At 37.4% G+C, this 72089-nt stretch overlaps 1 protein-coding gene across 2 annotated transcripts; it reads right to left on the minus strand.

The window, feature by feature from the left end:
- Positions 1–18369: 18369 nt before the first annotated feature.
- NALF1 (NALCN channel auxiliary factor 1) lies at positions 18370–52379 on the minus strand. 2 transcript variants are annotated; one of them, XM_058548465.1, is made up of 3 exons: positions 52157–52379; positions 22280–22325; positions 18370–20552 (listed from the first exon to the last, which is right to left on the minus strand). In XM_058548465.1, the coding sequence occupies exons 1-3, from the start codon at positions 52196–52198 to the stop codon at positions 20263–20265; spliced, it is 378 nt and encodes a 125-aa protein (XP_058404448.1). In that variant the 5' UTR covers positions 52199–52379; the 3' UTR covers positions 18370–20262. The 2 variants fall into 2 exon arrangements, 1 of the variants encoding a protein (XP_058404448.1); XR_009221230.1 differs by lacking the exon at positions 22280–22325.
- Between the last annotated feature and the right edge of the window lie 19710 nt (positions 52380–72089).

Consider the following 72089-nt stretch of genomic DNA (forward strand, 5'->3'; position numbering starts at 1 on the left):
TAAAATGAGTTGGGTGATGTTCCCTCCTACTACATTTCTGAAAGAGTTTGTATAGGATTAATGTTATTTTTTTCTTAAATGTTTGAAAGATTCACTGATGAAGCCATTTTGTACTGGAGTTTTTTGTGTTGAAGAGTTGGACTGTGAATTCAATTTTCTGAAATAGATACAGGGCTATTTGAATTATCTGTTTCTTCTTAAGTGAGCTTTTGTAGTTTGTGAGCTCTTTTGGGGATTTTTTTTTCTCTCTCTTTTTTTTTTTTATTGCTGTCAATAGTTTACAACATTGTGAAATTTTGATTGTACACATTTGTTTGTCAATCACCATATACATGTCTCCCTTCCCCCCTTGTGCCCACCCCCCATCCCTTTTGCCCCTGGTAACCACAATACAGTTCTTTCTGACCACGTGTTGGTTTATATTCCACGTATGAGTGAAATCATGCGGTGTTTGTCTTTCTCTTTCTGGCTTATTTCACTTAACATAATACCCTCCAGGTCCATCCATGTTGTTGCAAATGGGATAATTCTGTCTTTTTTTTATGGCTGAGTAGTATTACATTGTATATATACACCACATTTTCTTGATCCAATCATCAGTTGAGGGACACTTGGGTTGCTTCCACTTCTTGGCTACAGTGAAGAATGCTGCAATGAACATAGGAGTGCATAAGCCTCTTTGGATTGTTGATTTCAGGCTCATTGGATAGATTCCCAGTAGTGGGATAGCTGGATCATAGGGTATGTCTATTTTTAATTCTTTGAGGAATTGCCATACCGTTTTCCATAGAGGCTGCACCAGTTTGCATTCCCACCAGCTGTGTATGAGGGTTCCTGTTTCTCCACATCCTCTCCAACATTTGTTGTTTTTTGTCTTGGTGATTATAGCCATTCTAATGGGCGTGAGGTGATATCTTAGTGTTGTTTTGATTTGCATTTCCCTGATGATTAGTGATGTTGAACATCTTTTCATGTGCCTATTGGCCATCAGTATATCTTCTTTGGAGAAGTGTCTGTTTGTTTCCTGTGCCCATTTTTTGAGGTTGTTTGTTTTTTTGTTGTTCAGTTGTGTGAGTTCTTTATATATTATGGAGATTAACCCCTTGTCAGATATATGTTTTGCAAATATTTTCTCCCAGCTGTTGGGTTGTCTGTTCATCTTGATTCTGGTTTCATTTGTCTTATAGAAGCTCTTTAATCTGATAAAGCCCCATTTGCTTATTTTTTCTTTGGTTTCCCTAGTCTGAGTGGGCATGTCATCCAAAAAGATTCCTTTATGACCAATGTCAAATAGTGTGTTGCCTATATTTTCTTCTATAAGTTTTATAGTTTCAGGTCTCACCTTCAGGTCTTTGACCCATTTTGAGTTAATTTTTGTGAATTGTGATAGCAGATGGTCCACTTTCATTCTTTTGCATGTGGCTGTCCAGTTTTCCCAACACCATTTATTGAAGAGACTTTCCTTTCTCCATTGTATGTTCTCAGCTCCTTGGTCAAAAATTAGCTGACCGTATATATGTGGTTTTATTTCTGGGCTTTCAATTCTGTTCCATTCACCTGTGTGTCTGTTTTTGTACCAGTACCATGCTCTTTTGATTACTATTGCTTTGTAGTATGTTTTGAAGTCAGGGATTGTGATACCTCCAGCTTTGTTCTTTTTTCTTAGGCTTGCTTTAGCTATTTGGGGTCTTTTGTTGCCCCATATGAATTTTAGTATTCTTTTTTCTATTTCCGTGAAGAATGTCATTGGGATTCTGATTGGGATTGCATTGAATCTGTAGATTGCTTTAGGTAATATAGACATTTTAACTATGTTTATTCTTCCAATCCATGTGCATGGGATGTCTTTCCATTCCTTTATGTCATCATCGATTTCTTTCAATAATGTCTTGTAGTTTTCATTGTATAGGTCTTTCACCTCCTTGGTAAGTTTTATTCCTAGATATTTTATTCTTTTGATGCAATTGTAAATGGTATTATCTTTTTGAGCTCTCTTTCTGTTAGTTCATTATTAGCATACAGAAATGCAACTGATTTTTGTAGATTGATTTTTTACCCTGCAACTTTGCTGTAGTTGTTGATTATTTCTAATAGTTTTCCAATGGATTCTTTAGGGTTATCTATATATAAAATTATGTTGTCTGCAAATAGTGAGAGTTTCACTTCTTCGTTGCCTATTTGGATACCTTTTATTTCTTTTTCTTGCCTAATTGCTCTGGCCAAAACCTCCAGTACTATGTTGAATAAGAGCGGTGAGAGTGGGCAGCCTTTCCCCATTGAGCATGATGTTGGCGGTGGGTTTGTCATAAATAGCCTTTATTATGTTGAGGTACTTTCCTTCTATACCCATTTTTTTGAGAATTTTTATCATAAACAGATGTTGTATCTTGTCAAATGGCTTCTCTGTGTCTATTGAGGTGACCATGTGGTTTTTATTCTTTGTTTTGTTGATGTGGTGCATCACGTTGATTAATTTGCGGATGTTGAACCATCCCTGCGTCCCTGGTATAAATCCCACTTGATCATGGTGTATGATCTTTTTAATGTATTGCTGTATTCGGTTTGCCAATATTTTGTTGAGGATTTTTGCATCTATGTTCTTCAGCAATATTGGCCTGTAATTTTCCTTCTTTGTATTGTCTTTGTCTGGCTTTGGTATCAGGATGATGTTGGCCTTGTAGAATGAGTTAGGAAGTGTTCCATCTTCCTCTGTTTTTTGGAACAATTTGAGAAGGATGGGTATTACATCTTCTTTGAATGTTTGGTAAAATTCACCAGAGAAGCCATCTGGTCCTTGACTTTTATTTTTTGGGAGATTTTTGAATACTATTTCAATCTCTTTACTTGTGATTGATCTATTCAGATTCTCTATTTCTTCTTGGTTCAGTTTTGGGAGATTGTATAAGTCTAAGAATTTATCCATTTCTTCCAGATTGTCCAATTTATTGGCATATAATTTCTCATAGTATTCTCATAATCCTTTGTATTTCCGTGGTATCCATTGTAATTTCTCCTCTTTCCTTTCTAATTTTATTTATTTGAGTCTTTTCTCTTTTTTTCTTAGTAAGTCTGGCTAAGTGTTTGTCAATTTTGTTTATCTTCTCAAAGAACCAAGTCTTTGTTTCATTAATCCTTTCTACTGTTTTTTTGGTCTCAATTTCATTTATTTCTGCTCTGATTTTTATATTTCTCTCCTTCTGCTGACTTTGGGCTTTGTTTGTTCTTCTTTTTCTAGTTCCGTTAGGTGTAATTTAAGGTTTCTTATTTGGGCTTTTTCTTGTTTGTTAAGGTGGGCTTGTATCACTATGAGTTTCTCTCTCAGGACCGCTTTTGCTGTGTCCCATATGACTTGGTATGGCATATTTTCATTTTCGTTTGTTTCCAGATATTTTGTTATTTCTCTTTAATTTCATCAATGATCCATTGGTTGTTCAGTATGGGGATTTTTTTTCTTATTCTAGCTAACTTGTTGAAATTTTTGGCAAAAAGTTGTTTGTAATATTATCATAGTATCCTTTCAATGTCTCTAGCATCTGTAGCAATGACCCATTATTTATTTCCTATATTGGCGATTTGTGTTTTCTCTTTTTCTAGCTGAGTCTAACCAGGGTGTTGTCAATGTTGTTGATCACTTCAAAGAGCAAGCTTTTGGCTTTGCTACTTTTCTCTATTCTTATTTTACAGTTTTATTGATTTCTGTCCTAGTCAGTTTGGACTACTATAACAAACTGCTATAGAATGAATGGCTTAAAGGACAAAAGATTATTTCTCACAGTTCTGGCAGCTGGGAAGTCCAAGATAAAAGTGCTGGCAGATTCAATGTCTAGTGAGGGCCCTCTTTCTAGTTTGCAGATGGCCACCTTGTTGCTATATCCTCACATGGCAGGGAGAGAGACCATCTCTCTCATGTCTTTTCTTATATGGGCACTAATCCCATCATTAGGGCTCCACTTTCATGACCTAATTACCTTTCAAAGGCTCCATCTCCAAATACCATCATCTTGGGGATTAGGACTTCAATATGTGAATTTTGAGAGGACACAAACGTTCAATCCATAGCAATAACTACTCTTATTTTTATTATTTCCTTCCTTCTACATGCTCTGAGAATACTTTGTCCTTCTTTTTCTACCATCTTGCAGTAGAACCTTAGAATATTGATGCTAAACCTTTCTTATTGTCTCATATAAGGATTTGAAGCTATACATATCTGTCTGAATACTGCTTTAGCTGTACCTTACAAATTTTGATATATTGTATTTTCATTATCGTGAATTCAAATATTTTCTAATTTCCTTTATGATTTCTTTGAATGTGTTTTTAATTCAAATATTTTTAAAAATAATTTTTAAATACTTGTTTTTCTAGATATCTTATTGTTACTGACTTTTTATTTAATTCACTTGTGGTCATTCAACACATTCTGTATTACTTTAATCCTTTAAAATTTGTAATGATGTGTTATGGCCCTACATATGTTCTCTTGTTTATATTAGCATTTATTCTATTGTTTATATTATACCACCAGCACTTGAAAAGAACATGTACTCTGCCATTGTTCTATCAATATCAATTAGGACTAAGTGATTGTTAGTGTTATTCAGATCTTTTATATCTTTGCTGCTTTTTGTTCAGTTATGTCAACTGCTGAAATAGGAGGGTTAAAGTCTTCTAGTATTATTGTGGAATTTCTCACTTTAGTTCTGTCTATTTTTGCTCCATCAATTTTGAATGTCTCATTAGGTACATTCACATTTATAATTGCTACATATTATCATTGTGTCTTCATCATTATGCTATGTCTATTTCATTATGCAAACTCTCTCTCTCTTTTTTTTTTTTTGTGAGGAAGATCAGCCCTGAGCTAACATCCATGCCAATCCTTCTCTTTTTTTTGCTGAGGAAGATTGGCCCTGGGCTAACATCTGTGCCCATCTTCCTCCACTTTATACGGGATGCCACCACAGCATGGCCTGATAAGCGATGTATTGGTGAGCAGCCGGGATCTGAACCTGGGCCACCAGCAGCGGAGTGTGTGCACTTAACCACTACACCATGGGGCCGGCCCCATCAAGCTCTCTTTTTAACTTCAGTCATACTATTTGTTGAAGTCTGTTTTACCTGATACAACAATTTCAGCTTTTTTATCCTTACTGTTTGCATAGCATATTATTTTTTTACATCCATCCATTTGCTTTCAACCTGTCTGTGTTTTGATATTTAAAATGTATCTTTTGTAAACAGCATATAGTTGGGACTTATTGTTGTACCGATTCTGATAATCTCTGCATTTTAACTGGAATATTTATTCCATGAACATTTAACGTAACTATTGATATGGTTGGATTTAGGTCTAATACTTTATTGTTTGCTTTCTGTTTGCCCCTCTGTTTTGTTCCTTTGGTCTCCCTTTTCTATCTTCTTATGGATTCTTTGATCTTTGGATTCTTCACTTTTAGAATTTCACTTTAATTTATATTTTCTTCTTAGCTATATCTCTCTGTACTTTTATTAATTTATTTTTAGTAGTTGCTCTTGGGATTACAATAGATATCTTTATCTTTTCACAGTACTTAGAGTTAATATTGTACCACCTTACATAAGGTTAATATTGTACCAATTTGTATAAAATGTAGAAATCTTGACACTGTATGGATCCATTTCTCCCACACCACCACATCTGTTGTCCTGTTACTATTATCTTCTATATTACACCTAATAACATTATAAATCTCCCAATGCAATGTTATACTTTTTGTTTTCAACAGTAATATTTATTTTAAAGAAATTAAGAAAAAAATCATCTTTTATATTTACCCATATATTTATCTTTTACAGTGCTCTTCATTCATTCCTGATGACCCCAATTTCCCTCTGGTACCATTTTTCTTCAGTCGGAAAAACATCTTTTAACATTTTTTTATAGTGCAAGTCTATTTTTCATAAATTCTCTTAGTTTGACGTTAGCCGAAAATGCTTTTGTTTTACCTTAATTCTTGAAGGATATTTTCACTGATTGAAGACTTTTTGATGGTCAGTTAATTTTTTTCTTTCAAAATTTTAAAGATGTTGTTCTAGTCCCCATCATCCCTGTTGAGGTGTTGACAGTCCTTTGTGTGGTTATTCCCTGTATATAATGTGTTGGCTGCTTTGGCTACTTTCATGATTTTTTATTTGGATTGTCTCTTTATCTTTGTTTTTTACTATTTTGTTTCTGGGTATGGGGTCACAACTTTGATCATGTAGCCAAAGTGAAGATCATCATTAATGGCAGAGGTTGAAATCATGTTTTACATGACAGGAGGAACTTTTCTGATATTCCATCCAAAGATATATAACTTCAATCTAATAATGTGGAATGATCAGGCAAACTCAAATCAGGGGACTTTCTAACAAACAGCTGGCCTATAACTTTCAGAAATGTCAAGGTCATGAAAGCAAAGGACATAGTGATGAGCTATAACTACAGTTATTTCAGAATGAAGGAGACAAAAGAGACACGACAACTCAACGCAACGTGGATTCTGAATTGGATTCTTTTACTCTATAAGTTACTTCTGGGACAATGAGTGAAACATGAATAGGATCCAAGGATTAGATGGTAATAGGCATCATTATTAGCTTCCTGATTTTGAAGATTGTATTGTATTTATAAAAGACAATGTTTTTATTAGAAAATACGCACTTAGGATACTGAGAGATGATGAGGCTTCAAGTGGGCAGTTTATTCTCTAATAGTTTGGAAAAAGAGGTAAAAAGTTGATTGTACTGTTCTTGCAACTATTCTGCAAGTTTGTGATTGTTTCAAAGTAACAAAAAGACTACAAAGCTTTTCATAATCAGAAATAAATTTTATTAGAATAACAGGAACCCTAAATTAAAAAAAGTAAATTGACTAAGAACTCTTTCCAGATTGTTATATTTAAAAGTATCACACCACAAATTTGGGTAAATTTGGAACATTTTAATTAGTGAACAAGTAACCTGGCTTTCTCTCCTTTTTATTTGACGATAAAATGAGAATTTTAGTTCATATGTTAAATAGGTAACAAAAATCTACAATTTTAATTTTATTATTAAAACACCAGGCAATGTTTCATTTTCATTAAAATTCTAACGTGCCCATGTTTTTATAGTGTTTTTATTACATAGTTGTATTTGACTGCAGGTCAATGAGATTTTGGGATCCCTTTTGGGCAGGTAAGTGGTAACTATCTAAACGTGGTGTTCATGCTGTTGAGTAACTGATGTGGTAGTAGGTATCAGTTAGTTACTAATATTGTAGGCAGGTAAGTAAGGTTACTTTAAATTATTAATTCTGTAATACTAAGTAATATTGAAATAAATTGCCATTAATTGTTTTCTAAATCTCATTTACCATTAGCAAAGTTTCTGGTCTCTTAAGTGTACACTGAAATAGAGACATTCTAGCAAGAGGAAATGTATTAATATAAATCTGGGAATTGAGTTTTGACCTTTATACAGATAATCCCAGGTAATCTAAATAGAGGTTTATTAGTTTAATATTTCCAAATGCATTGCTCCTCAACCAAATTTATGTTGAATAACTTCCCTGTAATAACAACAATATATAGGTACTTTAATTTCTAGTGAGTTCTTGCTTAGTGTGTTAGTTCACAAATAAGCTTGGCATTTTCATAGCAGTCTAATTACCACACTGAACGATGAAAATACAATTTCCGTACATCAAACCTAGCAGATGTTATAAAGATACATAATTTGGGCTTATTAGAAGGTAAGCTAAAAACCAGGTCTTACACTCAGAATCTCCTTTTTGCTTACATGATGCCATTGTGCTCATTAATATCCAACTGAAAGTGAGTACAGTGTATACTTCTTCCCTGGCCCATTGGTAAAACTACCCAGTGCCTCCCAAACCTATTTATTGTATATTATTTTGGAATATAGAAACAATTTTTAAAGAATTCACAAGTTAGAAGGACCAAATTTAATAAAACCCAGAACATGTCTTTTAAAAAGTTATATATCTTGCCATCTTTGGTTCTGAAATCAAGTAAAAAACAGATTAAAGGGCCACTTAGAAAAATCAAACTTTTTCTTAAAAAATAATTTTTTACAAAATTGTAGGAATTTTCCTGAGTATCCCAACATGTATAGACTTCATGGACAATTTCCAGCCTTGTCCACAAATGACCACTGTGGTCACTGAGTTAAATGTAGTGTTGGGTTTATAATGAGACATTTCTTAAGTTTATATTACTTATGTTCTCTCTTTTAATATTTTTTCCTTCTGGAGAACAGTAATTTTCTCTATCAATTTTGAGAGAATGAATCCCAATCACTAAATCCTTGGGCATGAAGATAATTTGATCATTTACCAACAACAGACCAAGAATATAAAGTGAAATGTGTGGTTGTCAATTTTCTTTAAGCCATTTGCCTGTAGCTTTCACTGTTATAAACTTGTCAAAATAGGAACTAATATCTATTATTCATTTTGACCATCGCCCTGAACACTATGGTAGCCTATTTCAATTAATGTCAACTGATTTTCTTAGGAATTCCATAGTCATATGATACGATCATACTTAATCAGCATTGAACCCAAAACTTCATTCTAAAATGTTTGACAACTATAAACCTGTGAATAGAACACTTCATAAATTCACTAATCTTGAGGACCAAAAGACAAAAAGGGAAAAAAGGGGAACTCCTTTCACCAGACAATTTTACTGCATTTCTCCCATATTTTTGACAATTAAAAATGCAATTTCTTTTTATTATTTAAGGATAAAATTAAAATTTAAATAATTTCATTTATTCTGGCCTTTTCCCAGATTGAGGAGAGCAGGGTTATGTTAAGTGTTTTGTAAGGGAAGCAGAAGGGCCTGGCATTAGAAAATTCAGGCTGGGGCCAGCCCGGTTGCACAAGCGGTTGGGTGCGCGCGCTCCGCTGTGGCGGCCCGGGGTTCGCCGGTTTGGGTCAGGGGCGCGCACCGACGCACTCTTGGCAGGCCGTGCTGTGGCGGCGTCCCATATGAGGTAGAGGAGGATGGACGTGGATGTTGGCCCGGGGCCAGTCTTCCTCAGCAAAAAGAGGAGGATTGGCAGATGTTAGCTCAGGGCCGATCTTCCTCACACACACAAAAAAAGGAATTTCAGGCTGAGTCCAAGCACAAGTGTTCCCGACTTGTGTGACCTTGACCTGTTTCCATACTCTCTCTGAGACTTGTGCCTCCTCCCAAAATTTAGGATTAAAAACAACTTTTTTGCAGATTTGTTGTGAGAACCAGAAATGAATTATGAAATGTGCTGACCCCAACAGATGCTTAAAGAAAATGTGATGTCTCCCTTTAGCCTTCTTTGTCCTTCTAACCAATATGCCCCAACATTGCTCATTTTCCCCCAGAGGTCTTATTTTTCAAAGCTTTAATCATTGTCATGTTTAGAAAGTGGATGTACCTTTCCCACACTGTCCCTTTCACCTGGTTGGATATAGACACAGACAAGGCCTGGGATATGGCGGAAGGAGAAGACAGAAAGCCTGGGCCTTGGAATTAACCATAGGAGAGGCGTCCCCTGGAAGTTAAAGGGAGGAAAAAGTAAACATCTGTATTGCTAAGCAGTTGAAATTTGTTGCCTACTTTTTAGAGCAGCTAGTGTTATTCTAACTAAAAGCTTATATCATGCAACCATGAGGCAGGTCCCCCAGGATGCCTGCTACCAATTCTAAATATGCACAGGTTGCCCATGGTCCCAAATACTTCTTATGAATTCTTTATTTGATGAATGGCCAAACAGGAAAATAGAGATTCCTTTTTACATCTTCTTCTTTTTTTTTTTTTGCTTTTCACTTGTCTTTATTACTCATATTCAGAAAATTATCAAGCCCTATTAATTCTACATCCTAGCATTTCTCAAATTTACCCCTTTTCTCTGTCTCACTTGCTGCTGCATTTGTTCTGACTCATTATTTCTCACAGTGCTACAGTCCCTTACTGCCTTACTTCCCTCCGTCTATGCTCTATACTGCTGCCAGGGGAGACATTTCAAATGTATACAGTTCATTACGTGGTATTCTTTAAAATTTTTCCTGACGGTTTTCTCCTACTTTGAGGGTCAAATCCAAAATTCTAGGCTGAGTTCTGAGACCAGCCTCTTGTCTCTCCAATCACAAGGCTCTCCCGCTTCCTCTGTGCAGCACTGCACCAAGCTCCCTTGGGTTTCTGTGTCTCTGCACATGGTCACAATTTCTGTCTGTCCCTTGCTTGCTGAACTCCTATTTGATTATTAAAATCTCACGTTATCTGAAACATTTCTTTAACTGCTACCAATCAGAGTTAAATGTTTCCAGAGTACTCTAAGTTCACCATGCTCTTGACACATCTCTCTGCACACCCCTCTTCTACTCTGGTCTAACAACTCCTGGAAGACCAAAAGTACTTCTTTTGTATCTGTTTCTCCAAAGCCTAGCCTCATCCCTGTGACATGGAGCCTTCTCAGGATGTTTTCCAATAAATGAACCAAAGTCACGAATGTAGACAGTTTATATATCTGTTTTATATAAACTAATAAAAGGAAATGTAAAATAGGCATACTCTTCTCAAAATGAAAAGCACTAGGTATTGACTTTAATCTTCAGGGGTTTTTCCCTTTCTGGAAACTTCAATAAAATAAAAAAGAAGAAAAGAAATCTATTTAATGCCATCTTTGAATACCATAAGACACATTTTTATTACCCAGGAATTGTATTGGTGTTCATCATGTGATTTAAGAAGGAAATGTCATCCTGCTCCTGCACCTTTTGTTCTGGTGTGAACTTGATTGCAGCTTCAGGACGGGGTCTCTGTCCTCTCCAGTGGAAGAGTTCAGCCATCAGGGGTGCATACCATCTGGGAGAGGGGGTGCTGCCTTCTCAGATGATGAACGCTGAGTGTACCGGGGACTCAGTGACCCGGATACAAAAAATATTGTACCCAAGCTTCATCATTTTTCCTCTATGTCACAAAAAATAAATTTTCACTTTATACTCACCTTTTAAGAAAAACTTGGGGGAGAAATAGAAGATTAATTGATTTGCCAAGTTCATGAGGAAAAGAAGGAAGAAAACAGGTGTTTATCTCTTTCTACGAATGAAATCACATGCTGATTTGATCCACTAAGCAAATATTTTGCAGGATTTAGCTGTTACTTATCATTGCACAGGGGTATAAAATTCTAGATAATTATTCTTAAAAGAAAAAATTGCTTAATGTATTTTCTTTAGCCTTAGATCTTTAAAAATACATCTGCATGTTTGAAGCAGTAGCACAATTGTATAGTTTGCAAGGTATTCAGACAAATACAAAAATCAGTGGCATTGTGGGGTGTTGTGGGTGTTGATAAAGAGGGATAGACTTATTAAGATGCTGGTTCTCCATAAAAATATAAAAGCAAAAATTTCTCAAGGATTCTTTAAAAATAAATATGCAACAAAATTGGGTTTCTGTAGAGGTTAAATTTCCATATCAGTTGAAACATATTTTTTTTTTCCAAAATCAAGTTTTGAAAGTAAATTTTCTATATTTTATTACAATGTATGTAAATCCAAATCTCTAACCCTGAAAAAGTCAAAGTCATTGTTTGCATCTTTAAATTTATTACTATGAGAGTATTATATTAATACTTTTCACATTCTCTGAGTTTCCCTAAGTCATTTTGAAAAGTCATTGTGAGTCATTGTAATAAATTACTGCATCAGTTTTCACTGGAAAATTAAAGAGTTTTGGTTGCTCAACTAAACTTTTTCCAATAATAAAATATTCAATATATTTCATATCATTTAATATTATCTTTTTTCTGATAGAATCACTTGATTCTCTTTTCAATTCTAGGAATCATGGAACATTTTACATGGTTCAACAACAACAACACTGACACTAGGAGAACTCATTTCAAATGATCCTGAAGTTGAGAGAGAAAGAGAGACAGAGAAAGACAGAGGAGAGAGAGAAGGGGAGAGAGAGAGAGGTAGAGAGATGAGGAAGGAGGAGGAAGAGGGACACGAGATCAGGATACATACAGGTAATTAAATCTACTTGTAACAACAAGAGTTTTTTGTTTAACACATATTAGGCCTAGCAGATGAGTAGATCTTAATTTCAAGTGTTTTACTGAACATAAGTATGACTCTGCAAAATTCCATATGAACTATGAAGAGATCTAGAAAGCTATAAAAAGGCAGCTTCTGAAAATCCGCATGAATTAGATAAAACGTTCTGTTGTCTTAAGAGGAAAAGAAAACTGCAACAAAAATTTTAGACTCAATTACTGTAAAAAATACCTGAGAACATTTTACATATATTTTATTTATTTGTTCATCATACCTTATGTTTTGCAGATTCAAAACCTTATTTCACTGTATCACATTTCACAAAAAGAAAATTCCACTAAATCCAAACACTTTGGCTCAATTTGACTTTTGTGTAGAGCTGTAGCAAATGTTTCACCAAGATTTTCATCAAAACTGAATCTCTATTTAGAGGCTTAGAAACTAACTTTGTTCCTATTAGATTTCATTTACTGATAACCTTTGCATGCCCTTTATATTAAGAGAAAGGAAAAAATAGATACAAATATTATTTCTGGTGTTTCTAAGTAGTGAAATCCTTGGCATGTGCCTTAACAATAGCCACGATTATATGGCTAAATCATCACATGGTTTATCCAGAGCCATCGTGAAGGTGGATGCTGAGCTTATGAGCCAAGATGGCAGCAGGACAAATCCAAGACATTTAAGTTGCCTTCAATCCATTTCAGGGGTCCACTGGTCTTCTTGATGGATTGATGAAGTCAGCAGAAATTGTTACCTTAACTGTGGTCCTCCATTATTTCATACCATATGTAGATATAGCCAAGAATAAAAAATAAAAATAAGACATAAAATAGAAAAATAAGTTAAGTAAAGCACTGAAATCTTTATATTTAACTAGATAAGTTTTTTGAGGCTCAGTCAGCAGAATGATCCAACTACTCTACATATTTGCATAAAGAAGTTTGGCCAATTCTTCTCTCAGAGGAGTCAGTCGGGTCAGCTACATAACGATGGTGAGAGAAACAGCAAATTAACCTAAGCAAATCACTCATTTGTAATCTAGCCGACCAAAGAAATAAGGCATAAACAAACTTTAGCAGTGGCTTCTATATATGTGTAGTATCTTTAATATTTAAAATTTTAAGGATTTTAGAATTTGCAATTTAAGAAGTAAAACATTTCTCTAGCTACTACCATACTACATAATGGTATAGCGAAACTTGCTTGTTTCCACATCATTCTTTGTCTCGCAGAATTGAGCGGTATTAGTACTTTTGTTCTATGTTTCTATTCACTTAAAAACTGTATTTGAGTGAATTCAGAAAAAGAACTTAAAAATAATGTGTATGCGCTTATGTAGTCGTCCCTATTTTCAATATATCACACATCATCAACAAATCTACGAAAAATGGAAATGTGGTACATTGTTTCAGTGCAAACATTAAGATGCTTATCATGATATGGGAATAAAAGTCATATGGAGGAAAAGGAAGAAAAATAAAGAGAAAAAGTAAAAGAAGAAAACCCTCATTTTAGACTTTTTCTAACGTCCACATAGAACTTTAACTTTTGTTTTAATGTTCACTTCCTATTATATTACCTATTTTGCAGTGAAATAGTCAATGAGAAATGGACATGAGCTGAAATTTGCTTTCCAAAACAAATGACTTCTAGTCAGCTCGCGCTCAGACAGCTGGAATCTTGAAGCAGCCATTGCTGCAGTGAGTTGGAAATTTTAGGAGAAACAGTCACTGCTTCTATATCCATAGATCAACAGCCTAGACCCATAGATCAATGCCCATAGGCTGGCTTTTAACTAAAGTGTAAATGTGAAAGCATTTGAAGATGTTATAGTCAGAAATATGGAGTGGGTGAAATATATGCAAAAGAATTAAAATATCTATTTGGTGGGTGAGAGGTGGATGGAATGAGAAGAGAGATAACAAGTAGTAAAATGAGGTTAATAAGAGCCCTCCACTTACTTAGACTTGAGCACAAACTTCTCAGGCTTCCTCATTTTTTTCACTATGATTTCATTTCATGGAAATTATAGTATTAATTTAAGACAAAAGAGATATCAATTCAGTTTAGACATATTCATGCTGAATGAGTTTAAATTTACTGTGGTGTTTTTGCTTATGGAATCCAGTGGCACCAAAGATTTATTTATTTTTTTAAATCCACAAGTACTTTAAAAACCACTTTGAGGTCCAGCCCTGATGGCCACGTGGTTAAGTTTGGCATGTTCTGCTTTGTCAGCCCTGGTTTGGTTCCCAGGTGCAGACCTACACCACTCGTCTGTCACTGCCATGCTGTGGTGGTGGGTCACATACAAAAAAAGGAAGATTGACAACAGATGTTAGCTCAGGGTGAATCTTCCTCAGCAAAAACAAACAAAAAACAAACCACTTTGAGGTTGCGTCATTATTTCCACTACCATTTTAGATCAATTCACACTTGTATATGGAACCACCTCTCAATTCCTATGGGCCTCTTTAATTTTTGCTTTTCATCAGCACTTTTTTGGGTGGAGACATATAAGGAAACAAAAGCTGTCTACTTCTGAAGTCATCAGAGCTCGCTTTAATTCTATAATATAGGTAAACTTTTTCAAAATGTGTTCAAAGTTCATCGATGGTGAGTTTCCTAGATGAAAGATGTGAAGTGTTTCTGAAAATACGTTATGAAGAGAGAACCCAGTGCAATCCGGCAGCTCTGAAAGATGCCAGGAGCAGTCCCCACAAGGAGGCAGATACAGTTTCACTTTGTGAATGAGTAATGATTACAACTAACTGTTCCCTATTGTGTCTAGGCACATTGATATTATTCATCTCATTTAAGCCTTAGGTAGTCCCATGAGGTGTTTTCACTTCATGAGATGTCATGTTCAAATATATCATTGGCCTCCCTGGGCCACATGCTAAGAGGTATCACAGCTGGTACTCAAACCGTGGCTTTGCCCCCAGGATCCTGTACCTCTTATCTACAGTAAAAAAGAAATTTGAAGCCCCATAACACCACCACTTCTTAGCTAGGTGTTTCATCAAGATGTTCCCACCAACCTCCTTCTCCTTTTCTTCCAAAATTTCGAGAGAGGAGCAGCAAAGGAGTGGAGCAAAATGCAATGTGGGCAAACATGTCCTGTGACATTGGATAGCTCTTTTTATAGTTCCTCATTTTTTTTGTTTGAAACTTAGTGATTTTATACGTATCTTAGAATTTAGAGAAAATAAATGATGCTCCCAAAGTATGCTTGAGACCTAGTGATCTTACTGTGCTCCAGAGCCAGTGTTTGGAATTTGTAATCAGATGTGGTTTGAGTTCCATCTTTCCACTACCTACCTGTGTGACCTTGGATAAAATAGCCCCGTGGCTTGTTATTTTTAACTTTAATCTGAATGTTTTGTGTGAGGTAAACACAGCTCTGAAGTATCTCAAGAGCAAAGAATGTATTTCATATTTTGCTTCATGCCTGAAGTTTTATTCCAAGGCCGAGAGGATTATCTATACATTTTATCATTATTTGGAGAATTTCTAGAATTGGAAGCAGCTTAATAGTTCTTATAAATGTTGTGGAGATATTGCTTTATGCTCCACTCAGTTTTTTTCCTTCCTTTCAGTTAAAGGCTCATTATTCAGTATCACTCAATACTTACATGTCGTATACATTTTTTTCTAAACGTCATTAATGCCTGGAAGATGGAGAAGATTCTGGTTATTTAAAAATTCTTATTCCTTCGTTGATGGAGACAGTTTAAGAGTCTGTTTTCCACATGAAAGTAGATATGGTTTTTGAATGAGCATGCTGCTCAAACTTTAGCAAAAATATAGGAATCATTCATCATAATGTTGTGTGTGTGTTGTAACGGACTGAATAATTTTGTGGTTAAAGTTTTACTTGTAAGCAATGTATATACACATATATTAAATAGCTGTATATCACTATAAAGATATGCCACAGATGTATAACCCTTTCTCCTTATATATACATATGCATGTGTATATAATCAAATACCTGTCTGCAGTTCTAGTATAAAGAAGAGGCACATTTAATTTCTGTGTTGACTGTTGACTGAATGCTTCCAGTAGCAAGAACACTGTAAATTTAATTATTACATAGAAAAGAAAAAACCAGCACCTCAGACTGATCAATGTTTTAATGTTGTCCAGATACCAAATGTCATCTAGAATTCAGATATTTGGCACATGGATCTGAAACCCAGCTATATCTTTCATTTATTTTTTTTTCCTGGCAAAAATGATGTTCTTATTCATTCATATAAAAACCCATTTTTATCTTCCTTTCTTCCTTCTATCTTTCTTTTCATCTGCCTTTTTTCCCTCTCTGACTGCCTGCCTTCTTTTATTAGAGTGACTACAGGTTCTACTAGTTAATGGTACCAATTCATAAGTCAGAAACCAAATTCCTTTTTTTGTAATAATGTCGTTTGAAAGAATGACTTTCAGTTACTATTTGTGGGAGAGGGGAACAATACTATCTTTTTATTTTATTTTTTTTTATTTAATTTAATTTAATTTTTTCTGTGTGTGTGAGGAAGATCAGCCCTGAGCTATCTGCCAATCCTCCTCTTTTTGCTGAGGAAGACTTGCCCTGGGCTAATATCCATGCCCATCTTCCTCCACTTTATCTAGGACACTGCCACAGCATGGCTTGACAAGTGGTGCATCGGTGCTCGCCCGGGATCCGAACCCGGGCCACCGCAGTGGAGCGTGCACACTTAACTGTTACACCACAGGGCCGGCCCTCAATACTATCTTTTTAATGAAAGAAAAGTCAAAATAGTTTATTACCAAATGTCAATGCAATAAGGAATAACATAATTCCACTTACATTATTTGACATTTGCTTTTGCAGAATCAATATATTCCATAAGCTGGAATTTCTCTACAGCAGAAAAAAGACGGTAGTAATCATGGAGAAATCTAGTCCATACGTTTGTGGAAAAAATATTATTTTCTTGGTTTTCAACTTGCTTTCAGAAATAATTGTTTTAACCTCGTAATTCACCATCCAGTATGGAATGGATATATACTGCAAGAAAAATGGAATGAGGTGACGACTACCAAGGTGCAGGGCTCGAATTTTTTCTGTCAGAGTTAATATGTGCACAACACCGAGCATGTTGATCGAGTAATAAAACTGCCACAAAGGATCAGCGAGTGTAGTGAGATTTGTGTCTTCAGTGGTTCTTTCTTGGCTTTGCGAAGGAGTCGTTGCCTATCTGGATCCATTAGTGGATCCCAGGAAAAGCTGCTTTAGTTCACTGTGTCAGTGGAAATATCATAGGAAGTGGTAACATGATAATAAATACTAGGCACTGAGATCATTCTCATATAATAAGAATAAATGTATATGGCAAAAAAAATCCCACTGAGATTACAGACTATTCCAATCCCGGCTGACTTGTTGGAGAGAAAGAACTCATTCCCCTTCCCTCTTTACCATCCCTTCCTCATCTAGTTTCCTATTTACAGTTAAGATTGCGTTGTTTCTCCCAACTCTTGAAATTGCCTTTTGGAGGGCTGACCTCTCAGGTAAAGTAGTGGTGGTTTTTGTTTTCTCTCTTTCAGCTGCCATCCTCCTCAAACTAGAGCTAAAAACATGGGTGGGTGGAACCTTCCAATTTCTTAGACTGGAAAAGAACTTAAACCAGTTGCAAAAGATATTAAGAGAAAATGAAACCCTGTTTGTTGAGGGATACTGTTTTTCATCATTTTGCCCATTGTCTAGAAATGGTAACTTCTTAGCATACCAGTCAGAGCGGCTGGAACTTGCATCCGTGTTGATGTGTCATTTTCCTGAAAGAATGGAAAGGCCTCTGGCATGAACAGCAGCAGGAGCAACATTGAAGAAAAGGACAGTGGAGTGGCCTTTGCACAGCAGAGGCAGACAAAGGTCGTTAACAAGCTTTTTCCTGGACGTTTCTCTTCAAGTTGGGGAGAGGTCAGTTGAAGAAGAGCTCACCTACTACGTTCTTCCACTTGAGTCATCACCCACCCCTCACCCTCGAATCAATGCCCCTTACTTCTCTCCTCCCCCCAATTCCGCTATATTCCACCACTAGTTAGGCTTTAAAAATGCTCATTTCTACCAGTGTTTAACAATTGCAACAATTTAAAGCCCCCCCAGCCACTCCCCACCCACTCATGTCCCCCAAAATAGCACCATATTTCCATAAATTAAAACTACTGTGTGTGTGTGTGCATGTGTGAATGTGTGTTTGCATTTGCATGAAAAAAACAATTTTAAAAAAAGAACAAAAACTGGAGATTTTTGCATTTTTGGTGTTTTTTGTATTTGCGCAGACCATTTTAGGATTTTCAGTCTCAACAAAACACTATTAAAACAAAGAATCTAGTAAAATATTTGTGCATGTACTGCTAAACAATTCTAGCAATTTTATTAAGCAATACCTTTATTATTTTTTGAATATTCTTAACAGACTGGAACAAAACATTTTTTTATTCAAAACAAAATATGCATACTGTACGCATGTCGCAGGGTTAAGTATGATGCAGAGATTAAAGTTTGTTTGAACAAAAACAAATGCCTGGGGGAATTTCATAGCTATAAAGTTAATAACTAAATTTTGTTCGCTAAGAGGACCTTTTCTATGGTTTTCCTTCATCTCTCAGCTACACATCAAACATATCTGAAGTGCACTTCCCAAGTGTAGTTAGAGAATAGGAAGGAATGTAAAGTGTTTTTTTTTAATTATTCATTTTGTTGTTTGTTTTTTTTAAAAACAGCCCTTATTAACTCTTCCTTCCACTGATTCTACTGTAAACTCATAAAAGCCTTTTTTAGAAAGCAAATTCATAGACACTCAGCAGGTGAAATGTTTCCACAAAAAGAAAACATACAAACGGAGCGATCAGATTTCTCCTCTTTTCTTCAACTATCTAGAGCATGTTAGAGTGATAAAGTTTTTGCACTTGAATGAAAATGGCTAATCTATTTTCTTTAAAGAAGTTCCTCTTGTGTGATAATGCAGAATTGCATACACTTTATACCTGGAATAATTTTAAACCATATGTTGGGGAAATACTGGGGTAAAATTGTATATATTCTGTATAGGGCAGGTGTTTCAGCATCTCTACGATCTCCTCCACAACAATAAAGGAGGCAAAAGAAATCCAGATTTGTGTCCTCAGTCTCTTTGTTCCCATTCCAATGGCCAAAATGTGCTCCTAAATTACTGCAACAGAACTGAAATTGCAACGAAAGCCCACTGCAGTCCCCCAGGAAGGGCTTGCTACCTCTTCACATCCCGACGCTAGGCGGCGCTCCGAGCCACCCGACCAGAGAGAAAGGACTGGGCCTGGGGGAACGGGAGCTGGAGCAACATAGCTCCTGGTAGTTTTCTTTGCTTTCATTTTGTTTTCGACATAAAAATGTGTTAACTGTCTGATTCCATCTACTATGGAGAGCACTTGTTCAGCTAAAAAGGACCCCCCTTGTTCTGCTCCGTTGCGGGTTTGTGCAACAGCGGCTCAGAGGCCCCCCAGAGCGTGCACGCCCACTCACTGTGGCTACACGGACAGAAGCAAGCGATGTTGTCTGCTGAGGGGAGAGAAGAGGGCCAGGGAGGACGGGCCGGGAGGGCGTCGGTTCCGTGGGGAGGAGGAGAGTTAGGGAATTTTTTTGTTTTTATTTTCTGTTGTTTTCTTTTTTTTGTCTTTTTTCTTTTTTATGATTTTTTTGTTGTTTTTTGCTATACCGTGAGGTCATAGCAATCATTCCTCTAATAGAAACTGACAGGACGTAGAGACAGAACTATCTGATGAACACACACAATGACTAGAAATATATATATAGAGAGAGAGACAGTGAAAAGACTTAGTTTACCTCTGAGAAACCATCCCCCAAAATAAATCCTGTATTAACAAGTGCAAAAAATAAACAAACAAATAAACCCAAATCAAAACGAAAGCAAATAAAACCTCCAAACATTAAAACACAGTGTATAAAATGGTGTGAGAAATTTAAGTCACTCGACAGCCTTTTAGTCAATAAAAAGCTGTGTTTGTGTCCTTGTTGGGATTCAGGCCCATCTTTTTAAATTTTACCCTAAAGGCCTTGCAAGAAGTGACTGGAGGGTAAAGGCACCCCGTCTCTGTCGCATCTGACAGCAGCTGCGTTGTCGTGGTGGGCCAGCTGCGGCTCTGGGGACGCTGTCCTTCCCTTACTCCTCGTTGGTCGAGCTTTCTTCCAGCGTGTTGATGCCTCCGAAGCTCAGCGCCGTCGTGTTCTGTGCTGCCGAGGCTGTGAGAACTGTATGTAAGAGAATCAGTACAAGAACACACAGTTTGAGTCTGCTGTTGCACAGTCTTGTTGCTGATGAAACTGGGAGCGACGTCCTGTGACAGGAGCCACTTTTTTCCACCGTCCCTTTGGATGGGCTGCTTGATTGCTCCTCTCTCCTGACATCACAGCATTCTGGTTCATCATTGGTTAGAAAGGTTTCGTAGAGCCCTGCAGGGTGAAGAAAGGGGACGTCAAAAGGAGAGCAGACCTGCAGGAAGCGCTCCTAGCCCAGTGAGGCTGAAAGTTTAACACTCTGAGCCACAAGTTCTTACAAGCAACTCAACGTTTTCTAAAGCAAAGTCAAGTCAATGCAATCTGGATCAATAGTCAACCATGCTCTCAAACCAGGACTTAAAAGTTCCTCGCTGTGTTCTTTTTATATTCCTGGTGGTCAGACCATGGAAGTTCTGGGTTGTGATGAATACAGAATGAAAGATTTCATTAGGTTGAAATCAGAACCTGAGGTTCTGGATCAACTTGGTGACCAAGGACATTCAACCATCCTTTTTCTTTAACAGGAATGTGATTAATTAATGCAATGCATAGAGTAACATTAACTAGTTATGTTAAGTGAAAAAACCAACGAATCATAACATCATAGCTATAGGAACCATGTTTATAAATCACTTCCTCTGGTAAACCTTACCATGTCTTATATCTTCCTTTCTTGGTGAGTGGGCATAACTATTTCCTTTTGATTTAGTTCCTACCTTTTTCTCTTAGTTTCCATTGGCTATTCTATTGATGACTACCTAAATGGAAGCCTTTAACATCTTTTGCCTGGACCATTGCAGGAGTCTCTCTGTTCTTGGTCTTCTCTCTTCCACGATACCTTCCAGAAGTGCCTTTCAGTGACCAGCTGTCTCTCTCTCTCTCACTTTTATTCTCTTTTCTTACTCTTCCCTTCTCACAGAATCTCTTCTCTTTCTCCCTTCTTCCTCTAAAAATACACATTGTTCTTATTTTAAAATTGATAAATGGATATGTGGGAAACTTTCAAAGTGGTGAAAAGAAGAAAACATCTGGCTATCTATAATCTTTCCAACCTTGTTTCTTGTTATATTACATACAATGTTTTTATATAGTTGCATAAGCCATCTTTTTTTTACTTGACTGAAATATTTTCTCAAGAGTGTTAAAATAAAGTTTCTACACAAATTTTATTATGTTACTCTCAAGCTTTAAAAACTTAAAAATGAGGATGGAGTAAAGATTAAATACAATTTTGTATGTAAAATGCTAGGCACAGTGTCTAGCACAGAGAAATAACTTGAAAAATGTGGCTACTGTTAATAATAATAGCTATTAATAGTGTCTCATGCCTCCACCTAAATAATAAAATCTAAAATATGCTTTCCTCCCTCTCCAGACCCATTGCTCAGTGCTCCAGCCATCCTGAACGACTGGCTCTTCCCAGAATATGTGATACTTTCACCCATCTCTGTACCACTGCCCATGCTGCTTTTTCTTCCTGGAATTTTCTCCATCACCTCATAGACCTAACTCCCACTTATCCTTCAAGTTCAGCGCACATGAAATTCCCTGTGTGAAGCCTATCTATACTCACACTTCTGGGCTGCTGCTGCATTTTGTGTAACTTGTGTAATTTCAATAGAGCAATTATTATTTTTTCTTTTAATCACAATTGCTCATTTTCATGTCAATTTCCTTACCCATCTGTCACCTTAAAAGCAAGAACTATATATTTTCAGCTTTGCGTTCCCAATGTGTACCAGAAAGCCTGAACAAAATAGATACTTAACAAGCACTTATTACATGAACAAACTCAATAAATATCTGTTTAATAAAAAAGAATGTATTAAATAATATATATACACTGCAATCTTCAGTTTCTTTTAAAGAAATGACCAAGATATCCTTATAATGATGCTTACAATATTCATTTCTTCTTAGGCATTCAAAGGTAAACTTCACCTTCGCCTAGGTAGAATATGAAAAAAAACTGAATTAATGAGGTCTGTAGCTCTGACATTTATATTGTATGATATTTTCTTTTTTCATAAAAGATACCTCTCTGGAAGACTAATCACTTATTGAAGTATATGTTTTCCAAAATTATACTCTACAACGAAGAGAGTTTATGGTTAAGATTATAAGAATAGATGTCTAAAGGTCATTTATATCAACATTTTAGAATGCTAATAGTTAGAATATGTTTAACAATGTTGTCTGAATAAGAAGCTCTTCCAAATTTGCTCAGAAGCTAGCTTGCTGATTTATAACTAAAGTCATTTCACAAAGAATAAGGCAGTTCATTCAGGTCAGTAAATGTACTCTTCTTTTTGACTGACAAAATTAATACTCTCTCTTTTTCCCGTGTCTATCTCTTTAATAAGAGTTCTTATTCAGAGTTATACATGCATGTATATTAACAATCATATAATTCCACAAGATATTTTACAAAACAAAAAAAAATTCCTCCACCTGCAGCATCCCAAATTTTTCCTTCTCTGAAGCAAACACTTAAACCTCTTTTAGCTCTTCTGTCTTTAGCACCATTTCTGTAAATAATCTGTTTTATGCTTTTCTCGATTTTTCATTTTTTATCATTGTCTATCGACTTCCCCCTAGGACATGTGAAGGTAAAACACTCATTCTTCTCCTTCTCCAGCTCACATGCACCCCCCCACTCCTCCATGGTTGTAAGTTCAATACTCAGCGTTCCCTTTATTAGCTTGTTGTAAAAACAATTCTTCACTCAGACATGTAGTAAACTGTATTTTCCATTCCTGTACTGCTGTTTTTCCTAGAGCTAATAATTATCTTATTGTTTTCTATGTACTTACTAATTCATTCCCAAATACTTTGCCAGTTGTTTCAGTTGAATCAGGAGTTCTCTCAGTTTTAACTTCCTGAAGAAACATCTCCTAGAGTCTTTTACCATCTGGACTGGTTGCTTTTATGCCTAATGCCTAACTACCAGCCTGAAAACCCCAATGGACCATCCTCTTGGGGATGCTTGCGGCCTCTCTGCTGTGCATTTCCCATTTTCTGTATCCTCTGCTTCCTTTCTCATCTTGCTGGACCACAGCATCTAGTATCTTCATAAGGAAGAGCTCAAAGGAGTAAATTTCCAAGATGCTACATGCCTGACAATGCGTTTACTCTACCTCATATTTAATCAATTGTTTGGCTGAGTATGGAATTCTAGTTTGGAAATTCTTATCCTTCAGATTTATTTCAGCATTACTCCCATATTTAGTTGCTGGACCTCTGGGATCTGTCCTCTAATTTTCTTATCTCACCTCTCCTATTTTATACCGCTTCATCCCTTTGCTCTGCTTTCTGGAGGATTTGGTGAGCTTTATCACGTAATAATTTTATTGAATTTTTCCCTCTTTTTTTCCTATCACATTTTAATTTCCAAGAACTCTTTTATGGCCTCTGAATGGTGGGGTTCTTTTGAAGTGACTGTTCTCATTTCATAGTTGCACTATATTCTTTTTTCACTCTGAGATATTTGCAGCACTTTTCTGTGTCGTGTTTTATTTCCTCCCTGCCTAGGCTCTGTTTTCTCCAAGTCAGTTTTTTCTTCTTTTTTTGTCTCTTGTTTTTTATGTGGGAAGCCTGCACATTTTTGAATGCCTACCGGTATTAAAAAGTATTGGAATCTGGGCACCTAAGGAGGGTTGTGGGCTGTGAGCTGCACTGTAGGATGACCTGCCTGAACTGTTTAGATGGAGAAACTTAAAATTCTTCCCTTTAGGTTGATCAGATTTCCCAGAAAATATCCAATACATCTGTCCAGGAGGGTAAAGGCTGGCAGCCAGTTTTCTCAGAGCAACATGAGAGAAGGGGCTAGGGATGGGGGCGTCTCAATCTTCGGTGCGCGTACATTCATTTAATCTCCGTTCTGGTCCCCCAACCTTAACTCCTCATGGTGTGACCCAGTTCAACAACTTTCTCCAACCATCTCCAAAAAATACTCCCCCTCCCACAAAGAAATATGCCAACAATTATCCCTGGGGTGTGGGGAGGAAATTGCTAGGTTGGAGAGGGGCGAATGGGCTATGGAGCGCTGACTGCTTCTTAGACAGATTTCCACCCAGTCCTCCTATTTTGTTGCTCTGAATTCCTTATTGAGAGCAGAGCACTTTATGCTCTCAATTCCGGAGTCTGCAGAGGGTCTTGGACGTAAATCAGGTTGATTCTTTGTTTCTTCTCTGCTGCTTTAGCATTCATTTTTCTAGGTTTCAGTAAATCTTTTAGCATGCATCAATTTTCTTTACAGTTTCTAAGAGATTTTGGTTGTTGTCTCCTTGTCCATTCTTCTATCTTTTTAGATTTCTACCTAAAAACAATTATTCTTCTGTGGAGTCTGCCTAGAAAAGGTTACTGTGCTTTTCTCTACCTCATTCTGCTCTGTACTGACCTCTGACTCATTCCTCCAGCTGGTCATGCCGCCTGCAGGTGGATCCTGCCTCAGAGTCTCACCGTGGCTGAAGAGAGCACTCTTGCTTAAGGTTTCTTAGCCCCTGGGCAGCCGCCTCCGGTAATCAGGGCATCTGTGAAGGGCCAGCTCTGCTCCACATATTTTCCCTCTGCCGAATCCTAGTGCCTGGATGCCCTCACAGGTGTACCGAGAGTCCTTCTCAATAAACCACCTGCACACAGACCCGCCTCCTGGGGAAGCCTACCTTAGGCAGTTAACTCCTTCTCATCATTCAAAGAACTATAAGAACATATTTCCAAATGAAATAATTTCTCAAACAATAATCTCATAGAACAAATATATGTGTGATTGGGGTTAGGAAAGGTAAAAAGCAAGTTTTCTGTTAATGAAATGCTTTTCTGATACATTTTGCTTACAGAATGTTCTATTTGCAATTTCTGATGAATCATTGCCTGCTATTTGACATTGAATAATAATAATAATAGCAATTATTATTCTTATAGTACCAACGTCATGGAGTTTTTTTGAGAATTAAATAATACACATAAACTGTTTGGAACAGTGCCTGGCAGATAGTAAAATCTCACATAATACTAATTATTCCTATTATAAGTTGGGATAAATAGTAGAATTAGAATTTATTATTAGGAAGGGCTTTAAAGAATATCTAATTCAAATTCCTTTTCTGTTTTCAGTTAGTTTAAGCCACTCACATAAAAATGTTATTTTTCATAGCTCAAAACAATTATTCTAGTACAGTCATTATAAATATTACCTAAGCACAGGAAAATCAAATATTCTAAGGAAATCCTTAAAATAAACACATGATATTATTTAAATATAATTGTCTCAGTAATTTACCATCTTTAAGTCTAGAAATATGAGACTAATTTTTCAAATATTTGAACTAGCAATATACTTTACAATATTTTTCTGAATACAAAAGTTTAGAAAATAGTAAAGTAAAAAGAAGTGGGAAAATCACCCAAAACCTGACTTTGTTGGGTTGAAAAAAGAAAAAAGAAGAAACTGCTGGAATTTGTTTTCCCAACTGTTTTTATTAATACAGATGCACATATATACACCACACTGTGTGCATATAATTTACAAATTTCGTATATAAAATTATATTTACTATGTAAGATTGTATTTTACATTGTTGTTCTTTATTTGATTTGGTAGTATTTATTTTAAATTTTGCATGTATATTACCAAGTGAGATTATATATGTAATATAAATATAATATACATGTATATTATATATAGTTATAAAGTTTTGGAAACTCTCTAGAACAATTTACATGGCTTAGAATTTATAAAACTTTCTGGATATAATTTCTTTCTTTAAGGTAATTTGTATAATTTTATAGTTTCGTTCATGGCTATTAATTTGTCAATTTTGATTATTCATAGTTCTCTAAAAACAGCTTCTTTTATTGAGAGTTTTACATTTATTAATGTAGAGTTATACATAATATTGTCTCATTTTAAGACAATTTTTCTATATCCTCTTCTTCATTGTTAATATTTTATTTCTATTTCATCTTTTTTGTCCTTGACAAAACTTGCAAGCTTCTTTTTTCCATTTTTATTTTCACTGTCAAAGATACAGCTTTTGAAGATAATACTTATTCTGTTTGCTAAAGCATTGATTTCTTCAATTATGTTAATTCCTTCTTCATCTTTTGTTTAATTTTCTCTTATTATTCTCCTTCTAACTATACTGAATTGAATGACACTTTACTCATCTAAATTTATTTTTTCCTTAATAAGTAAAACATTATTGCTCTAAATTTCCATCTGAGAATAGCTTTAGCCAACTTTCTTATGTTTTCATATAGCGATTTTACATATTTCATAATTACAATTTATATTTTCTTTTTTATCTAAATGACTTAAAAGAGTGTTTTATTGCTTTATTTCCTTTTAATTTCAATTGTTTGTTATACTTTCAAAAATACTTTTTTTCAATAATTTCAAGTTTTATTTACATTAAGTTCAAGAATATTGTCTTTAAAAAGTTGATTTTCCCCAATTGTTTTCTTTGTGTCATTTCTTTGTAGTATATAAAATTATTATATTATTATTTTTGGCTAACATTGGTTAACAATGCTGTCTTTATATGTATATATATTTTCCTATTTAGAATGTCATCAACTGAAAAATATATCTTCTACAACTATTTCTAATGATTTTGCTTTATATATTTGGCTACTATGTTGGTAGGTACAGAAAATTCATAAATCTTCACATTATTCACTGGACTTTTACAATTAATCAAGAAAACATGACACTCTTTGTTCTTATTTTTAAAATACAAATTTTTGTTTCTTTTGGTGACATTTTGTTCATTTTGTTCCTGTTGTGGTTTTGAATATATTTTGTTTAGTGTTAATGTAATCTCTATACATATTAGCACATTTTCTGATATATCTTTGTCCATTGTTTTAATTTTTCTTGGTCTCTTTATACTTTTCTCTGTGCTGTGTTCTACATCTAAGAGCTTTACAATGATTGAAAAGGAGAGGTTAATCAATTTACATTTATTGTCAGATCTGTAATGCTTGGTCTTGCTGTCATCATCATATAATAACATTTCCAAACATTTAAAAATGTTTCTTTATTGTTCCCTTTGTTTTTTATGATTTGCTGTGTGAGTATATTTAAATGTATATTTTTTAATAATTTGTTAAATGCATGCTATTATTAATTCTACTAGAATTTATCTTTTAAAAAATCACATACACACTTGAACAAAACTTGTCTAATTATCAGGATCATTGATGAGGAAATTAACAAAATTTTACTTCCTTCAACTCCTTGTCCTGCATCATTTTTTGGCTACAATCAATGTTTTACACTCATTTATTGTCAAATTACTCTCATTTTATATCTTACCTCCCAGTAATTATTAATAATATTTCCATATTGTTTTATACCTATTTTATTCAAGGATTATTTGGTTGCAGTTAAGAGAAACCCACTGGAGCTAATTTAGGCAAAAACAAACAAACTAACAAAAAACCAAGAACAGGTGGTGGGAGGAATATTAGAAAAATTCATGCCTATTTCATGAAATGGAAGGCCGAGAGCATGCTGGGCAACGTGAAGAACAAAATGCGAGATTGTGTGCCCATCAGAATAGGGTGGAGATACAGCACTGGCATCTCTGTTCCTGCTGCACACCTTCCTCATTTCTCTCCCCCTCGGCAGGCAAGTCTTGGCTGCCTTTTCATGCATAGGGACATAGATGATTTCTGAGCTTTCCTCTCAGATCACTGCCATCAGAGACGGGCAGGGACTGCTGGGTTCCAATGACACCCTCCTGGGGAAGCAAATCTGCTTGGCTTGTTTTGCTCATCAATGCCAGTCCAACCAGCCACACCACAGAAAGATTCCCCTGTAACAGACATAGCTGTGCATATTGGTCCACTCCTTTTGAAAGAGAAACGTGATGTCAGTGTTTTTCTTCCTGGTAAAATATGATATTTTCTTTCTTGAAGCTTGTGGGATACTTCCTTCATTCTCAAAATTCAAGAATGTTTGGGATTTAATCTAATTTCCTTAATTTTGCCAGAATGGGGAGAACTACTTTAATCTACCAACAAGAGTGTCCGTAAGCTCAGGAAAGATTTTTTCTATTATTTCTTTGACTGTTTCTTCAGTTTCATATGTTCTCAATGTATCACATTCCCTGTCACTATTTTTATGTTTTGGTCTCCACCTTGAACTTTGCCACTGCATTCTTCAAGCTTGTCCTCCCCTTTACTTATTCCTATCTCTAGAGGTTGATACTATACATGTATAACATATCTGCAAAATTTTTTTTGTTGCCTGCAATATTTTCTTTTTTCAATCTAAATCCAAAGTTATGTTTGCCTGCTTCCCAGCCAAATTCCCTTTTCACTCTTCTCCTGTTGTTTTAAAGGGTCTATATGCCTTGAATTTTATTGAAAGCAGATGTTGTCTGAAATTACCCTTGTAACTTTTCTCAAATACGTGCTATTATTCTGCCTTTTAAACTCCATTTTCCTTCTTTCATGTAAAGTATATTTTGTTAGGTCTCATATTTCATTTTCTGTGTGTTAAAGGTTGAATCGAGTCCCCTCCAAGAGATACGTTAAAGACCTTAGTCCTAGCACCTCAGAAGGTGACCTTATTTGGAAATAGGTCTTAAGAGACTTAATCAAGTAAAGACAAGGTCGTTAGAGGGGCCATAATCCAATCCAATTTTTTAATGGTTTCTGTTTTGCTTTTTGTTGGTTTGTTTTTACATTGGGAGTGATTATCTTTATAACTCTAAACAGCATATTCATACATCTATTTCTTAATCCAGTGGTTTTAAATCATATCTAATTATTCTCACCTGAGAAAGCTGAGTACATTCATGTCCCTATAGTTCTCTCTTACCCCATTCATCCCCAAATTTGGCCAGCCATTGCTTCTGTTCTAAAACTACAGTTACATTTTCCTATGTGTTTTTGTTCTGTATGTTAATTTTGAAAATTGAAAGTAAAAAAAAAATCTTTAGAGTTCATTTAATTCCATTTCATTACAGGAATATTATTCAAAGTATTTTAAACATTATGCAAAACAGATGATCACTTTTTATACTTTATCAATTCATAAAAATCATGAAAATTTTAGATAGTTTTCTATTTGGTTCATGATTCTCTTGCACATTTTTTTCTGAGGTTGTGGTAGTCTTTCATTTTTCATATAATCAGAAAAAAGATTATACCTTCATCCCTATATCACTAACACATCCAGTTTCATAATCACACCAAATTCAATGTTCTAATATGAAGAGTTTATTTTTGTGGTACAGATATTATTTCATGATTTATTTTCACTCTACCACCAACATTGAGAGTCTGTTGTGTCCTCTTTCTTGGATTACTCTTTTTTTCTGCTAGAGTAAAACTTTAATTTTTCAGATGGGCTATGTGGAAGGTAAACTTTCAAGTATGTACATTTTTTTTTTTTTTAATATTTTCTCTTTAAACCATTGTTTTCTCCTTAGGACTTTTACTTATCTATTTTTTTTTAATTTTATTTATTTATTTTTCCCCCAAAGCCCCAGTAGACAGCCGTATGTCACAGCACATCCTTTCAGTTGCTGCACGTGGGACGTGGCCTCAGCATGGCCAGAGAAGCAGCGCATCAGTGCGTGCCCGGGATCCGAACCTGGGCCGCCAGCAGCGGAGCGCGCACACCCAACCACTAAGCCACGGGGCCGGCCCCAAGTATGTACATATTTAATTTAAACAAACTTCATTCTCCTATTTGAAATATAACTTGCCTGGGTGTAGGAGCCTACATTCACAATCTTTTTATTCTAGTAACTTTGGAGACATTACTTCATCCCGTCATTGTGTCCAGTGTTGGGGTGAAGATTCCGATCGTATTCGTTTCCTATCAATGTTGTAACTAATTACCACAAATTTAACAGTTTAAAACAGCACTCATTTATTTATTCACAGTGCTGTAGGTGAGAAGTCCAGTAGGGTTGACTGGTTTCTCTACTTTGTGTTCACAAGGCCAAAATCAAGATGTTGGCAGAACTGAGTTTTGCCAGAGCCTTTAGGGAAGAATTCATTTCTAAACCCATTCAGTTTGTTGACAGAATTTGTTTCTCTGTGCTTATAGGACTGGGGTCATGATTTCCTTGCACGCTGTTGGCTGGGTAGCTTTCAGCTTCTAGAGGCTGTCCCTCCCCACTTCTTGGCTCATGGCCCCTTTCTCCATCTTCAAAGCCAGCAATGGCACGTGGAGTCATTCTCATTCTTCTCATCTCTCTGACCTCTCCTTCTGCCTCATCTTTAATGCCTCTTATATTGTGATTCTCTGACTGACTCTCTGCCCTTCTTCTGTGCTTTTCAGGGTTCATGTGATTAGAATGAGCTCACTCGGATAATCCAGGATAATCTCCCCATCTCAAGGTCCATAACCTTAATCATATCTGTAAAATCCCTTTTGCCATGCAATGCATTTACAGGTTCTGGGAATTAGGTCATGAGCATCTTTTTTGGGGTGGAGGGATTATTGAGTCTACCACACTGCACTTTCTGGCCCCCCAAAATTCACATCCACGCCACATGCAAAACACATTCACCCTACCCCAAGGTTCCAAGAGTCTCCACCCAATACAGCATCAACTCAAAGTGCAGAAATCTCTAAATCTCATCAGTTCAAAATCTCCAAATCTCATTATCTAAATCACCTAAATTAGGTATGGATATGACTCTGGGCATAATCCATCCTGGGACAAATTTCCTCTCTGTGAAACTAGAAAGCAAGTTATCTGCTCCCAACATAACAATGGTGAGACAGGCATACCTAATAGAGACATTCTGCTTCAAAAAGGGAGAAAATGGAAGACAATAGGGGTCATCAGTCCAAATCAATTTTGAAGTCCAGCTGCACAAACTCCACTTGGTTTCCAGGCCTAAGAATAATCCTCTGTGGTTCTCAGCTCCACCCTCTGGGCTCAGAGCTCTGCCCTCTGACTTATCCTTTCTTTTTTAATGAAAAGTAGCATGTATTTGCAACTGAGTAATTTCATTAGCATGTTTCCTGCCAGTAGAATTTTGGGAGTCCAACAGTCTTCATTTCATCCTGCCTCTGTCTCTTTCAGGCCAAGCTGGCAATGTTTTTGCTGATATAAAATTCTCAATAACTTAGTGAGATTGTTTTCTATGTCACAAGGATTCACTTCATTAGACAAGAAGCTCCTCCGCAGATCTTTCCTAGATAATCCCTTCTCAATTTTTGGCTACTTCTCGGTGGCTGAGGGGATCTATGAGTCACAAATTTAATCTCCCCAAAGAGTCATTTATGTGACTTAATACTCTGACCTATCAAACTTTCCAAGGTATTAGCAATGATTGTACAGCCACACCCTCAGTTCTGTTCTGTTTTATTTTGTTTTCTCTAGAGTGTGCTTTTCTGATAGCAAATTTTTTATCTTTTGCCATCTTGGAAGACTAAGATTTTCCCAAATCATCAAATCCTGGATTATTATTGTTTAACAGTTCTTCTCTCGATTTATCTCTCTCTTTTTGCATTTTACTGTAAGCAGCAAGAAAAAACCAGGTTACACCTTAAGCACTTTGCTGGGAAATCTCTTCAGCTATAGAGCCAACTTCATCGCTTACAATCTGCCTTTCCTATAACTGCAGGACACAATTCTGCTAAGCTTTCTGATACCATATAACATGTTTCCAATTTCCATTGACACTTTCCTCATTCCTTTCTGAGCCCTCACTGGCAGTCTTTAATGCCCACAATTCTACGAACATCTTGTTCAAGGCAATCTGGGCTTTTTCTATCACGTTCCTCAAAAGTCTTCCAACTTCCACCACTGCCTGGTTCCAAAGTCGCTTCCACATTTTTAGGTATTTGTTACAGCAGCACTTCACTTCTAGTAACAAAATCTGTATTTGTTTTCTATTGGTCTTGTAAAAATTGGTCAGAAACATAGTGGCTTAAAATCGCATGCATTTATCATCTCACAGTTTTGTAGGTCAGAAGCCTGGGTTAGTTTGGTCTCTCTACTCTGGGTTTCACGAGGCTGAAATCAAGGTGTTGGCCTTGATTATCCAGGCTGATTCAGGAGGTTAGCAGAATTCAGTTTCACATGGTTATAGTACTGAGATCCCTGTTTTCTTGATGGCTGTTGAGTGGAGATTCTCAGCTTCTGGAGGCTACCTGTGGTCTCTGACTCATGGTCCCTTTCTCCATCTTAAAATCTAGCAACAATGAGTTATCTCCTTTCCAGGCCTTCCATTTCTATGATCTCTCCTTCTGCCTCATCTTTCTAGCCGTCTCTTCTGTGATTACATTGGGCTCACCTGGATAATCCAGGATAATTTCCCTAATTTAAGGTCAGTAGATTAGAAATCTTAATTCCATATACAAAGTTCTTTTTGCCTTGTAATGTAGAGTATTCAAAGGCATAATATCAGGAAAGAAGATCATGGAAGCCAAAATCCTGCCTACCACACTGATATTAACATCCTTCTCATTTCATTGAGGGTTTAGCTTTGTTATCCTCTATGAAACTCTTTGGATATTCCATATATGTGTTTTATTCTAAAATTTCGGGATGATATGTGTACATGTGGTTTCTTTATAGTTTATTCTGCTGAGCCCTTTCAATCTGAAACTATGGTTTTCTTCTACTTTGGAGAAATTCCTTCAAGCATTGCTTTGATAATCAATCCTTTCCCCCAGTTTCACCTTTGTATTCTTGTTTTGTTTTGTTTTCTCCCAAAAGCTTATATTGGGTGGATCCTGGTCCATCCATATAAGATTTTTACCTCTTGTTTCCTTCAATTGTCAAGTCTCTCCAAGAGGCAGAATTCTCCTTAGAGTGAGTGAATGAGGATGAAGTGGACAAATTGTGGCTCCTTTCCACCACTCCCAAAAGTCATTAATAAGATCCTTCCTTACATCCATCTCAGTAGCTCATTCAATGTCTTTAGAAAGTAGATCCTGGTTTTTGTGGGCAAACACCACCATTGCATACGTAGGAATGGGGATAACCAGTTGGCTCAGATGTCTGTTGCGAGCATGTAATTCCTTAGAGTTGCAGAAAATAGTTTTTGAAATTAGTGTTTCATCTTTAAGATCTCTTCATTTTACATTGCTGCAATAGCGATTTCACGTGAATATAACCTAGAATCTATTTAGAAGTAACCTACAAAAAATACAAAATCAGTACTGGTATCCAAATTGTGCCTACTTTTTTTTCAAGGTACAAATAATAAAATAAGTGATCACTAGAGAATTTGCTAATTTTCTAGGGTTATTTTATAATTGGGCTGATAAAACAATATAAAATGATAGGTCAAGCTAAGAAATCTAGAAAAAAAGTCTAAATCATAGCGACCATCTGCAGAAAGAATTAGACTTATGAATGTCTATATTTTTATAGTTTTTATAGTATCTTTTTTAAGCAAGGGCAAATTTTAAGTACTTAAGGTATACACTTGAAATAGATCAGTTTTTTTTGAGGGGAGTAGAGGTAGGTATATCAGATCTATATGATGATTAAAGGCTAGCATCACTCTTACGTCTAACTAACATTAACAGTATTATATAACTTTTCTTCTAGCTGACATTGTTGAGAGTAAGGACCACTCCTCCACTCCATCCTGGTACTCTAAACACCTACCAAGCTGCTTGTCTCTAAAAGAACAATAAGTATTTGTTTGATGAGGGGAAGGAACCAAGGAATACCGCAATAATACTTTGAGTTGTAAGAGAATGTTTCCATGAATTGAGTATATTCAATGACAAAGCACATAGACGTAACCTAAAAGTAAAATATAAGCACATACATCAGGAAGAAAATTGACACAGACTCTGAAGAATGGGCCATACAAATATGTGGTTATGTAAAGAACTTTCAGAGCTGAAAGCTAACTGCACATTATATGGAATATAGATTGCTCTAAAAGCTGAAAATGATACTAAGTGAAATGAAAACAAAGTCTCACATTAAAATGGCTGAGACATTCTACAGAGAATTCACTCATTCATTAAGGCCATAAGCTAAGTTGAGGAATAAATTGGGCATTTGAAATGTCTTGAAGCTAAGCAGAGAATTTCTTCCACAATGGGTCCTAAAGTTTTGCTGGGTTTTACTAGAAGAACAAGGATTGTCTGCAGCCAGAGAGAATATAGCCTAAACAGAAACTTAACACATGCTGTTAAATATCACATTTCACATTATTTTCCCCAAAATGGTTATAGCGATTTTTTTTAATTTATTTGCTTAGCTTAGCTATCACTCAGATCTTGGTTTCTATTTATTTATTTTTTTTGTGTGTGTGAGGAAGATCAACCCTGAGCTAACATCCATGCTAATCCTCCTCTTTTTGCTGAGGAAGACTGGCTCTGAGCTAACATCTATTGCCAATCCTCCTCCTTTTTTTCCCCAAAGCCCCAGTAGATAGTTGTATGTCATAGTTGCACATCCTTCTAGTTGCTGTATGTGGGACACGGCCTCAGCATGGCTGGAGAAGCGGTGCGTTGTGTGCGCCAGGGATCCGAACCCGGGCCGCCAGTAGCGGAGAGCACGCACTTAAGTGCTAAGCCACGGGGCCGGCCCGCGATTTTTTAGTTATGAAAAATTTATTCTAAGAAAATAGAAAAAAAAGTTAATAGACAAAGAAACTACATTCTCATCAAATATAATATTTAATTTTCCACCCATCCCTAAAGAATCCTGTGGTGGTTGCCTTGATGAAGATGTTATAGGATGGTGGGGATTGAAAACCACATTGATTCGCGGAGAAATCAGGGCCCTACTGTGCAGCTGTTTGCATCTGCACAAAGCATGAGAACAATTCAGGGTGCAAGGCAGTGGGTACTGTTGGGACAGAAAGACTCGTGTTCCTCTTTCTTATTCTGATAAGCTACCAAGTACCAGGAACTCCAAGTGGAGCTTAAAAGAGTCACCTGAGGAAGGAATAAAGATCTCAACTTCTCTTCCATTGCTATGAATCAATCATTGCTGCAAGATGCTTTCACTTTTCTGCTTGGATTGCTCTCACAGATAGAAAGTGTTTAAGGAATTTCACGAAGTGCATTTCAAGAATTCAGAGACACTTGTTTAAGTGTATCATATGAATCTACATTACAGGAAGATGTGAAAAAATTGGATCCCTCTCATGGATGTTTCTGTGACTTCATGTTGAGCACTAGCTAGTTCAGCATCGTTGCCCAAGAAGCCACATGAAGAAAATTGTATGGTCGTGGTTAAGAACATTACCTATATGTTCTATTTCTATTTATTTTTGTTATTTTTCTCTGTGAAATGGCATAATGGGGCTCACATATTGTAAATTAGTGTTATGGTTTAGTATATATCCCACAGTCTTTTTCTAATTTGGAAATCCTTGGTAACTATGACTCTGCAAAAGAAATATCCTTGAAAACAGGAAACTATATAAATAATTCTATGGCTTCAGTATCTCCAACCATGAGTCATAATTGAAGAGACAGTTTTGTTAATACTTTGATCAACGTATTTAAAGTACGAACAACATTTCCTGCTTTTCTTTCTGAAAGGAAAACCAGACTTTTTCTGTAATCACAGAATACATACAAAACTATTCCAAATTCTGTGTACACTCATGCATACATAGACATATGTTAATGGCTTCAAGGCATGTAAACACCTCATAAATAGACCCTGACTTCAAAAATATGCTTTATTTTCAATGAGTTAGGGGAAAATTGTTTTCCTAATTTGATGCACCAGTTTTTGAAACATTAAATGTGAACAAAAACAGTTGTGATTTTAATCAAAATGTTTTTACTCAAAACAAATGCCAAAACTTAAATTGGTAATACTCTGACTCTAAAGAAAAGCAAATATATTGGAACAGTTTGTGGACCAGATAAGAAAATCTGTCTCAATATTTTGGAGTCAATATTAAATTTTAAAAAAAAGAATATTAGCTAGAACTATTGGCTACCTTTATTTGTCAGACCTGAATTGAATTGACTTCCATTAGTGTCAACATTTAAAGTAGGACATTCAAATAAGAAAAAAGTAATATAACAATTTTCAAAAAGGAATTACAAAGACATTGGAAGCAGTGACATTGATGGCAGGCAGGTAAGGGTTTGAAAGGGTGGAGTATATGTCCATTTGAAGAAGATGTCACTCATTAGAATGCATATTCCATTAAAAATAAAGTTGTATCTCATAGTCACGCATATATTCCACTGAGTGAGATTCTGGCATGTCAGTTGCCAAAGGGAATGTCTCAGACAGCAGCATATTAATTGTTTATTTCCCTAGTTACAATGCCAGGTAGAGCAGTATAATTTGATTCATTTCATCCAATGGCACCTTGAATTATTTCTGTTTTCCTTTCCAATTGTTGCCTGCTGGGGTTATTGGGTCACACCTGCCACTGAAGAAACAGGACTCAAGTTTTAACACAATGCAAAGTAGTCTGGTAATGATTGCTAATTAGTCAAAGAATGAGTTTAAATGATAGAGTTACAATGCCAGGAAATTATTCTCTTTTTTTAGAAAACATAATAGGGTTTAACACTAAGTTACAACTTTTATTTGAGAGAATAGAATATATATCCTTTCTAGTGACAAAAACTGTCATTCTTTCAGTAGTTTAGATATCTACTGTCTTTCTGCTGATTACATTAAATACATATACATAAATTTAGGAAGACCTATTAAATTGAGAAAATCTGAAGATAATAAAAATAAGCTTTTGAGGTATGTGTTTCCTAGAGGTAACATAATATAAACTAGTGTGTTGAGATGCTGGGCTCCTTGGGTCCCCTCCACTTGATGTTTACAGTATTTGAACATCAACCATTCTATTCTGAGCAAAAGAATTTCTAAGAATGCTGAGCAAAACAGCATTTTTAGAAATTCCATGCTTCCTACAAGAAACAAAGACGCAGGAAAAGGAAAATGTGCATGGGTGATAACAGAAAGAAAGAGAGAGAGAAATAAAGGAAGAAAGAAGAGATTATGAATTAAATTAAGAATTAGACATGCATTGAGGCAATATAAAAGATAAAAAGGACCAATGTAAAAAAATTCAAATACTAGTATTTAAAGAATTGAAAAAATAATGATGTGTAATATTTTGCTTATAACATTGAAAAATACTCATGATAATACCCTATGTTCACAAAAGAGTGAGAAACGAGCAGTATAATATACTGCAGGGAAGAATCTATCTTGTCATCAACTTTCTGAGATTTGAGCAATGAATATCAAAAGCCTAAAGCTGTTGCGTGCCCTTTTACACACCAAGTCTAATTCAATAAGTGTAAGGAAATAAATCAGAAGTGCATAGAAATAAGAATGCATATACGTTCATAGTAGCATTTTGTATATCGCAAAAAATGAAAATGAAAAAAGTCCTATAATTAGTAACGCACTTAAGTAATTTACATTATAATCATATACTGTATTGTTATGCAAACATTAAATTATGTTATAGAAGCATATTTAATAATTCGAAGCAGTATTCATGGTATAAAATATCCTTCTCTTCTTGGTGGTAGATTATGGTTTTTCTTATCTTCTTTTTGCTTCTGTGCACTTACTAAATATTTTAAAATAATTAAGCATACAATTCTAGTATAATTACAACAATAAATACTACTTTTCAGAAAGGATGTGGGTTTTTAAGATATTTGACCAAAGGATGCATCTTTTCTTTAATATGGTTGGCAGTACACACACAGTAAGCCCAGCGTTTCAGATGAGGCTGCTGTGAGAATATTGTGGGGACTAATCCTCCTCCACTGGATGGATGTGGTGCAGGTGGGGCTGACCTAGCCCCTCCACGTGCAGGAGAGCCCCTGATTAACCCGATTGACCAGGGCATTCCGTCCCCCTTCCTACAGCAATAGCTCAAACGTGGGCATGAGACTTAAGCCAACACTATGCGACTCCAAGGCAGGACTTTTGTGAAAATTATTGGGAATGAGGTGATCTCTTCCTGCTGCAGTTTCTAAATTGAGAGGTTACAAATCTGTGGCTGCTGATGAAATCAACTAACAAGGAGAAAAACAGAGCTCAGAGATGGGGAGAAAGAGAGCTGAAGCTAGAGTCAGAGCTAGAACTAGAGAGAAGTATTCCATATGTATGTCTAATCTCCCCATGGATATCTATAATTAATATATCCCTATATGTCAACATATCTATTTTTATCTCTATCATCTATCTATCTATCTAATGAATAATATACCCTGATGTTTATCTCTGGACTTTTCCATTGCATGAACCAATGAATTGTCTTTTTGCTTAAGTGAGTTTTAGTTAGGTTTCCACCACTTGGAAGAATCCTCACCAACACACATACTCTCCTCACAGAGACATCGGGAGGATTTAATGAGATGGTGTGCCTTAAGTGTTTGGTTGAATGTCTTAGGCATACTAAGCACTCACAATTAGTAGTCAGTAATAATGCTGGCAGTAGTTATAATAGTAGTGGCCGTGACATATACACACAGTAAGGTAGCCTGGAAGCTATGAATTAATCTTCATCATGGATTTTATTTTTGCTTGGGAAATAACTCACTTAAACTTGGGGAAACATAGTTTCTCCATATTCCCTTTTCACATCTGGAAATTTATGATGATAACACTCTCCATACTTACATCCAAGAAAAGTTACAGAGATAGAGTGAATTGTTCCCTTCCTCTTCTATACTTTGTTAATACTTCAAATGGAATGTCTCCAATCTAGCATTTATTTTGTTTGTTTACTTCTGCAGATGAACACGTGTTTCTTAAATTATGAACCACATCTATTAATCCCTTTTCTATTACCAGCATCTAGCACGATGCCTGGTACATAATAGACGTGGTAGGCAAAATGATGCCCCCCCCAAAAATGTCTACATCCTAATCCCTAGAACCTGTAAATATCTTGTAATGGCAAAAAGGAATTTAGGATGCGGATGGAATTCAGGTTGCCTGTCAGCCAACATGAAAATAGAGAGATTATCCTGGGTTATCCAAGGGAGACTAATCTAATCACATAAACTCTTAAAAAGGGAAGAGAGAGGCCGAATCCTGGGTAAGAGAGATGTGATGGGTGAAGAACTTGCTCCACAGTTGCTGACTTTGAATGTGGAGAAAGAGAAACACAAGCCAAGGAGTGAGTGTGGCTTCTAAAGGTGGGAATGATCCTTGGTGGACAGCCAGCAAGAAAACAGGAATCTTGGTCCTACAATGATAAGGAACTGAACTCTGCCAACAATCTGAATGATCAGGAACCAGATCTTTCCCTAGAGCCTCAGAAGGAATCCAGCCTTTGGACAGTGGGATTTCAGCCCAGTGGGATCTGAGTCCAACTTCTGACCTACAGAACTGTGAGATAATACATTTGTGTTGTTTTAAGCCACTAACTTTGTGGCAATTTGTTAAGGCAGCAATGGAAAACTGATGCAATGGATCTTGAGCAAATTTGTGTTGAATGAGTGAAAATGCAAAAAGAAATACTTGGGGAGAGGACACAGAGCACATTTCTTAGGAGGTAAAATATGGAGGAGAAAGAATATAACTATATACATCCACCACATTTATTCCTAGACATTTCTCTCTAGGACAGCAAGCATTTTATAATAAGAGTGGGAAGAGTTTATGACCCTCTGGAGTCAAGCTTGTAATGAGAAAGTCACAATTAAGAGAAGGTCGGCTACTCTAATTACAAAATAAAGTTCTGGTGAAAAGAAAGGATACAGGAGAGCAACAAACTCTGCTAGACAGGAAGTCAGATGCGTTGGCTTCTACTGCTGACATTCGTGTGAACTTGGGGAGAATACTATATATTTACTCTTCAGTTTTCTTATTTGCTAGATTTAATTGTTGAGCTATCACGCTGGACAAATATGAGTCAAGAAAGTCCCTGCTTGTTTTTTCACTCACACAGACATTTGTAAGTGATTGCCATATCCATTTCAATAAGCCAGCCCAGGACATCTCAATTCTCCTTAACAGTCCAGACCCAACAGTCCATAGAGCCAATGAGAAACCCGCCCACAAGAGCTGGATAACAACTCACGGCCTTTCAGTTTTACGTATGGAGTATCCCTAATTCTATGTTCACATTTGTTTCTTTCATGTCAAATGATGGAGCTCATGGTTTTTTAATAAATTTGATGTTTTTCCTGGTGAAAGTTTCTCCATGCTTTTAAAAGTTATCTCTTTGTGGAAAGAATAATAGAAACAGACGGAGATATAAACCATTCTTTTTGTAAATATTAAGATTTGGAGTTTGAAAGCTGTCCACAAATTTTGTACAATTGTTATATAAAACTATTAGTTTGTATTTCCTTCTGACACCACAAAAGTAGGCTAGAAATGATTACAACAAACACATTTCCAAATGGAATACAGTTTATCTGGATATAGAAAGTTTATTTAGCTAGACTTCTCCCTCTCAATAGACTTTATTTTTTTAGAACAGTTTTAGATTCACAACAATATTGAGTGGAAAGTACAGAGAGTGGCTAGATTTTCCAGAATAAAATTCACTAACTGCAGTTTCCTGAGATGAAGGGTTTTCAGAGTCAGACTAATTATTGAATCATGGAAACTTGGACACAGCACATACAACGGCACTGCAAATTGATTGTGGTTCTAAATTCCTTCAAAAGGAGATTCATGATATTTACGAAAACAATTTTATTTTATAGTTAAAAATGATCTGTAATGGTTAATACTCCTTCTTCATTATTACTCTCTCTACATAATTATTATCCTGTAAGTCCTCTTGGCTGAGCTCTCTGGCTGCCTTTATAACTCCTTTTTATTGCTTCCTCTTCTCTAATCCTCTAGAACTTTTGAAGTATGCAAAATTCGTCTTCATAGAAGAGTCAGGCATTATTCTATTCTTGAACAAACAATATTGAATGTATCTGTTTTATTCCAAAATTACTAGGCATTTCTCAGAGCTGCCATAACAAAATACCACAGACCAGGTGGCTGAAACAAGAAAAATGTATAGTCTCACGTTTCTGGAAGCTGCGAGTCCAAGATCAGGGTGTTGGCAGAGTTGGTTTGGAGATGGCCGTCTTCTCCCCATGTCTCTTCACGCTGTTTTCCTTCTGAGTGTGTCTGTGTGTCCAAATTCCCCCTTTTTATAAGGATACTGTTGTGAGATGAACTGTGTCTTCTAAAGTTGGAGCCCTAACTCCCTGTACCTCAAAATGTGGTCATATTTGGCATAGGGCCTTTAAAGAGGTAACTAAGTGAAAATGAGGTCTTTAGTGTGGGCCAGTCCGACGGATGTCTTTATAGAAAGAGGAAATTTGGACATGCAGGAAGACACCAGGGGCGTGCACACAAAGGAACGACCATGTGAACACACAGCAAGAACAGAGTACAAAGAGAGGGGCCTATGGAGAAACAAAACCTGCTAGCGCCTTGTTCTCGGACTTCTGGCCCCCACAACCGCAAGACAGTACATTTCTGTTGTTTAAACCACCCAGTCCACTGTGCCTGGTTAGGGCAGCCTAGCAAATGAATGCATACACAAATCAGTATCGGATTTGGGCCCATCCCAATAACCTCCTTTTAACTTGATTACCTCCATAAACACTCTGTTTTCAAATAAGGTCACATTCTGAGATACTGGGGCTTAGGACTTCAACATATGAATTGGCGGGGGGCAGAGGACACAATTGAGCCCAAGACACTCAGTTTGGGGGACACACTTAAAATGTAAACTCCACAAGGTGAGATGTAACACCTTTTATTAGGCTTTTTTTAAAGTCCCAGCATCCCAGGTGAGTAAGCAAGGAGCATGATGAGGGTCTGAATTAGATTCAGCTCAAGTTTTCCTATTGCATGTGACAGGAGGATGGAATGTGAGGGAAAAAATGGCTTTAAAATGAAATACCGATATTCTTTTTGACTCCAAAAAGGGGACATTTTATTAAAGTGCACCTAACCGTCAGCCCCCTTTGCGTGGATCCTCATAATACCTCGGCAGCCGGATACAGGCAGAAGACAACTGCGGGCTCTGCTGGGCGTTGCCCACCACCCCGCCTTCCTGAGGCTTCTCGCACCTTGGAGCCCCTCTCCTCGCTCACAACAGGACCTCCCCAGATTCCTTTGGGTTGTTACCAATTAACTAATTAACTCAATATTTGTTTATTGAGCACAAACTATATGTCACTTTTGTGGGCACTGGGGCTATAGCCATTGACATAAGCTTTCCCCTAATCCAGTTAACGGTGAGACGGGAAGGAGACAGGCCAGCCGCCACGTGATCAAGCGCTGTGAAGAGGGACGCACAGGATGCTATGGCACAGACGCTCCCAACTCAGACTTGGGGCAACCAGGAAGGCCTCCTAACGGAATGGCAGCTGCTGAAGGATTAGCCAAGTGAAGACTTGAGGGAAGAATGAGCCAGGCAGAGGGAACTGACACATTGCCTGGCATTTGGAGTATTGGATTGCAAAAAGGAAGATATGACAGGCAAGGCTGGTGGGGGCGGGGGGGGGGGGATGGTGGGGCAACGGGGTCAAATCCAGCCCAGTGAAGTAGCTTAGGGACCATCGTAGGGACATTAGGACTTTGAGAGAGGGGCATGATCAGCGCCTAGAATGGGCTGCATGGCAAATATCTTCCAAATGCTAAATGCTCAGACTCTTTGATCCAGCAAGGTCACTTTCACTTCTTGGTACAGTGTTTGTCCTGCAGGTATCATCACACATGTAGGAAATAATCCTTGCTGAACTGGAGTTAATAACAAAAGACTAGAAATCACTTAAATAACCATCAATTAGAAACTGATTAAATAAATTATGATTAATCTCTAACGAATAACCGTGGTTGCCAATTGGAGTGGGGAAGGAGTTGGCTTCATTTTCACGCTTTAATATCTTTTAAATTTTGTGTCATGTGCATGATTACCAATTCAAAAATAAGTAAATACATGTTATTTATTTCAAGTGTTTGTAATACCAGCCACTTTAGTCCCAGTGACATTCGTGTGGTTACATGATTTAGCTCCTATTTATGTATGCAGTTGGTGGCAACTCTATATACACTTTAAGAGATGAAAGAGTTGTGGGGGTAGAGGGTGAGGACACAGTCAAAATGAATGCTCAAGCCGTGAAAATGTCCACAGAAGGTATTGGCAGACGTTACATTGCAAGAGAAAAGACAGCTATTGAGAACTATTTAGGCTTTCTACCCAGTTCCTGAAAACTGGCCTTTAAAATACAATATTTTTGGTAAAAATGTTGACTTTATTTGCATGCACATATAATAGGCCTTAGAAGAGATCAGACATAACAGTCTCCATCTCCACGCAGTTTAGATTGGGACCCCACATTCCAGAATGATCTCTGTAGGAATTCAGGATGCCATAAGAAACAGATCCCATCTCAGGACAACTGTTTTCCTTGTGATTGGAACTATTTAATTTCCCTTGTGATGGCTGTTCCTGAAATTGGAAGGAGGAAGTTGGACTTCCTGGGGCTTTCTGAGCCTACACTCACGAAGAAAGACTGAATCATGGCAAATGCCCTCAAGTCAACTCTAACAAATGTTGTTTTTCCCCCTCTGATAATGAAATGTTTAGTGAAGGAGGGAATATAGGGGAGGGTACCATGAACCCTACACTTACTGGTAGGAATGAGCATCTGTGGTGAAGTCAGTGTTTTCAGACTCTCTCTGCCTCATTTGATCTCCCTTTTGACAACATAAACTGGTAAATAAAGAGACAGTATATCACATTGGGACTGAAAGGTAATACAAGCAATACGGTAATAAAGATAATACAACTGTCGTCTTATAATAGCATTCTAGAAATTTTATTCTCAACTGGGCTTTGTATTTCCAAGCTTTCGTTTTGGGAAGATGCACATTTATTCCATCCTTGCTGCCTTTCCAATTGGACTCACTGACTTTTTTGGAATTGCCTTTAAAGTTAATTTAAAGCCATAATTAGAAACTGATTTTCAATTTTTAAGCCTAAAACATTTCTTCTTATAATAACCTACATTACTTGTAAAATTTACCTATTTTAATTATATGTATATATAAGTTATATATGTGAATTTTATATATAAATTAATTATATATATGGCTATATATCGGTGTGTGTACACATATACATTCAGATAAATCTCCCACAGCACAAAGAGAATGCTGCAGAATATGAAAATTATTTCCAAAGAAAATTTTAAAAATTATTTTGAACAGTGACTGCATCTTGAGTATAAAAAGTGAGCTTCTGAATTTTGCCAATTTGAAGAAAACTGCACATTTAGTACAAAGAGTAAACATCATGATCATCTGACAAATTAGAAATTATGACTAACAATAACCATCTCATCTGGCACTTTCAAGCCAAACCACCAAAAAGGCAAGATTTCAAAATTGAGAAAAATCGGTTCATTTTCCATTTTAGAATTTATCTAATGCATTATTTCCTCCTGGGACACAAACATAGCGAACAGGAAGCAGAAGGTCATTTAGATTCACAATTATTTACACAAACATTTTAGAGACTTTGGTTCTTTGTTTTTACCCTTCACACTAAAACATTTATTTGTTTGTATGGATGCAATCTTAAAAAACTGCTAACTAATCTGATGGAAAAAGTTAGCCATCTAAGCACAAAACTTTCCAGAAAACGGTGAGCCAGACAGTTCTCCTTTCTCTAACAGGGAAAAACGGTCCTGGTAGGAAGTCCTTGTAACATTCATCTTTAATGTGGTATGTGATATGGGAAACCAGGACAAGTTTGTTGAATTACTGAAAACGGCGTTGCGCAGACTACAAGCTGTGGGGTGTTGGGCTTTTTCACCCACCATGGACTTTCTCCCACTGCCCTGCAGTTAGGACACTTCGCTTATAGGCCACTTCCAGGATGGAGCAGCTGGTCATTTCCTGTCCACTAGTGATACAAACGCTGGACTAATAGCCGGGAAATGTGGATCTACTCTTGTTTCTGGAATAACAGGTTGGGGGTGGGGGGATTGGCTCTGTTTAATCCTGTGTAAAGGCAACATCAGACTAGATAACTTCTGTAATTCGGGTTTGTTCCAAAACTGACTGAATCTGTAATCATGTGAGATAACTGCAATGTCCAAAGCAGTTCGGGATCCAGAGCAGCTACAAGGTGGGGATAAATGCTTCCCAGAGATGTGTAATTGCAGACAAAGCAGGTACACACCTTCACTGAATAAGATTTCAGCTGTTCTGGGAAATCCCTCTTTGTCCAAAGTTATCCTCTGTAAACTGAAACTCCAGAATTAGAATTCTTCCTTTGGCTTACTGCTTCACATCAGTCGTGAGCACTTCTGAGTCTCATCCATCATGTAGAGTTCTGGGGAAGACATATAACGATGTGTATTTCATCCTCCTCCTTGCTCTAGAAAAGATCTCTAACATTTTGATTCAACTCCCCCCTAAGCACAGACTAATCAACTCACTCTCCAAGTGCCCAGCACTGCCCCTCTCTTAGGGTAGTGTTCAATAGTTCTGGCTTAAGTGAAGGGTGGCTATCCATCCTAGATCTTTCAGAGAGGACTGGACATGTCTAGGACACAGTAAGTGTCACTTCTGCTTCAGGGACAGGCAATTGTGGCCTGATATCACAGGGATCCTTGCTAGGTGGCACCGAAGAGAACAGCTGTCTGCTCAGTCCACCTGCAGTGCTCACTCACCTGGGGACAGGCCAGGAAATGGCCCAGAGTTCGGGGCTCCCTGCCATCACGACTGGACTCTCCCTGGGGCTGACTCAACTCCAGGCCACACAAATGCTCCAGGCATGGTTTCCTCAACTCTCCCGGGTCTAATCTCTTACATTTCTTCTCTTAGATCAGGCAAGACATAGAGATGAAACGCAGAAGGGCAACTTGAACCGTGTTAGAATTTCCCGGAAGTGTGTCTAGGTGTGCAGGCTTATGGAAGTATGATCAGCTTTATCAGCAAACCTGGAGGGAGATGAGTTTATCCACAACTTCTTCCCGGCTCGCTATCGAGGCGCATCCAGGATGATGTGGAGCCAGATGTCTTCCTCCCCCAGCTCAGACAAGCAAGGAATCTGCACCCTGCTCTGGAGCAATGGCACTTGGTCCTTCCGAAAGCACCGTCACGCTGGACCGGCGGAGGTCCCATCTAACTCGGGATTCTGCTCTCAACATCTGAGTAGACTAAGTATCCCAGAGGCCCAGCACCTTGAGCCACTTTTTGAAACAGAAACCTTCTACAGGGTGTGACTCTCCAAAATTCATAGCTACCGGCAGAAACCAGACATCCTCATTTCTGCTCCAGAGCTCTGTCCCTGAATCAGTCCACTTGCCCCAGGCTAACTTGAACTGTGGATAACGCATACTGGGTGGAAGTCAGGGAAGACAACCTTAAGTATGATGACCTGAACTCAGATCCAAATATATAAATTAGAATAGACCTCGAAAAGTAGTATTTTAATGGAAGAAGATGTCCCAAACACATGAAGTTACTACGTTCTACTTAATAGTTTTCTTATAACCTATTTTTATATATCTGTATTTTATTCCAGTCATACCATCTCCCTTCACATTTCTCTTTTGGTCTAAACATTTGATTTATTTGTTAAAACATTTCGTATGACATCAAATGGTGCTATAATTAAAGTGGAATTCCATTATTCTTTCTTCAGAAAAAAAAAAAACCCTGCATTTCAGAAAATAATGAAACATATTCACACACTGGGGAAAATACAGAAATTGCAAATAGCATAGATGTCCAAATTAAAGTCTATGGGCAGCAGATTTTTCTACTGAAATACCCCTTTAATGAGAAAATCTTTTATGTTATGTTACCTTTTTAAAATCTTTATCGACTCCCAGTCATGTCAGAACTGGATTTTGGAAATGATCTTTCACAGTTGTGAACTCTTCATGTGACTTATGAGACACAAAACATTAAAAATTGATTCCTTTCCAATTTGATCAATATGCATATCAAAATATTTTCTCCCATCTTTTCCTCTGTGTGGATTATCTACTTCTGCCTGCAGGCCAGAATCTCTAGTACCTTGCAATAGCACAGACCTGCCACCAGGGGTCCCCCTCCTCCATCATATCGGGATCAGGTGTCACTAGAGCCGATAACAGACTCCCACAGTATTTCCCCAAGAGGCAGAAACACAGCCTGATTCTTGTCACAGCTAAAAAATGAAATGCAGAATTTATACAGAATTCTCAAAATATGTTTTATCTCCATTGTCAGTAACCCCCAGCAGACCAACTTTTACTTTGTTTCTTTCAATAATCTCTGTGAAAAATATAGCAGCACATCAAGTCGAGTCTGTTTCATCTATCAATCAAATGGCAATTTTCATAATGTGTGTTACCATAGCACCTGCAGCCTGCGATACTCTGCTACTTCTGTTTTCTTATGTTGGTTCACTATTACAGGTAAGCAATCAAGGATTTCTCCAGGGGATTCTAGAACAAGGTGAGGGAGTGTGCAGAGGGGAAACCTGAATAATTACCACGATGGTGGGTTGACATCTAGAATCCACGAACGACTCCACCCCCTCACTTTAAAGATGAAGAGACTGAGTTTCTAAAATAGCAGGGCATTAAGAGAACTGATCTTGAGAGCAGAACCTGCCTTGAAAAATTTTAGCTCAATAATGCCTAACATTAAATGACAGGTTTCACCCTGAAAGCGCCTCAGAATTTCTCCCTAATTAATTTTTCAAACACTCCTTCAGTAATGTGTCAGTTTTATTCTTTAACAGAAAAACCGAGACAGATCTCAGGCAAAGTGTCTTTCCTTTATGTCCTAAAATAGAATCAGAATTAAATATACAAGGAGGTGCTCTTCTGGTCATCTAGGTTTGGGGTCAGAACATTTGGTCATGACCTTCTGTGACATCCTCAAAGACACTGTATAACAATAGACATGCATTCTCAGATATTTCAGGTTTTTTCATAAGTTATGGGCTTACTAAGGATCATAGACATACGAAGTAGCAGATGATCAAAACATAAAAATTTATAACATTCAAATTTAAGAGATCAGTAAGTAATGTAAGCATCATAAAGAAATGATGCTCCGAATATCGAATCTAATAACTGTTACCAAAATTACAAATAGCTCTTGATTATTTAAAGAAATTTTGTGTGTTCTGAACCTTCTAAATGGTTCACTGAACCCAAGGGTTGAGATGCACTTTTTTTCGGATGATAGGACTCTTAAATTCAGATGATAGGAATCTTAAGCAGCAGTATATATCTAATAAAAGCCTAGATGAAAGGAAGACCTGGGAGCCTTATAATTCCACATCTCTGGAAGGCTGGATGCAGAGGACTCTAAGGAAAAGTCATCGCCACACCACTGGTTTGTCACCATGGAGAAGCACCTTGAACAAAATTGATCCTTACTTGGACCGCATCTGGCAATGACCCTTACGTATTTATGTGTTTACTGAATACTTTTTCGAGTTTGATTCTTAGAGGGGATCTCTATCCTTCTGGAAGCTGTGACTTGGATATTTTTCCAATAGTAGTTCCAAACCTATATACAGGTTTCCCTATATATTTCCCTATAATTAAATATGTTGAATTTGAAGGAAACTCCTTCTATTCCTTTAACCCCTGATGATATGTGATTATAGTTTCCAGCATATAGAATGGAAATAAAACCATTTATAATTTTTTTTTTTTTTTTTTTTTTGTGAGGAGGACCAGCCCTGAGTTAACATCCAATGCCAATCCTCCTCTTTTTTTGCTGAGGAAGACTGGCCCTGGGCTAACATCCGTGCCCATCTTCCTCCACTTTATATGGGACGCCGCCACGGCATGGCTTGACAAGCCGTGCGTCGGTGCACACCCGGGATCCGAACCGGCGAACCCCGGGCCGCCACAGCGGAACGTGTGCACTTAACCGCTTGCGCCACCGGGCCGGCCCCCATTTATAATTTTTTTAAAAAAGAGGACTTACTGGAGGCAAGATTAAGACCAACCTGCCTGGTGAGTTACTTTTAATAGAATTGTGTTTGGTGATTGTCATTATACCTATTTCAATGAGGAAAAAGTCCAACAGCCCCGATATTACCTGTGAACATGAACAGTTGCTCTGAGCCTGCCACCCCAGGTGGCCTTGGGTAATCAAGGGAGGCTGGGACAAACACTCTGATTTCTCTACTGTATTTAGTCTGATTCTGCCTAAGTACAGGAGACATTTCATTCAAAATGCATAAAGTCATCTGAGATGACTCACATTCCCTCTGAACTTATCTAAAGTGTGAGCTATTTGGATCTTCACTTCCATCTGTAAGAGATGAGTCTCCAAAAGTTGTGTGACAATGGCTGGGGACAAATGCTACAGATAAAAGTCTTACTAGTTTCCCTAGAAGTGTGAGAAGCCACTTGGCTCCATAGGTTTAACCAGTGCTCCCTGGGAGCTGCTCTCTGTGCTAACTTCTCCCCAGAAGGAGACTGCTCTGGGGGCCGTGTTTGGGACCCTCATCAGTAGTGACACGCAGCCAGTGATTAGCATCAGTAGAAATGTCTCTCTGGTCCAAGTACAGCAGCAAAACTGAAGGGACCTCTGTGACCTAAGGTGGAAAATGGTGGCTGCTCGTCATCAAGATAGATAAGAATTCTTCAAGGAGGCTTGGGTCACACCCTAGAAAGAGGATCAATCTGAAAATTAGTACCTGTTTTGTCAAAAAAATTTCACAGAACTTCAGAGTAAAATGCCTTAAGAATTTATTATGCACATTTTGAGAAGTTTAGTAATAAAAGGAACCTGAAGCCAACTGACAGTGTTGAAACAACAGTTAGATTCCCAAATATTCAGGGATGAGATTCTCCCAGAAAGCTTCTAACGTCAATGGCATTTTTCTCTGGATCCAATGACAAATTTCCCTTTTCCTGTCTCTTTTCCTTAATGATGAAGCTATGGCTATGAAAAAGCTGATTTTACAAAACTCGAAGACAATTAAAAATATAAGGTGGACATGCTGCCCACGTTGTGCAGAAGGAGACGACATCCCATCGTTAGCTTTCTGATGGCCGTGAAAGTGTACAGGGAGGGGGACGACCATTCGAATCCCTATTTCAGACTCACAAATACAGATAAAAGACCAGGAAACAGGAGAGAATAAAGACAAATATCTCACCCTTCATTTGAGGTTGTTGTCTGCTTTGAGAAGCTGGAGAAAGCTGCTAACCTTCTCTAGGAAAAAATCTATATGCATGTGAATGAACATACAAACTCACTTAAAATGCTATGAGTTTTCAGAAGTCCTAAAATCATGAACACCTTATTGGCCCCAGAGTCAAGAGTTGAACGCCTCTTCTTGATGACCATTTATTGAAAGTTTTATGTGAAAATCAAGTAAATTAGTAGCCTGTGCCTGGTGAATTTGGGCTCAGATTCAAAGGAGGAAGATTAATTTATTTCCTTCCTTCCTTCCTTTCCCTTTCTTTTATTCCCTTTCTCTCTCACTCTTGCTTTCACTCTATCTTCCCAGCAGGGAGGAGCTACATGAAAAATGATCTCAGCGTCAAAGCAAGGGAATGACAAAAATGATTGGCAAATCATTTTCCATTCCACAGATCACTTTATAATGCACAATAGCTATCATGGCCTATTGATGATGTACCTTGTGCATCTCCCTTATCTGTAATCCTCACAGCAAGCGTGCATGGGGGTATTGCTATTACTAATTTACTAATGAGGAGATGACAGCTCAGAGAGAATGTATAATAGAAATGGCATAAAAGCCCATGTCTCCCAACCTTCAGTCAGATGTTCTTCCTGCAAGGTTGGGCAGCATCAGAAAGACTCATCCGGTTCTTAGGCAGGTTTTTACTAGAGAACTTTGGTGGCCTGTCTCTTGATAGCTTATCACTTAGACTTAGAACAGTACGGCTAATGGATAGGAATGTAAATAAATGATCTAGAAATAAGCTGATAAATTCTCCTGTTGAGCATCTCAATAGGGTTTCATAAAGTACGATATAAGAAGAGGGTTTTCATGTTTCTCCATGCTTATGATGGTGTTTTATCCTTGAACTTGAAAACTAAACGTGCTACAACCCAAGCCATCTGGTTACAAGGATATTGCAGGACTTTTTTACTGAGAGAGAACATAGAACAACTCTGGTGGTCACACCACCAGGCCAAAATGTCTCTTGCTCACTTGTCTTCTCATCATTTATTTTCAAAAACAATCTACTCTTCTCCTTTACCTCTTACCCTGCGTCTAAATTATGTCATGTTGATAAACATCCAGACAATGAAAGCTGATACTGGTGTTTTGCTCAGTCTGAGTCATTTGCTGAAGGAAGTAAACTTTGTTAATGGGAAATAGAAGATAAAGTTGTATCTGGCCTTTGTCGTATGTCTAATACACACACACAAATACCTTAGATTGACATTTCTTTATGCTCTTGATACTTATTTAAGATAAGTAACATGACACTTCTAAGAAAATAGACTGGGGGACGTAAACTTGTTACCAATTTGAAGAAGAAACATAATTTTACTGGCCTTCTCACGTGATCTGTTCTTAGGTAATGCAAAGAGAATGCAGACAGAGCTCAAGCTACTCTAAGTTGAGTTTAAGCATATCTAATGATTGCCAATATTTTGCCCTCAGAATTATCCTTTTACAAAGTCAACGACTGTGGTCACAGGTAGACTATAGCAACGTGGCATTTCCAAATCAAGTCCTTTCAGGGGTTCTGTGAAGGAAAGCATGGAAAACTACCAGCCGTATCTTCAAGGTGACTTCAGTGAAGGAAACAACAGAACAAACCAACAGCACATAAGGAAGCCAAAGCACGAGGAGAGGCTGGGTGACAGCCCCAGCCCGCACGGTACCTGTACAGATGAAGCTGGAGAGGCCCCCGTAGATGACTTCATCGTTGTCGGGCAAGATGAACGGACACCTCGTCTGAACCTCCAGACAGTATTGCTTGCAAGGAATTGTCTTTCTGCAGTTCAACTGTGCGACTTCAAAGTACTGGGAACACAGCCAGGCCTTGTAGACAATCTGAAAAAGACAAGAATCAAAAACAGGGAGGGATGACAACAGTTCTGACTCGAATAAAGGACACACTGTACTGTGAGAAGCATGCTGTGGTTTCAAGTGGATCGTAAGAAAACCTCATTTCGAGAAAGCCTATTTACACACTGCTGGCTGCAAGTGATAAAAACGTAGCAACACAAGTCTTTGCAACAGAGCAAAACATCATTTGATTGAGCCCTTAAGAGAATGCAAAAGGTAATGTAGTGTTTGATTTGATGTAGCTCGTTTGAAAAACAGTGGAGTTAAGCAGGACCTGACGTTTTCAAAATCCAGTGACAGAGTAAGTGAAAGAAATCTTGGACCGCGTCGATACACTGGTTATTTCCTGCATGTGCAAGGCGAGCGTGGAGCTGCGTGCTGTGCTTTCAACAGGCACTAGATGGCGCTGAGTCATTTACAGCGATGGCCCAGCGGGCGGTGCAGACAGTGCCCGCCAGAGCTTGAACTCCAGAGGCACAGAACAAGTAGCAGTGAGCATTTACATTCATGACTCACGTCAAATGCGTTAAATATCTCATCAACTGAAAGCCCGGAAACACCCAGCCCAGACCAGACATAACATGCGGTGGTGTGGTTAGGAGCAAGAGGAGGGAAACCTCATGGGAACCACAACTTGGACCTTCGAGATGCTGTGTGATCCACAAGAATTATTCATTGAGTACTTATTTAATTGAATAAAATGTGAAAGGATTAGGATTTCATTTATCTCCTTTGTTTTTGATTGCTATTTAGGAAAATAAATATTAAAAAAAATACCTTTTTCTAATATAATGAAACAAGCTGAACCTAAATCCAAATGAAATAATGAAAAAAGTGCCTGTCAACTGTCCAGATCCCCGTGATTCAGGTGTTTCCCAGACCCTTGGCACTGATGGCTTCTGTTTAGCTGTTCCTAGAGTTAATGCTATTCAGGTGGGATTTTATCAACTGTGTCCTACCCAGAAAAGTGAATGGTTCACAGTTAAATGTACACTTGAGGTCATAAATACTTGACAATAATAGCAAGAATAATAGCGAGTATTTACCAACTTCATACTCTGTTCTAAGCACCGTATATGCATCTTTTCCACATGTAATTCTCAGCACACACTTAGAAGGTAACTATTAGTCATGTTTTACATAGGAATACTGATTAGTAAGAGAAGTAAGGGAAAAATCCAGAATTCAAACTCACATTCTGTAGGATTCCAAATCCTGTACTCTTCATAATTATGCTACATTTAATCTGAAAACATTTTTGTGTGTGCGTGTGAGGAAGACCAGCCCTGAGCTAACATTGGATGCCAATCCTCCTCTTTTTTGCTGAGGAAGACTGGCCCTGGGTTAACATCCGTGCCCATCTTCCTCACTTTATATGGGATGCTGCCACAGCATGGCTTGACAAGCGGAGCGTGGGTACACGCCCAGGATCTGAACTGGCGGACCCCAGGCCACCGCAGCGGAGCGGGCGCACTTAACCGCTTGTGCCAGGGGGCCGGCCCGCTGAAAACGTTTTTTAGAATAACTTCTGAAATCACAAGGGAGTTTGCAGATTAATCTGAAATCAGCACTGAATTGCAAGTGCTTGGTCAACATCCATTTGGTATAAGGAAGATTGTATTGAACTATTATTCATAACTTTTTATTAGTTTGATCAAAATGAAGCTTTATTCTTTGATCAAAGGTGACTCAGTGGGGGGAAAATGGAACACGTGAAATTCAGGTACAATTTTAGATAGCCAAAAGTAAGTTTATTTGCTGTCATCAATGGTTCATAATCACCATACAACTTGATAGGAAAATATACAGATAATTAGTATTCTTATAGGTCTTTTGAACAGTCTTAAAATAAAAATGTACTTTGGAAATTGCACTATAAAAAATACTACAAAAGCTGAGGAAATGCCTAAGATTTCTTAAATTTCAACGTGCAAATGGCGTGAGGTGAGTGGATGAGGGCCCCTGTGGCGGAGGTGGCAGGTGGGCCAGTGCTGTTATACCATCAGAAAGAGGCAAAAGGCATCAGTTTCAGAAGAAGGAAAAGAGAAATGGTTTCCTAACCATACTTTGAGGAAGTCGAAGATGTTTTTCAAAACACCATTGGCATTTGTGTAATATAACATAATACATAACATGCTATATGACATTTATAATATAAACTGAGTTGTGATCTAAGAATGGTCAGTGTCTATTTTGTAATATCTGGTTTTGATTTGCTTGTTTAGGTACGAGAGGAAGGTATGTTTATGTATACAGTTCTAACAACAATAAAATTCCCTTATAAGGAAACGTCGCATTTTGCATATTTCTGGAAGTCTAAAGACCAGAGTTATCTCTTTTCTCTTAGGGAATACTCCTGCGCAATTCCAGAGAATTACACATATTATTATGGGCCGAACTGTGCTCTCTGTTTCTCATCCTAGTTTGTTTTTGCACAAGAATTCAAATTAAAAATGGTTTCTGAAGAGCAAGTCACACCCTGTTCCTGTAAACTCTGTCTGAAGAAACAATCTCTCTTCTCTCACAGGTGATGGGGTCTCACATACTGAAGTCTCCTGGGATATACATTCAACCTCCTTAATATTGCCCAACTGGAACAGATCGGTTTTTATTCTGGTTCCTTAAATGCTATTTCAGCTATATTTCCTTTGCAGATTTTTGACTTAAAAAACTAGTAAGTCATCAAAGCAGTTTTTATAGATATCAGGTAATAGTTAGGAAGAAAAGTCGTCATGATTTGTAGAGCCACCAGCAGGATTCTGCATCTTCATGGGGCTCTAACAACCTCTCCAGCCAGGTTTCACTGCATTACCAGTTTTTATGATCTGAGTCCTAGACTTTTGAAATGCAATGGAAGATTCCTCACTTGAGTCTTAAACATTTTGTAAAATTTTAGTTCTTGGGACGCAACATGTCAGAAAGCAATCGGGGGAAACTTCGTGGGCAGAAAACGAATGACGAGGTCCTTACTCTTCTTATCTTCGATACCTGAGGGAATTGCTGCTATGTGCTGATGCCAATAGCCTTTTTTAGTGTAAAATCAGAGGATAGAGACAAGAGAGAGAACAGACAGGTAAATACTGGCATGGATGAAGAAGAACTTTCTTGCCAGAAGAGACGCGCAGAAAATATACTGGGCTATCTTATGTGGTACTAATTTCTCTATAACTGGAAAAATTCAGAGTTGAGATAACTCTTACCAATATGCTGTGAGGAAGATTCTCGTGTTAGCAAAGTGAGAGAAATAAATGGCTCTCAGATACCTTCCCACACCCTTTTAGGATCTTTTGAGGGAGGGGTGTCGAGAAAGATGTTTTGCGGTGGCAGAAAGCTAAAGAAACGAGACGATTAATTTTTAAAAGTACCGAGGGATTTTCAAACAAAAGCACATGATGAAAAATAAATATACTTGTCTTCTTTCCTAAGAACTCCATACTGTAAGGAAGGTTGGAAATCTTTTTTATAATGACTTAGCCCTCTCCTACAGAGAGAAATATTAGAATAATCGCTTTTCTAGGTGTCACTAAATACTATAAATGATTATATGATGCCAAACAATAATTTTGGGAAGGAACAAAAATATGTGTAAGGTCTCTGGTGACAAACTAATGGCTAAACTACATCCACCTACACCCCTCATAGAGGGCTTGTACCTTTTCCTATGTAGAAGTAATTATATTTCAGGGGTAATTGTGCTCATGAAGGACATCTCAAATGAGCCATTCTCCCACACTCTCACCTCCGCTCTGCGGCCCTTGGAAATGACTACTGACTGTACAAAAACTCCACTTGACGGCTGCCCATCACACAGTCAATAGGAAATATTCTCAAGTTACGGTCTAGAAAAGGAACAGACTAAATTATTCAAATGGCCTAAACAAGAATGTCATTTTTACTTAATATTTGGATAATGATTTTCTCTTTTACTACCAAAGCCTTTTCTCATTAGTTATTTTTTCCCCCTGGAACCCTTGAGACATGTTTGAGAAATATTTGACGAGTAAAGAAACTGAGTTACAGAGAGATTACAGTAGTAAAGGAACAGAATTCAGGTCTTGTCAGCTAGGCCGGCACTTTTTTCACTGGGAACTCTGGTACCTGAAACTATTCTGAGAGGACATAGAAATTGATGACAATATGGAGAGGTCTGGATCTCTGGAGGCATGCCATTCTAGAGCAGAAAAGTCCTAGAGGTCATCCAGCTGAGCCTCTCATTTTAAAGTGAGAATAGGAGCCTGGAAAGGTCACAGTTGAGGGCAATCCCAAATTCCTGACTTCCAGGCCGTTGTTTTAATAATGCACCCCATTATTTGGAAGGCGTCAACTAAGCATAATTCATTCCTAACATACCCCCCCCCTTTTTTTTTTTGCAAGTCCCTTCATTTCAGAACTGCACTTTCGAAACTTTCACCTGTAGTTCTGCACAGCTGTCAGAGCCACCCGCCATGCCCCTTGAGCTGACTTCTGGGTCTGTGCTGCCTTCACGTCCCCTCGGTCACGCAGACCTATTTGCACATGTGGGCGAGGACAGCAAAGGGTGAGGAGAGGAGGGACAATCCCAGGGAGCTGTGGTCTGTTGACCTCATTTCCAGCCTCTTGATGAAGACTGATTTTTTTTTAAAGATAATTCTCAGTGCTCAGAAAAGTTTTTGTTATACTGACGCAAGCGTGGCTGAGTAGACAACCTCAGGAGAGAGACAGAAGGTCCTCTGTCTGCCTCCCGACCCTGGGGAGCGATGCTCAGCTTTGGCCCCCTGGAAGCCACAGCTTGGTGTACTACAAGGAGGGGCCGGAAACAGTCACCGTTTCACTCATTGGAAGTTACCCCGGTGCCCTGAACAGCTGTGGCTAACGGAATTGCCGTCACAAGTGGCCATCAGCGTATTCCATCTCAGCTTCTCATTACCCTCTTGGTTTTGGACATTCCATATGACTGTGGCTAATCTTGCGGGCAGCCATTCACAAAATGCCTAAGATTAACATTTTCCCAATAGAAGCCGGGATTCTCATTTCTTTTAAATTGCTTGTGTCCCTCTCCTAAATCTATATCTATGTTTTAGAGCCAGGTAGCAGATCCATATTGCAAATATATGTTAGCCTGCTGAAAAAGATACCACGCTGTTTACAATTTCTTATTATTAAGAAATGTGTCAGGTATTGAAAGTGGTTGTCATCTTCACATTGGAAGATTACTTTCCCTTTTTCCCCAAGTATTAGTCAGGATGGACTCCTTTTATATTTATAACGTGTTGATACATTTTATTAGATCCTTTTCTGTCAGCTCTAATGTGTTCGTGGCCTGAGTTTTGAGTATGTGGGGGTGAAATAACTGGTTATGTAAGCAATAGTCTGCTATAGCAACTGCCTCAGGCTAACGCACTTTGATGCAGAATGCATGTTGTTACAATTCTAAGTGGAGGCGGAAGTCAAAATAAATGTTCACATCCATATATCTGAATGTCTTCTTTCTTCTAAGTCTGTGTCAGTGTCTGGTTAAAGCACATTGTACCCAGAAATTGGAAATACTGATATATTCTAAGAGGGAAACAAGCAAAAAATCCCTGCCTAAGGATGAGCTAAGGCATCTGTGGAAGAATATTAAGAGATGGACTGAGAACCAGCCTCCTTGATCCACCTAAGACAAGTGAGCACAGCTTGTCCTCCGGGGCTAGGTCTTGGCTCCATTTCCTGAATAAAATGCAAATGTCCTCCTATTTTCTGTTGGTGACCCACTTTGGGATCCTGTTATAACACTTGAACTTCAGAACTCCCAGAGCTTCCTGGCAGTGCCCTACATTTTCAAGTCCCCCCAAACCATTCTCGCTACCAGGCCAGAGCCCCAGGTTCCATCCACAGAGGAGAGGAAATGGCCTGAAAAGGCAGCCAGCCCGCACCCAGTCTGCAGTCAGACGTGGTATCATGGAGGGCCACAGACCCATGATGGTAAGGATGATGAAAAGCAAAGCAAATTTACTGAGCTTTCTTGAATAGAGAATGTTCCCACCCAAAGATGATCTGCGAGGGGCTCAGAAAAATGGAAACCAGAGAAGAATTTGTCAGCGTGCCTCCAGGACTGTCTGAGGGGCACAAGGCCAGTTTAGCTTCTTCTTCCCTCTCTTCCTCATTAACGCAGTCTTGCGTCGTCCGTGCTCAATGCCTTCCTTATGTCCTCTTCCTTTCCCTTCTCATCTCACTAGGAGTTGGTGTCACACCAAACTGCTCCACAGAAGCTATCCTAAGCAACGTGGCCTCTCAGCTGATAAACCCAGCTGCTAGAATCGGATATTTTCTTCTTTGACCTCTTGTTGATTAAACCCCCTCTGAAATACCAGCACCAGGACATCGGAGCCCATTTATCCTGGTTTCCTCTGCTCCCCTGAGCACTCCTCACTCTTCACTTATTGTTTTGTTAATGTTGTTTGTTTCTGCTGTCACTCCCCAAAATGTTGGTATCCCGTAGGCTTCTGCTCTAAACTTTCTTGTGCACATTCTTTCAGGGCAATCGTCCATTCTCATGATTCAATTATCGTCTTTAAAATAGTGAAGCCTAAATCTTTATTTCCAATGCACCTTTCTCTCTGTCTCTCTTGATCCTCTGATCTACCTATAAACTGTCTCCTACAGATCTCTGTTTCAATGTTCTTTAACATCTCAGCCTCTACAAGTCCAGAGTGGAGTTCAGCATCTTCTCTTTAGGGAGAAGCAATACGTGAGAAATCTGGGAGTCATCGCTGATGCCTCCTTCTGATCTCTCCCACAACTATTTAATCACCACGCCCTGTGAGCCTCCCTCCTACACATCTCTAATACGTGTTCAAATCTCTTGATTTCTATCGACAGTCTCATCGTTCCAGCCATTACCGTCGCTCCCTAATGACTGCATGGGTGCGTCCATGGGCCTATCTTGGTGCCTTCAGTGGTGAATTCCGCTATGCTGTTCTCTCACTGCAGTTAGAGTAATCTTTGTAAAATTAACTTGATTTTTTCACTACTCCACTTTAAATCACTCAGGGCCTCTCCACAGCACTCAGGAAAAAATTCAAACTCCTTAACAGACTCAGAGCTTTGTGACCTTGCCCTGCTTGCACTCCAGCCTCATTTCCCTCCCCTCCCATCCTCACACTGTACTCTTCCACCAGGAAGAGTGACATGCAGTGTCACTAAACGTGCCGTGTCCTCCATAGCCCTGCACCCGTACTTTTCCCCCCACATCTTTCTCAAATCCCTTAGCCTGGTTGATTCCTACCCACCCTGTGTGACCTCATCTGTAAGCCTTCCCTGACATGCACCCTGCTCAAGATTCTGAAATGGACTCTTCTTATGGACTTATACTGAATGCAACGTTCTTTCCTCATATATCTTCCCTTCTAGGCTCCTGCAAAGGGAATGTATGCACTTGGGATTCCCAGCGTCCTAGGTGTACCTGGGGGAAATTTACCTTCCGTGGTATTCTCACTGGAAATTCATGCCATGGCCTTCAGGTTTGCACAACACTGTCTTGTGATTTGGTTAGTGTGAGCCAGTGCACCTGGCTTTGAGATCCCCACAGAGCAGAGACTCAAACCATGAACCTTGATGAGCTTCCAAGATATTACATCTTGCGGAACCCTTTTGAAGTGATCAGCTCACTTTTCTTATTGGAGGCCAAATAAATCCAAAAGAAATAAACTTAAAAGCCCACTTCATGAATTGAACCTCTCTTTCCAAACAGATACCTTGGTTAGGCTAAGGCACAATATGGGGTTGGGTTGCAAGCAGAGGAGGATTTCTGCACAAAGAGGAGGGAAGATGTGGTTTAATGTATAGGGCTCACGGAAGGCCCTCAGAGCTTCAATTTATTGGGAACTTGTTATTTGAAATTGACAAACTACTTTGGCTGGGATTATGGCAAAAAGTATCTGGCAGACAGATTACACCAACTAATACCTTTCCAAAAAGTTCTACTGTACATCCAGAAATGAATATTAACAGTGATAGTAATAGGTGAATTAAGCTCATAGTTAGTAAGCAACCATTTCTTTTGGTGTTCTTAAAGAGAAAACCACAAGCCCAAAATGGTGACACTTGTGTTAAAGCCCATGATTCCAAACCTAGATTTAATACCTAATCTAATTGCAGTTTTGACCTTCCCCAGAAACGTAATTTAATCAACCAGTCTGGAATTTTCTGGTCAGCACCAATGAGGTTATCTGTCAGGTGGTCCCTCTGCATCCCTCTGCCCCCCACCCTAGGAAGAAGAGGCACTCTGCATGATAAAACCCTTGCCTGTCTCTTCCCACCAAAGAGATGTTCTGGCCCAAAATAATCCTTTCTTTTGCTAATAACTTCCTTGCTCACCCGCCTTTCTATTAAAACTTTCCATTTTTTATAACTCCTAGGAGTATCTCTGCTTGCTAGATGGGATGCGGCCTGATTCATGAATCATTGAATAAAGCCAATTAGATCTTTAAATTTACTCAGTTGAATTTTTGTTTATTAACGGTGTCAAGAAAGATCTCTTTTAATGAGCTGCCTTCACAGATTATCGTGTTAGTGACAAAGACGGCAGGACCCCTGCAAGTGGGCATTAGAAAGGAGGGAGGTTCCTTCGCGGAGACTACTTCTGAGTGTGGGCCATGGGTGGACATAATTGCTGTTTTCTCAATAGCCTTTTCTAAAGTCGGAAAGGGACAGGAATAAATGACAACTTTTTTGTAGACTATCAGCCAATCAAGGCCTTGGGGACACAGCAGTGTTACATGTCACACGATCCTCTAAACACACCATGTATTTAACCTGGTCTGTTATTACCTATTGTACAAGTGCCAATGATCGTATTCAAATTTATAGCTTTAAAAAGATAGCAAGTGAACACTTCAATATAAATTCATTTTGGAGTTTCATACCTTAAGCAAGCTAAGAATGTTGAAAAGGGTTTAAAAAGTGGGAAATCAACCTTTCGAAGAGAGAGAATGGAAGTGAGTCTGTAGATCAATCTGAAACTATAGTTTTAAGCATATAGAGGGATAATATATTCACCAAGCAAAGGAGAAGAGTGAACATGGTAGACTTTTCTTGTCTCGTAGGACTCATAGGAATTCACAGAGCACTTGATGATTAATAAATGATGAGTGTTATAATCCATAATCTACAAGATATCTAGAAAATACTAATGCATTCGGTAGGACTATATAAGTAATCAATACATTCACTTAAAAAGGCAGATGTATTCATTCTTTTCATAAAATTGAATAGAACAGGACTTACTATAACTGCCTCACTTAATAGAAACACACAAAAAAAGATCTAAAGAAAATTAATGCATAACTTTGTCATGGAACCCAGAGTAAAATATGGAAAATTTGCAATAATGAAGTAAAATTAGTTATCTAACAATAGATAATTTTACATAGCCGTATACCTGATAGAACTGAAATATAAAATGCTTTAGGTGTATATGTAAATTTTTTACTTCTTTGTAATGTTGTCAGGACATTTCTGTACCAATAACGCACGATTTCAACCCTACTTTACCAATGTCAGATTCACAAGAGTTGTCAATTAAAACAATAATAATCTACCTTTGCTCAAAGAAGGTGCTGCTGCCCCTTGTTTGATTAGCTCTTTGCATTCTTATTTCTCCCATGGGTGTGAGCACTTCTGATTTGTCATCACAGAGTTGATACTCAACAATCAGTGGCGAATACCACGCTATCTGCTTTATCCTAACGTGTCCTGCTCGTGAGGAGCAGGAACAGGAAGAGATGACAGCTCCTTTTGTAGACTATGAACAAATCATCGCCCTGGGAATATAGCAGTGTTACATGTCACATGGCCCTTGAAACATGCTATTTATTTAAACCTCGTCTGTACTGACGGCCAGAAAAGTGCCACTGATCCTGTTAGAATTTATAGCTTTAAAAAGTCACATAGTGTACGTTTCAAAATTCTAGCTAGGATACAGAGTTGTAGCCTATTATCATAAAACAGAAGAAGCTAACTGATTTCTATGAACATTGGCTTCCAAGCTATCATTCAATCTACCTGTTAATCCAAAATTATTTATTGAGAGCCAGCTATGGTCCTGAGAGTAGATAAGTACTCTTGGAAGCAGGGGTGGAGGGCAGATTAAAAATTTCATTATAAGACATTTTCCCACTCATCAACAATAGTATTGTCAAATTAAAGGAGACAAGGCGAGATGTGCTGAGTGGTGTGTTGCTGTGAGAGCACCTCGGTTTGGAGAAAGCAGAAATCAGTGATGATGAGGAAAAGAGAGGAGAACAGTCCATGGGCGGGAGTGACATGGGGTGTCAGAGGCAGGGATGGAGTGGAGGTTAGCGTGCCTGTGACAGGAAAGAAAAGAAGGAGGGGCAAGGGGCGCAGGAAGACAGCAGGAAGGAATCGGATAATTAAATATTTACTATACTCAGTTATTCTGCCAGGTGACTTCAATGCATTATCGACATGGGGTGAGTGAGGATTCCAGTTTTACATAGATGAAAACTAAGACTCAGAGAATTTCAGCAAATTTGGCCAACTTCCCTCATGACTCATTTTACCCTGCACCCCCACCCCATATCAAAATGTGTTTTATTGTCCACCACAGAGAGTTGGGTGTAAATAAATACTCACTCTTGATAGTTTATGTAGAGTTGTTCCTGTGTTGCGAGAAACATCTCTTCTGAGGGTAAGCTTTAGAGATTCAAACACTTTCAACACTTCATATTTCATTTCATATCTCAATAAGATATTTCAGCAACTGTTATGCATTTTACTCAATAGTGAAAGATTTTCAATATGGCAAAGGATCACAATGTTTGTGGTCTTCTTAACACATGCTTGAAACTCCAAGCACGTGACATGAGTAATACTATTGTTAATGAGGAAACAGCCAGAGTTGTGTCTGAAAAAACTTGCCTATCACTAGGACTAACAGTCACCACCAATTAGGAAGCTTCTTTTTCTAGTCCCGGTCCTAAATCCTCCTCTCTCTCTCTCTCTCTCTCTCTCATTCTCTCTCTTTCTGTGTAGCTGATTATTTCTCACAAGAACATTTATTCAACTACTAAACTATACAGAATTGACACTAAATTGTATATCTTTTAAACAGTACTTGCTAAACATTTTTCACTCCACCCATTGAAAACTTTAACATATTTCCCTTACATAAATATTTATTTATAAAATATACACGTGAACTATTATATAAAGGGCACCTTACAAAACATACACAAAACATAAATGATTGCAAATAATAGTATAAGTGATAACTATAAATAGAATTTTAATATTTTCTTGTCACATTCCAATGGATCATCTTGCATATGCCCTGGGTGTGTACACCCTACTTATGAGAAGCCTGGATAAATTAAAAAGAAATTATAAATTTTTTAAGTATGGAAAAAAATCAGATAAATTGTGAAATTATATTGAACAGACATTTAAAACTGAGCACTTGCTTGAAATGTTCAAGAAAATTTTAATGAATTTTGTCTAACCAACTAGACAAAGAACAAAAATCATAATGAGGGTAAGAACCCATCTGTCTTTACACATCAATGAATACTCACCAGTAGGTGGGCCTGGCCTCTGGCAGGACTCAGTTACAATTTCTTGAATGAATAAACGAATGCATGAATACACAGGCTGAAAGTGAATCCAAGTGGTCACAGCCAATGAAGCAGGCCTATGCAAAACCCTCCTGTTCTATTTAGCAGGGTTTAATTTCTTGACTAACTGATTATTATTACTATTATTATTATTATATTTTTTTAATCTAGAAACTAACGGCATCCATTTTCTCTGCTGCACTTTTTTAAAGGCAAGCAATAGAAGCTGGGCTGATAAGTACAATTTTGGATAAGCCTTAATGGTACTGACTTTTAGCAGCAATGATAGTAGTAAAAGCTACTATTTCTTCTTGTTGGTATAACTTAGCAGACTTAGCAGGTAAGACTTAAATATGTAACTGCTAATACTAAATATGTTGGCATATTGCGAAAATTAAGGAAATGAAATCCTCTGTTGAATTCAATCTAGATACGTTGTTGATAGCTCCTTTTCTGCATTCTTAAATGTTTCTCCAACTTTTGGGACAGCAGAAGAGGGAAATATTTTTCTTCCTGAAATTTTTCATGGTTTTCTATTTCCTCAGTAAACACTGAGATTAAGCAAAACATATTATTTCAACACTTTAGATCATGTAATTGTCTAAGAAATCAGAAAACTCATGTTTTCTAATGATAAAATTAAGATGTTTTAGATAAAATAGAAATAGATTCATTCATGCACAATGGCTTCATAATTCAAATTAAGACAAACAGTTAATTTGAAAGGCAAGACTTTCGAATTCCTCCCTAAAACATTTCCTAAGACAATTTTTAATTGGGTGTTCCTTGTGTTCCATAGTAAAAATAAAATGTATTTAAATATTAATATAACATATAAGGTGAAGTTAGTAAAGTATAACACATTTCCTATTCTCCATGTGTGTTGTGTATATCTTAGAGAAAAATTATTGTCATATTATTCATAGAGTTATGAATGTAAATATATGTGATCTGACCCTTTCAATCCATCCCTGCTAATGTTGTGCTTCGGAGCATAAAACTGGAGGACAAGAAGAAGATGTTCTGCTCCTACTTCTCCAGAAGCAGATACAGTAGAGTGGTTTGTGGGCAGGCATGTCACTCTTAGCCCATATGTCTTCTTTTACTCTTACCTTAGCATGCCATCAGAAATACGTTTTTAATATAAAATGATGCTTTGTTTAAGGTAATACAATATTCACTATTATTGAAAACTATAATTAATGAAATTCATATTTCGTAATAACAAATTTGCTGCTAACAGTGGAAGATGCAACATCAGAGCAAACAGTTGATCATTATATACTGTTCATAATGAAGAGGGCAGTGTCTAGTATGACATTTGGAGTAAATCCTGGCAGAAAGTGCATAATTGTATGGAAATATGCCTAAATTAAATTGAGAAAGTACTTCTTATATCATAACGTAAAACTTACATCAGAACATCCAGATATTTCATGTTAAGAATTTTTTATATTGAGAATGCATGTTTATATGCATCAGTAAAACATAAATCATTGCATGTATAACTAATGCTTCCAGTTTTGAATATTAGATATATATTAGCAGTCCAAAGCAATGCTTATTGGTACAGCGCTTATAAAGTTTGTGTCCATGGGAAAGCCTTAAAACTTAAATCTAGCAAGTTGCTTCCCTATAGAGTGTTTTGCTGTGCTGACTTCCATAGTTCCTGAAATAAGCACTCTAATAAATTATTTTTATTCAATTTTAAATAATAAGATTTAAAGATCATTTTAAATCAACAGCAGTGATAAAGTTTTGTGGCTTAGTACTGAGAGTGATAGAAGAACTTTTTGAGACACAAATCACAAACTAAGTTTTGGTTTAAAAACCAAGCAAGACATTAGTTACTAAAAGTTTATCACTATAGAAATAAGAGAGAATCTGTAACTAATAAATTGATATTCTTTATTATTCCTCCATAGAAAACAGCAACAATAAAAAGAACAAAAGAAAATAAAACAAGACAAATACAGCAATTTTATATCAAAATGGGAAGATTCAGGTAACATTTAAACTTAAATATGGACCAACCAACGGGGAGGTGGGCAATCAAGTGTGTAAATGGAATAGATTTTAAAATACCTATTCTGAAACTCAAATAACAAAGTGAACTTATCATTCAACCTCATTACGTCTAGATACTAAAAACACAAATCAAAGAACCATCATTTTCTCCATACTTTCACTACACACACACACACATTTGCTTTACAGTTGGCCAAATTCTATTATCATATCAAGGAAAAAACACCTTCTTCGTGTTTCACTTACACTAGAACTGAAACTGAGCTATTCTTTACAAGTTAAAAATAAAAACACCTAACTGCTTTCCACATCTGAGAAAATTCCGTACATTTTTTTTCCCTGGGTAGAACTATGACTTCAACAGTCTTTACAGAATTTAGTCTCCTTCATAAAAATTGTTTTCTTGAGGGTCAGTGAACTGGAAGGAAAAAGATTTACCACAGCAAGTGCCTGAATTTAAACACACATCACTGCGGAAATAACACAGCATCCAGAGAACTGATTGAAGGAAAGACTCTGGTAAGAGAGATCAGAAAGGAGTGCTATTTGTATGACATCAAGTAAAGGAATCAGAAAATGCTGGCAAAAATATAGTTGGATTTTATTCCTTAGAATTTAAGATGCTCTTCATTATTTAAAAGCGGTTTCAGACAGAAAATGTTTTTTACATTTTCCATTACAAAAGAGCAACATGGTGTTAATTGTGTATTTATTGGAATGTGTAAACATTAGGTGGAAATTACTTCTTTTACAGTGAAAAATTACCCAATAACCTGTTTCTTTCGCAGAGTACACATGTAAGAGGTCATTCTAAAAGGGCTCTCATTCACCATAGAATAAACTAAACACAAGGTGCTGATGCTTGAATTTCATAGACCTGTAGTCTAAAACATTTTAACATCAGTTTCCTGACTTTTCATAATCGCTATCAATCCGAAGCAATGTAATGATGATTATAGCAAATAAGTGATTTCAGATCTTACAAATGCAACATGTTGAGCAAAAGCAAAGCTGATAACCGCTAACACTTCCATAGCACTCACTATATGCCAGAAACTGTTGATAAAAGTATTACATGTAGTACCTTATTTGGTTCTCACAACAAACCTCTGTGGTAGATAGCGATATTTCTCCTTTTTTCACAGATGTGAAAATTGAGGCCCAGAAAGTTAAAATCCCTGACCGAAGGGACCAAGCTAAGCCGAGGAGCCAGAATTTAAAACCTAGGCTATTTCCAGATCCCATGAACCCAGCTGTGTGGCTACACCACGTCTATGATGACTGCTAGGTATTGTATATGCAGAAAAGTATGTGGTTCATTTGTCACTATACACGTTGTATATAGATGTGCTTGTGCTATGTCATTTCAGGAGATTTCTTTTTGGCCAAATAGATTAAAATATAGACTGAGCAACTCAACACACCATCGGAGCAACCTAGGGAATTCATTGAGGTTGTGCGCAATTCATCTCCAACAGTTCTCTTCCTATTTGTCAAAGCTCCAATCTCTACGTTTCTTCCATCTTACTAAACATGGATACGGTGTACTTCTACAAAAACTTTTACTTGTGTGTAAAATTTTTCCTAATTTTTTTTGTAGAAAAAGAGTGGGCCATCTTCAGCTACCCTAAGGCAAGCATTACAGATGCCTCTAAATCCTGCAGTTCTGAGTGTTTACGAATCATCTGATACTTGCTTTGTGGTTGTCTTAATTTCACCTCTGAAAATGGTAGCGCTAAGGCAGTTTTTCACCTACTAGACTCTTCATTAGGGCAACACTTTGTCTAATACTTCTAGAGAAACTTCCATGCCTAGCACTGTGCCTTGACCTATGAAGAGTTATTGAGTGGGTTTGATTATTGCAAGCTGCTAAAGATGTGCAAGACACAAGGTGTGTTAAACTCCTTCTAAGGAAAATGTTTGGTAAATTCCGTGTGTGTAGAGGGCTTTTAAACATTAAAACAGTGATTAAGAATGAATTCAGACCTTCTGATCAAATATTCTTGGTAATTAAGTTAAAATTCTAGCAAACTGCTTTTCTGAGACATCTTTTCTAGTACACAATTCAAGATTGCATAGTACTGGTGATTTTCATGACTTGATAGACAGGAAAGTAAATATGGTTAAAACAATCAAACCTCCCTGATACATCCAGTTTTACATGATGAGATTGACAATGAAATGGAAAAGAATACATAATGATGAGATAAGAGTCCTTCAAGTGAGAAAGATCCATGGGAAGCCATGAGCGGTGGCATTTGTTACTGGTGATTTGTTGAAGAAGTGCATTTATTTGCATTTAGCTTATTTATTTGAGCCTCAGTTACTAATACTAACCACATAGGATTTTAGGAAGGATAAAATAACCATATATATGTAAGGAAAAATAAAATATAATCAAGGCTAATCAAGTCTAATCAAATATAATCAAGACTTTGCTAATAGCATGTGTTGGCAAAGACCCACATTTCAAAATGTGAGCTCTTTATGTATAATACATACTGGTAGAACTAATGAATTGCCTTTTTTATTAACTTACCCATTCCACCAACATTTACTAAGTATCTATTATGTGAAGAGCATATGACAGATACATTGGTAAAAGGAGTGGTACCATTATTGATCAATCTGTATTTTTTGGTTAATTTAGATAAATAGTGATATCAATAGAGTTACTCTCAAAGAAGGTTAACAGCAGCTACCATCTAGAACAGTCTGTTTAAAAAATATATGATAAAAGGTAAAAAGGCAGCATGAAATTATGAACACAGCTCCTATCATTCTACTGAAATGGTCTCCTTATTGCCCAGATGACAGTCTAATTCAGTGAAATTAGACTATCAAATATTTCTTTTATGATCTTAGAAGATCCTGCATCTCAAAGAGGTAGAAGGGTGGGAAGAACTCAGTATTAGGAAGAGTAGAGAAAGCAGGCTTTCCCATCATCACAGGGAAAAGAGGCCTAGAAGCTGAGTGTATACCTCTGCTCGGGGTTGAAGCTACAACATAAACCACTGGATATGCTCCGTTGTCGCCTTTATCTCAAACATATGCCAAAAGAGTTCAGTCTTTCTAAGTTGTTTGTATTGTTGTTTGGAACAACATCAAACACAGAGGGTAATGTACAAGTTGAAGTGTTTTGGAGACTCTTAGTTGATGATGCTTCTGCTTGTCTGTGTGAAAAACCCTCCATTTCAATTATTAAGGTTCTCTTCAGAAAATTGATTATCTTCTATGGTTCAGTCCAACCAGCTTCATAAAAGCTATGTCACGTGAATGCTTTATAGTATTTTCTAATATTGTTTTGCCTTTAGCTCCCAGCATAATACTATTTGAATCAGAGATATCTCAGATAAAATATAAACCATACTTTAGACAAACATACACAATTATTTTGAAGTAATAGTAAACCTAGGTGAGCATATTCATTTTGGATTTTGTTTAAAAAATTTTAATGAGGAAATATATCATGGGAAATACATGCTAATCCAAAATCAATAGCAATCATGATGATGGGGACCCCATGCTGCTGGAGAAAGGCATTCTGTCTCTGAGGACAGGGAGTTTTCATTATGTCAGCCCTGTGATAAAGAGAGTGTCAGCCTCATTCCTCATGCTGGGGGACGCACAGCACCTGCAGCATAATTAGGCACTCAAAGTCTGTTTGTATTTTAAAAGTGCTTTATATAACTGTTATTATGCATCAAGGGATGCCTTTAGCTCAGCTGCTAACCTTTTCATAGCATAGTTCAAGAGAGCGGGGCGAGGAGTCCACAGGAGATTCAGGGTGCGTGAGAAAGCTGGAGGAGAGCTTGTTTACCGAGAGAAAGCAAAGCTTCCACGGAAAAGGCAGCACACCGGACTCAGGAACAGTTATATTTTTATTCCTGGTGTTAAATCAATTCCCCTCTCTACACCCTGACTCAGGGAGCAGAGATCATTAAGAACACATTTAAGTGCTTAATTGGGTTTTGAAGGAGTTTCTCCATTAACATTAATTAAACTCTCCCTGGGCTCAAGAAAGCTCATTTGCCAGGTAGGGGTTTTCCAGGTTCACTTATCTTCCCACTGCTGCCTCAGCAAAACTCTTTTTCTTGCCTCGGATTCCAGACTAAGCTTCAAGTGAATATAAAGTAAAAAAAAAAAAAAAAAGAAAAGAAAAGAAAAGAAACGCTGTTCCATTCAGTGATGGAAGAGATTTGGCAGGTTATAGAGAATCCCTCCTCATATGATTTTGCCCTTGAGAAGGAAGATAACTAGAATTGTGGTGAACTAACGTGTTAGTTGCTACTAAGTGCCTGCAGTTAACTTGTCATGGAGACACAGGCTTCTATCTTCTAACTTTTGAATTAAAATTATTTCATGAGTATATTAATTTTATTAGGTTGAGCCATAAGAAATTCCTGATATTCAACCATTTTGATCTACAAAAATGGCAATTTCTTATGGGTCAATCTAATAACTCTAGAAATTCTAGATTTTATACAAGAAGAAAAAAATACAATCTACTCACAAAATTTGGGAAGTCTTTATTTTTTTCTCCTTCATCTCTATACGCCCTTGAATTTCAAAAGCATTTCTATGTCTATGATGCGGACTAGAAGCACAGAATAAGGGCAGCAACGTTATCTCTGGTTGCCTGTTGGGGTGAAAAAGCCTTTAAGTCTCTTTTTGTGTGAAAATATTGACATTACTGTATTCACTTCCATATGTCTGCTTGTCTTCTCCTTGGGTTTGAGTTTTCTTTTTGCCCTTCAATATATAAGAAACAGGAGAATTAAGCAGGAAAATTACAAACTTCAAGATAATTAATATTTATTGCTTGCCAAGTAGGTATTGTGAGGAATACAAAGAGGCATGATGAGAAAAAATGGGAGAGAACCAGAGAGACCTAGAGAGGAAAAGGTAAGAGTAAGGCCCCCAGCCAAGCAAAGCTGTAGAAAAGAGGAAGCACTGAGAGTACCTTAGGTATTGAAAAACCGGTGAGAGCTGTGGATGGGTCTAGAGTCAAGGGTTGCAATTTACCCAATGAAAGCTAAGTAGCATTTATTTTGAAATGGAAAATTGGCAAATACAGTTTTTATAAAAATATTTGCCCAGGGGCTGGCCTTGTGGCGTAGTGGTTGGGTTCGCATACTCTGCTTCGGTGGCTTGGGGTCCGTGGGTTTGGTTCCTGGAGGCAGCCCTGCACACTGCTCATCAAGCCATGCTGTGGTGGCATCTCACATACAAAGTAGAGGAAGATGGGCACAGATGTTAGCTCAGGGCTAATCTTCCTCAAGCAAAAAGAGGAAGATAGGCAACAGATATTAGCTCAGGGCCAGTCTTCCTCACCAGAAAAAAGAAGAAAATTTGCCCAGAGCAAAGAGTGGATTAGAAGAATGAATATGAGATCTAAGACTGTCTATATGACACAGTAATCTTTAAATAAAAGCTTCACCTTTCCTCAGTTACTTGCATCTTTTTGTCTGTGTTATCTCAAACATCTTCTACAATATTAATGATTTTAAACATTACAAAGGTATAATTTATTGGAGAGTAAAGTCTTCCAGATTGTGGGTCTCTTAATGGTTCATACAATCAATGGTTCTTTTTTCCTCCTGTGCTGTGAATAATTGTGCACATTTGAAGTCGCATTAATTTCAGACTAGAAAAGCATTGTCTTTACATGGAAGAGGTACACATAAAAAATCTATGCCCCATATACTTCATCTCTTTGCTTCTCAGCATTGCTATCAACCAATAGCATTTTGGTCTTACTGGTAGTTCCTCTTTAAGGTCTTCTGACTATGACATGCAGAAAAGCAGTTTTTGAGTGTGCAAAAAGTTCTTTTCCCTTAAGAGAGAGCTGTTAATTTTTTCTGTGATTTTTGAGTACCAAAACTGATTTGTGCATTTAAAAGAGCAACCCAGAATCATATGCTGTGTCATCCAGGGAGAGGGAAAGGAGAACTGAAAATATTAGGTGCCCTTCAAAAAATCCTTTAAATTTTCTGCTTAACCTGTGACTGCAGACAGCATCCCTAGCAGCAGAAAAGTTTTGATGTTTCATCTCATGAGAAAATAGTCTAACGTTTTTAAACAATTTTAGTCTATTTCTTTTTATTTTCTAATAATAGACTTTGAA

Source organism: Diceros bicornis, chromosome 9 (assembly GCF_020826845.1).
Source record: "Diceros bicornis minor isolate mBicDic1 chromosome 9, mDicBic1.mat.cur, whole genome shotgun sequence".
Taxonomy (NCBI): Eukaryota; Metazoa; Chordata; class Mammalia; order Perissodactyla; family Rhinocerotidae; genus Diceros; species Diceros bicornis.

Bases quoted from the DNA above. Each gene is read 5' to 3' on its own strand.
- NALF1 (XM_058548465.1), bottom strand. From the start codon at position 52,198: ATGAAGTCATCTACGGGGGCCTCTCCAGCTTCATCTGTACAG. The intron at 22,326-52,156 runs GTACCGTGCGGG...TATTCTACCTAG, and splicing joins CTCCAGCTTCATCTGTACAG to GCGAAGGTGAAGTTTACCTT. The intron at 20,553-22,279 runs GTAAGCATCATT...TTCACCCTGCAG, and splicing joins CCTAAGAAGAAATGAATATT to GGCTCTACGAAACCTTTCTA.